The 72,089-nt window shown below is 42.2% G+C and overlaps 2 protein-coding genes across 3 annotated transcripts; one reads left to right on the top strand and one right to left on the bottom strand.

The window, feature by feature from the left end:
- Nucleotides 1-24,953: 24,953 nt before the first annotated feature.
- Nucleotides 24,954-38,416, top strand: PDCL (phosducin like). Of its 2 annotated transcripts, none has more exons than XM_079111842.1 (4): nucleotides 24,954-25,390; nucleotides 27,086-27,262; nucleotides 33,752-33,933; nucleotides 35,853-38,416. In XM_079111842.1, the coding sequence occupies exons 2-4, from the start codon at nucleotides 27,091-27,093 to the stop codon at nucleotides 36,402-36,404; spliced, it is 906 nt and encodes a 301-aa protein (XP_078967968.1). In that variant the 5' UTR covers nucleotides 24,954-25,390; nucleotides 27,086-27,090; the 3' UTR covers nucleotides 36,405-38,416. The 2 variants fall into 2 exon arrangements, with proteins under 2 accessions (XP_078967968.1, XP_078967967.1); XM_079111841.1 differs by having other exon boundaries at nucleotides 24,958-25,404.
- A 12,951-nt stretch (nucleotides 38,417-51,367) lies between these two features.
- Nucleotides 51,368-57,519, bottom strand: LOC306644914 (uncharacterized protein; the record flags this gene model as incomplete). Its single annotated transcript, XM_079112165.1, has 2 exons — nucleotides 51,368-52,323; nucleotides 56,541-57,519. 2 exons carry the CDS (start codon nucleotides 57,517-57,519, stop codon nucleotides 51,368-51,370), a joined length of 1,935 nt encoding a protein of 644 aa, XP_078968291.1.
- Between the last annotated feature and the right edge of the window lie 14,570 nt (nucleotides 57,520-72,089).

Below are 72,089 nucleotides of genomic sequence, written 5' to 3'. Positions count from 1 at the left end.
GGTTGCAGTGACACCAGTGGATTACATGAGCTGGATGCATGCATGTCTAGGGAAGGGGGTGTCCTTATTCCCACATCACTGGCCTACCATGTAGCTATAGGCAAAAAGGAAGAGAACCCTCCTCCTGCAGTGCTCCCCCAATGCCCTGAGAAAATTTGTCACGGTGGTCACTGCAAAGGAGAGATCCTTCAGTGAATTTTGTGCATTATTGCAGAGCACAGATTGAAGGGTAAATTGGGAACAGGAAGTTAATAAAATCATCAGCACTGGAGCCATTTTAGAAGCTACCTACGATAGCCCGGTGTCTGCTAAAGAAATTGAGTTCAACAGCTAAACCTTAGGCTGACTTTCCATAGCTATGGAAGTGACTTCCCTGGTCACCAAGGCAGTGCATGCATGTTGGGGTTACCTTCACCTTTTCTATAAATTGTACCAAAACATCCACTTACTTTCTTTAATTTGTACCATTCCTTCAAATGAAGAAATTTGGTTACCCCCCCCCCAAAAAAAAAAGAAAAGAAATTGAGTTCAGATGGGCATGGTGGCACATGCCTGTAATCCTAGCAACTTAGGCTGAGGCAGAAGGTTCGCAAGTTCCAGGCCAGCCTCGGCAACTTAGTGAGACCCTGTCTCAAAATTTAAAAATAAAATGGACTGTGGATGTAGCTCAGTAGTAGAACACCCTGAGTTCAATCCCCAATACCGCAAAAGAAAAAAAAGAAATTGAGTTCATTATGGAAAACCTTTACAAACACACACACACACACACACACACACACACACCCAAAAAAACAAAAACAAACAAAAAAATCCCACATGATTTCACAGGTAAATTCTTTTTTTTTTTTTTTTTTTTGTGGGGGTGGGGGTGGGTACCAGGGATTGAACCCAGGACACTTAACCACTAAGCCACATCCCCAGCCCTTTTTTTATTGTATTTTTTAAGTTTTGAGAAGGGTCTCTCTAAATCCTTGGGGCCTTGCTAAATTGCTGAAGTTGGTCTCAAATTTGGAATCATCCTGCTTCAGCCTCCTGAGTCACTGGGATTACAGGTGTGTGCCACTGCACACAGCTCACAGGTGAATTCTATTAAACATTTAAGGAGAAATAATGCCAATTTTACCAAAGCCATTTCAGAAAGTGGAAGAGGATGGAACTTCCAACTAGTTTTATTAGGCCAACCTGACACCAAAACCAGACAATATTACAAAGAAAATTTCGGATTAGTATTCCTCATGAACAAAGATGTAAAAATCATTAATATGTTATATAATAAGCACTTTAATATATAATAATCATCCACATGACATATATGATACATATGTATTATACACACACACAAACATGAAGTATAATGCAAGTCCAAATAGAGTTTTATCTCAGGATACAAAGTTGGTTTAGAATTTGAAAAATCTGTGAAACCTTGTCTCAAAAAATAAAAAGGACTGAGGATGTAGTTCAGAGGTAAAGCACTCCTGGGTTCAATCCCTAGTCCCTCCCCCTGCCCCCCCCCCCCAAAAAAAAAAAACGGTTAAAAAGACATTTAGAGCTGGGTGCAGTGGTGCATGCCTATAATCCCAATGGCTCAGGAGGCTGAGACAGGAGGATCACAAGTTCAAAACCAGTCAGCAATTTAGTGAGGTCCTGAGCGACTAAGTGAGACCCTGTCTCTAAATAAAATATATTTTTTTTAAAAAGAGGCTGGGGATGTGGCTCAGTGGTAAGCACCCCTGAGATCAATCTCTGGTACCAATAAATAAATAAATAATAGTCAATTGATTAATAACCTTAGTTATATCTTCTCTTTTGCCAGGTAAGGTATCATGTACAGTGGGTTATCTCAACATGTAACTGTGAAAGGTCCAGTTCTGCCGCTGCCTATTGAAGCTAATAACTTGAGAGACTGAGAAAAAAAGAGTTTGATTGCTAATAAGCCAGACCCAAATTCCATCTTGCCAGGTGCAAAGTTTATATGGTGTTTCCAATTTTAGCCATAGCCAGGCAGGCACTACAATGGTATTGATGTGGTAATCAATTATCTTGACATAGTTTTGATGTTGTCCACAGGTCACAAGGCATTCCAGACGTTTCTTGTTCCTGTAAACCTAAAGAAAGATAGAGTACTAATTAGGAGTTTGTATGATTGGTATTGTTCTTTGATATTTTCCTTCATTCTTCTTTTCAAGGAAGATTGACTTTATTGGTTAATTATTTGGGGAGTAAGACAAGGAAGAGTGAGGCAAAACAGAAACCATGAAAAACAAACTCTTAGTGCTAGGAGTGAATTAACTCAACTGTCGGCTTCAATCATATTCACAGTCCCAGGAATCTTCTTGGGTACCATAATTATGCCTGATCACATCAGAAAGTTAAGGTTTCAGAGCAACCACTTGTCCAAAAATCTCAGGAGAGACAATCACCTATAGGAAGAGATGAAACTTGAGCATTCTCTCACCAGAAAGAATAGTTAAGAATTCAGCTAGAACAGTTGACAACTTGGTGAAGGTCAAGTACAGGCTAGCAAGGCAGGGTCAAGTTCCTGGAAGCTGAAGAAATTAAGAATGGGGAAGGGGATCTCTGTGCACCTTTGTAGGCTCTCTTTCTTTGCAGAAACCCCACCAACTATTCAGAGAAATGATGAGAAAGGAGTCTAAGAAATACTGTGTGGGCTGGGGATGTAGCTCAGTTGGTAGAGTGCTTGCCTTGCATGCACAAGGCCCGGGTTCAATCCCCAGCACCACCAAAAAAATTTAAATTAAATTAAAAATACTGTAGTGCTGACCTGGGGAAGCGCGGGAACGGCTTATGTGTATAGAAGGGGCAAGAAACCACTACTTAGATCCAGTCAGCACACTGGTGCATGCCTGTAATCCCCAGCAGCTCAGGAAGCTGAGACAGGAGGATTGAAAGCTCGAAGTAAGCATCGATAATTTAGCTGAGGCCCTAAGCAACCTTAACAAGGACCCTATCTCAAAATAACAATAAAAGGACTGGGAATATGGTCAGTGGTAAGCATTCTGGGTTCAATCCTCAGTACCATAAAAAGAAAAAAAGAAATACCTTGGTCCATCTCCCTTTTATTCAAACTAAAAAACAAAAGCTTTAATTTTGGGGTGGGAGGAACATGCTTTTAGGGATGAAAACTCCTTGCTGCTTGGAGCAAGGAAAAGAGGTTAAAAAACAATAACCAACAAAAAAAGAAACCAAACAAAAACCTACTCCTGGGGTAGGGGCAAGATTTTGCAGTGGGCCCATATACTACAGTAGAAGAGGGACAGGAAAACCCTTAGGGCTGCAGGTCTAAAACTCATAGACACAATACATGGCTAAGACTAAACTTTAATCAGAGAACAACAGAATGTATCCCTTCACCACCACCCAATACCAAATGAACAAGTTTAGAATAGCAAGTAACAGCAGAATCATTGACGAGAGAAAACGGGCAGTTTCTCCTCCTCCCCATCTTTCTCCCCTCCCCCTTTTCCCTGCCATCCTTCTCTTCCTCCTTTCCTTCTTTTCCCTTTTCCCCCTCCTTCCCTTTCTCCTTCTCCTACTGCTCTCTCCTTTCCCCTCTCCCTGTCTTTCTCCCCCTACTGTTATGGGGTGCAACTTAAGAACAGATGATCACCACTGAGAAGTCCAAATTTGAGAGTCTTATTAAGCCGGGTGGCTATTGTCTCACATAATGCCCAAAAAAATGGCTATTGGGAGAACAGCCCTGACCACAGGGTTGTAGGGGTTCTTATACCAAAAATCACATCAATCATAAGTGTCTGTTGCTATGATCCAAAATTACAAACTAACATCATGAGATCCGCAACAGAGGGGGAAGTGGGTCAAAATGACCCTTACCTAAGTACAAACTAAAGAATGGTTGCTAACATCCACATGATTACCGTTTACATGGTACATTGGTTAAGAGCAATAGAGGTCAAAAGAGAGCAATTTTTACTACATAGGCGTTGCCATTGTATATTATTAAACATGTCACGCTAAGTAACTGATGATGGGTACAGAGGTGGAGTGTTCCCATGGGAGAAGCTTATTTCCTACATAACATGGAGTCTCAGAGCAAAATGGAGTCTGTTTAGTTATTTCCCTTAGAGTCTGGCCTAGAACATTCTCATGGAGCCAGATCTGTCAGCCCATCACATTCCCCACTGGTTTTATGTACATGATCAAATCATTGATTCATTAGTAGTGCATAGGTGATTGTAGAGAGTGTGCAACCCCATTAGCTTAACAGACTGGATTCTATCTCTAACATATTTAGGCGAACAGTTTATCATGTATGGCCCGATTAAAAGTCTCAACATAACTAGAATAAGAGGTCCCGCCATCGTGGTTATTAGAGTAGTTAACAAGGGGAACCAAGAGAACAGATTTTGGTACCAATTTTTCTCAGGTTTTTAGCTTTTTTTTTTTTTTTAACCTTTTTGAGCCTTTTTTTAAAATCAAAGATAAACTATCATGAATGACACCTGAGAGGTTAGTATAGAAACAACAGGTCTCCCCTAAGGCCACACATAATTTTTTTTATTTTAAAAATAACAAATTTGATCCTCTTTTGCTTTGTAAAACTACCTCAGCATGTGAATCAAGGGAATTTTTTTAAATGACTTAGAGTTTTCTAACTCACTCAAGTTCAAATCTATTTGTCTACTCAAAGTTTTGAAATTCTGGTTTCCAGTAATCAGGGCAGTGGTTCCTACATCTGTGGAGCCCATTATACCTATTTTCACTAGGAGAGGAACTAAGAAAGGGGCCACTTGTTTAGATATTAGCCCCGTATATTCCTTTCATCCCTCCCCATCATAATAGTATACAGAATTTAGCCCTTTTGGCAGTCAAAAAGTTGAACAGTTAAGCACAGAGTTATTTCTGATGTAGTCCAAGCAAGAGAAAAAACATGATTAACATTTTTTCAGTCTTATCTTTAGATGGTGGTTGGGGTCTCTGAGGGCTGTCCATTTTTCCGTTGTTTTGACTCACATGTGATGAGCCCATGTTGTGAGTAAGGTCTCTTCCATTTCAGCCAGGTGTTAGTCCTTTCTGGAACAATTTGATGTAGACATAGTCTTCTGACTGATACGGGTGTTGGAAATCACTGGTCTCTTGGGGCTGGTTGTCTGATAATTTGAACTTGTTAGAGAGACTTAACAACAGCTTAGAACAGGAGCAGGTTCTTGGTAAGGGTGGAGGAAGGGCTCTGAAAGCATTAAACTTTTAATCTCTCAGAGGTTATTTGCCTCCAACTTTCTGCACCCAAACTGGCTCTAATTTTTGTGATTTAACCCAATTTACTATCTATATTGACTGTCTTTTAAAATTTTTATTATTACCCCTTTAATTTTAGGGACTTTTTACTGCTGTAAGGAAAAAGGGCAATGACCACTCTTGCTGCTTTGAGCTGAGAGGGGGCGATGTGGGGTGGGACAAGCAGTAAAAAGTTCCTTTCTAGGGGTAAAAGTCTTGTTCTATGAAAGAAACAAAAAACCATGAGTACAAAATAAATAGCATCTGGAACATATCAATGAATATTATGAAGCTGATAGAAATTAATAATCTCTTACCAGGAGGTGGAAGAGCTGAGATGTTGTTTACATAAAATGGCCTAACAAAGTCTAACAAGGCTGGAGAGGATAAGGCCTTAGTTGTAAATCTTAACACTGTTGGAGTTATCAGGAATGTAAACACAACATTTAGTTAATTTACTTACTGTCATCTGATTTTTTGTAAAATAGCTTTTTATTGGCATGATCTCTTTGTTTAGTAGAGATCCCTTTATTTTTGTTATTCAGGGCTAGAGAATCATACTAGTAAACATTAATTAAGTCTGCCTGTACTGGAGGTTAGGATGATCTGTAGGCCTTAAAGTGACTAAAAACTTTTAACTCTGTCTCTCTTGATAGTTATCAGGCATTTTTGTCTAAGAATCTTTTTTGTTACATCTAGTCTTACTTATTTTGGGGGGGTCTACCACAAGTGTACATCTCAAGTTACATTAAAATAACTATTGTTGAGTTTTTTAAAAAAATATCCAGGAATGACTTTGTTTTAGTTGTAACTGTTTTTGCTAGGTATTTAAAATCAATCTGGTCAAATTGACCTTGTTCCTATCTGCTGTTAAGAGTCAGCTGAGTTCCCACAGGGGTTACTCTTGGGGAGCTTGAGAGCAGCTTCTTAACTCCTTTAGTGCCATTCGCCTGGTAGGGTCTTCTTGATGAGGTGGCTTCCTTTGGAAGCATTAGGGATGTCTCCCTTTTCCAAGGATATCCTCCTCTGCAGCAGGTGCACTGATCAGCTTCTCATCCTCTAATGGTTTTATCAATCTCCCTGATCAGAAGGTCATGTGGCCCAGAGTTGCAAAGCTCCTTAGAGAAGTTCTCTTGTTCCCTGGGTTTAGACTGACTCTGAGGGCAAGAGCCAAATATTGATTCTCTTGACCCCTTTATTTTAGAGATTCTGTTCATGATTTCTTACCATCTTCTCTGTTTGGGCAACTTTATTTTCAAGATTAAATACTTTGTCTTCATTGTCTGAGGTTCTGTCTTCCAAGTGATCTAGTTTTTGGTGATGCTTTCCATTGAGTTTTTTATTTGGTTTAATGTTTCCTTGATTTCAAGGATTTCCGTTTGGGTTTTTTTTGAGAATCTCTATCTCTTTGTTGAAATGATCTTTTGCTTCCTGCAGGTACACTTTCACCTTATTGGTATTATCATTCATTGCCTGCATTTGCTTTCTTATCTCATCCTTTGCTTCATGAATCATCTTAATCATGTATAATCTGAAGTCCTTTTCTGACATTTCTTCTAACATACTGTCATTAGATTCTATTAATATAGAACCTAGATTTGTTTGGATCATTTTCTTCCCTTGTTTTTTTATGTTGTTCATGTATCTTCTCCTCTAGCAGTGCAGATCTGGGGTATTGCAGATTTCCCCCTATGGGCTTATAGTGGCCCTATAGGTTTCCAAAACCCTTTCTTTAAAGGGAGATCAATATTAGCAGTGCCCAACTCAGACACTATGCAATTCTAGACCAAATAGCCCCTATGAGGACAATAACAAAATTGTCATAATAAACAGAATGAGTTCAAATATTATCTTCAGTAAAACAAACAGATTTGCAATAGGTCTGCAGTTTCTAATGGAGGACAAAGAGGATGCAGAGGGATGTAGAATGTGGCTGGTAATGGGATAAGAAAAGAATATACAGAAGTTCTAGATAATAGAAAGTGTGAGATCAAAAGAAATTGGGTGGGGCTGGGGAGATGGCTCAGTTGGTAGAGTGCTCGCCTCACAAGCACAAGGCCCTGGGTTCAATCCACAGCACCGTGCAAAAAAAAAAAAAAAAAAAAAAAAATGGATGTTAGCATGCAAAAAAGGGAGAAAGAGACTTTGAGGGAACAGGTAAACAAAAGGAAAAGAGAGCAAGAAAAGTAAAGAAATAAAAACTTAAAATTTTTCAATAAGGAGAAAAAAGAAAATATACAATATAACAGTCATATAGTAATGAAACCTCCCAGTGTTCAGTAGCCCGATTCATGAGAGGTACCTGAAAATGAGCTTCAAGCCTCCAGCAGGCGTCTCACCTAAAGATTGGAGCTATGACTTCCAGGATTATCCAAGATGGCTGCTCTGGCTTCCAAATATGTTGGCAAATGGGGAGCTGCAGCTCAGGGTGTGGATGTGGTCAGCTGGAGGTCCTGGAGGCAAGATGTGGTTGGTCAGGCAGGGGTCCTGGAGGTCGGGTGCAATCAGTCGATCTGGGGTCCCGGTGATAGGGAGCAGTCAGTTGGTCTGGGGGTCCTGGCAGCAGGGAGCAGTCAGTCGATGTGAGGGCCCCAGAGGCAGGGAGTGATCAGTCGGGCTGAGGGATCCTGGAGACAGGGCTCAGTCAGTCCAGTCAGGGGTCCTACGGGGCCTGGCTGTTGTCTCATAATGGCGGCAGCCACGTGTAATCAAACCAGCAGGTACTGTAACAGTGAACTTCCAGGCAACAGCAGGCCCCTGGTGCTCTACTAGCGGTCGGCGATCAGTTGCTGACTGTTGTTGGATGACCAGGAGGTGAACCTCGTGCTTTGGGTGATGGATAGGTGTAAGGCAGGCGATGGACAGGCAAGAGGCAGGCAAATGGCAGATGATAGGCACTTGACAGTGAGCAATCTGCACTCAAAAAAGGCCTCGATATGCTGGCAGACTGCAGGTGATCACAGCAGACAAATGGGGTAAACAGCAAGGGATCGATAAGCAGCTGACCCCTTTATTTTAATCTCAATCTTTAAGTTTTGATCTTAAACATCCAGCAAGTCAGTTTCACAAGTTGTGCAGTAAGAGTACTGTGTTTTAACTTTAATGTCTATGACTTTATAGTTATTTACCAACTTTTATTAAACTGGGGTCTATATTATCTGTCCTTTAAGTGAAGGCTTATTATCTCAAATTAGTTTAGATTGTTCTTGAAGCAGTACCTCTGTAAAACATTAATCAGTCAATAATTATAGAGTTTACAAGGAAAATACAAAATGGAATTAACAACAGTAAAAACATATTTAGTTGTGTAATAGCTATTTTAAATTTTGATTGAGCTATATATTATATCCCCTGTTTGAGATTACAGTAATTTTACAACAAAAAACCAATCTTTTGAATATAATTTTAAGTGAACTGAAGTCTGACTTATTTTGGAGCCATTGTAACATGTAGTAAGGTAGGTAGCAGAGCTTTATCTCCGGTAAGGTGGGGCTCTTCATAAATCTTAGGTAAAGCTGTCGCTGGCTCTTTACAGTAGCAAATCCGCGGATATTTGTCACCGCCTGCAGCAACAATTTGCACGGGTCTTATGGGTGGTGGACTGGAAACTGAGCTACTTCTATCTCTGGGCTGCTTCCTTCCTTGCTTGCTTGTAGAGGATAGAGAAAACGAGGCTTACTTGCTTTGAGAGGAGAGAGAGAGAGACTTTGCTTAAGAGAGAGAGACTACACTTTCAGAGATATCTATATCTTCTTAGTTCTGCTGCTTCTTCTTAAAGGTGCGTCCTGCATCCTGTGAACCAAGGGTGCGTCTACCTAAGGTGCTTTAGTGATGTGTCCTGCATACTGCGATCTGCCTATCTGTGATCTGCAACCTAAAGGTGTGTTCTCAGTTCTCTGCTCTGCGATCTGCCTTCCGCTGCTGCCCCTACTCGCTGCTTCTCTTTCTGCTTGCCGCTTCTTTCTGCTAGCTGCTGCTCTTCTTCTTCTTCCTTTCTGCTAGTGGCTTCTCTCCACTTCTTTCTACTAGCTGCTGCTCCGCTGTCCTCGCCTTCTGCCTAAGGCCCACTTATATCACCTCCAGGAAGCGGAGGGCAGGGCCATGCCTCTTATGCAAAGATTAAGCAAGATGCTAGATGTCCGAGCAGGCATGATTAGGAGTGCTTGAGAACACATGCGCATACATTGTGTGCGTGGAGGATAAATCACCTGAGTGTGCTTATGTCAATTAACCTCCTCGCTGCGGATGTGATCAGACACCGTTCTAACGCCATCCACATGGCACAGCCCCCAACATAAAGCAGTCCTAGTTCTGAAGCTGACATTTATCTTTTTATATATTACTTTATAAAGTTTACATGTATTTTTCCCAAGTCTATTCAAATGTTAGTTAACACAGTATGATATTACATCTAAAACATGAACCAAAGAAAGCTGAGAGAGCTTTTAACTTTCCTTTGTCTAGTAAAGTGGCAAAATGTTTTCCTGTTTCCTGATATTAACTTTTAAATATATCAGGCTCTTATTATCTTTTAGATATACATTTACATTTTCATCCCAGTGCAGAAGGTAACATAAAGTTCAGGTCCAGTTACAGAACACTAAATGATATAAATAAATTCCTGATAAAATTTCTTATTTTGATAAGTTTAAATTTACCATTACAACTTTAGGTTGGAGAACACCAGCTTGATAAAATGTTCTTTTAAACAATTTAAAGACTTGTATACCTGGAAGATATGAACACATTTAATATATAAATAAGAGTGATAGAATCATAATTACATTGATGTTTTTATATTAACCATGTTCAGCTTTTAAAGAAAATTTAGACTTTGTAATGTGGTACAATACTCTAACAGTTGCTGTTTAACCAGAGTTGTATAAACCCCCAATTTTTAAGACTAGTTGCTCTAGAATATAAAACTTAACAGACACAATGTTAAGAGTAAATTAATATTTTAAGAATTATTGGTCATTTCAGCATATAGACTGAACTTTGGTTTATATCAGTACATTAGTATTTGATCTTAGGAAAAACCTTCAGTTTTAACTGTTGTGTTACTTACACATACACGTAAACCTTTTAAAATTTACTCTTAATTAACATTTTTAATCACTTAGACACTCTTGTTATTTACTTAGATGTATTACAGCCTTATTTTATTACATAAAGACTTTTTTATCTAGAAACATTTTTATATTTTTATATTTAAAACCTTATAATGTTTTAATCTGTTGATCCCCTTTTTAAAATTAATATTTTGAAACAATCCTTATGAATTTCTGAATTTAGATAAATTACTTCATTTTAATCCGATAAAATACTTTGTTACTTATAGAACTCTATTTAAATACAGTTGAAACTTTTGGACACTTTATATAGAATAATACCTGTTAAGACTTTTAGTAATCATGTTTTTGGTGATAACATAAAGTAAATTTAAACCCTTTTTTTATTTATCAATTTATGAAAACACCAAACATGTTTTTAGTATGTTACCCTATGGAATTTAAGGAGTTAAGAGTACTTGATGTTATATTTAACAGCTAGCATTTTAACTTTTTAAACTAATCAGATGTCTCTAACAAACACATCTGTGATCAACCCCATATATGTTAAATCTAATTTAGTTATTTAGAAAAAACAAGATATCAGAGAATTGTATTAAGCCATATCAGTCATTTCTTTCCTGTTGAAGAAAAACCTAGAAAAATGGATATTAGACATTTTATAAAATTAACATTTTATTTATTTTTTGACCACCTGGAAAACAAAACTGTGTTAGTAACTTGAAAGCCATATTTTTGTTTACCCAATTTAAAAACCTTTTAAATCATGTAAATCAAAAGCATTTGGATCCATTTTTTAAAAATTTTAATTTATGAGCTCATATGTCAATTTTGGTACCAAATATATGTAGACATGACAATACACCAGTGTACATATACATAAAATAAATAGATGGACAAAGACCTTATAGCTTATTTTTTAAAACCCATTACATTGAAAGTTAACCCTTGTAAACTGGCCTCTGAATGAAACAGAGCATTAAGAAAACTTTATAGTTGGATAAAATAGGTCTGATCAAAAATTAACCTAGGCACACCAGATCAAAATTATGAACTCGAAAAAATAGAATTTTAAAGTCTTTTTGGCCTTCATCCTGATGAAAAAGAATTAAGAGAATATAGACAAAGGTTATGCCCTCTTCCTTCCTGAAGGAGTTTCCCGAAGAGACAACAAGGGAGCTGCTTCCATTGGTCTCCTTGGGAGAGCCCCCTCAGGTTGGGGTCTTGTTCTAAACCAGTTTTTCTGGTCTCTTGGATAGCAGCCATCAAAATTATATGGCATTTTGGTGGACCAATTCCAATAGTTGGAAGTTCCTATTGGCAGCAGTTTACATGTTAATGTAAGCTTTAGTGAACATGGTTAAAAACCTTTTAAACCATTTTTTTTACCCAAATTTGACTATAAAACATTTGATCAGGATGTTCAGGCTGCCCACAGACAATTTGGCGGTCTCCTGAGGAGGCCATCTGACCTTGAAAGTTGGTCATTCTCTCTCACAGAATTTAGAGAGAGAAAAGACATTTCAAAAGTCATTGGCTCTCTTCTGGAATTCCTGGAAATTAGTTAACATGCACTGGAGGGGAGTACATGACTGACGTGAGGGAGACTGATCCATGCTTATGCTTAAAGGCAACAAAAAGACAGAAAAAGACAAACAAACACAGAACAGATAAAACACCAAAGACACAGACAAGTGGCCACTCCAGATTCCAGACCAGAGGGACTGAGCAATGTCTTGCCAGTCCCGGACTCAGGAAGTAATGCTGCGTCCAGCCTTCCTCAGAGTCCCCAGATGCGAATCCGCTGAAAACAGACTTACCGGTCCCCCAGGGGTGCAGAAACAGGTGACTCTCTCGGAGAATTTAGTTCAGTCCTGGGGTGGGGCTCCACAGACCATGCAGCCTGGGGCTGAGGAGCATCTCTCAGAGGCCTTCCCCTAGGATCAACGCTGTGGCCTCTCCCCTCCGCAGGAGTTCCCAGGTCAGCGGTGAGCGGTGGTTGCCCACCAGGCAGCGAGGATCTCGCTGGGGCCTCCAAATGTTATGGGGCACAACTTAAGAACAGACTGATCACCCCTGAGAAGTCCAAATTTGAGAGTCTTTATTAAGCTGACTGGCTGTCTCACACAATGCCCCAAAAAATGGCTATTGGGAGAACAACCCTGACCACAGGGTTGTAGGGGTTCTTATACCAAAAATCACATCAATCATAAGTGTCTGTTGCTATGATCCAAAATTACAAACTAACATCATGAGATTCGCAACAGAGGGGGAAGTGGGTCAAAATGACCCTTACCTAAGTACAAACTAAAGAATGGTTGCTAACATCCACATGATTACCGTTTACATGGTACATTGGTTAAGAGCAATAGAGGTCAAAAGAGAGCAATTTTTACTACATAGGCGTTGCCATTGTATATTATTAAACATGTCACGCTAAGTAACTGATGATGGGTACAGAGATGGGGTGTTCCCATGGGAGAAGCTTATTTCCTACATAACATGGAGTCTCAGAGCAAAATGGAATCTGTTTAGTCATTTCCCTTAGATTCTGGCCTAGAACATTCTCATGGAGTCAGATCTGTCAGTCCATCACACTACCAGCTCTCAGATTATGAGGGCATTCAGGAAGCCTATGAAGAAAAGCATGTGTAAACAATGAAAGTCTGTTAGCAACCATGCAAATTAGCTGGAAAGAGGATCTTTACAGTCCCCACCTGCGAGCCCCCTGCCAACAACTTGACTGCAACCTCATGACAGACCTTGAGCTAGAGGCACCCAAATAAGCAAGCCATGCCTAGACTCCCAATCCACATAGACTATAAGATAATAAACACTTGTTTTAAGACAGTGGTACTGGGAGAATTTGTTACACAGCAATAGATAACTATTACAGTTAAACTCACTCTTATTTCTTGGAACCTATAAAGAAACGCATGAGTCAGGGCTCTCTAGAGAAACAGACCCAAAGGGGACTCATCAGACTGGCTTATACAATTAGAAGCCAGATAGTCCGACAATGGGCATCTGCTGACTTGAGACCTGGAGGAACCAGTAACTGGCTCAGTCTAAGAAGCTGGAGCCTCAGAAGAAAAGGAACAAATGATACAGCTCCAATTCTAGATTGAAGGTCTGGAAACTCCCTGGAGAACTGCTGGTCGGAGTAAAAGAGCTGGAGTTCAATATCCTCAGGGGATCTCAGCCATAATGGAAGCACTCACTCAAGAAGAAAGGAGTTTGTGTCTGTGTTGGCTTGCTCCTCCTTCGAGCTTTTCTTCCATTCAGGCTCCTAGCCTATTGGATGGTGCCACCCACATTCAAGGCAGGTCTCCCCCCTCAGTTTGCTGTCTCATATGCCCATTATCTCTGGAAACACTGTCATAGACATAACAAGAAGTCTCTGAATCTTAGGCATCTTTTAATCTGATCAAGTGACAATCAGATTAACTATCACAAAACCCAAAACTTTTTTTTAAAAAACAAAAATTGGGGGGGGGGTTCAAGATGGCAGACTAGAGGGTGGCTGCATTTCATGTTGCTCTAGGACTCAGGACTCAAAAAAGGAGATATTGAGAGACTTGGGACCAACTCAAAGCAGCCGGGTGAGTCTCTCCCGTTGGGGAGGCGTCCCAGATGGGGCGATAGTCCCGGAACGCAGGGAACTTTGTGAAGTAGAGCTGCCCGGCGAGACATCCCTCCCCCCCGCTGGAGCAGTGAACTCGGACAACTGGGAGCATCGTAGAGGAGGCCGCTCAGCACAGCGCTGGGACTCAGAGCAACCACGGGGGCTCCGGGCGGCTGCCCAGAGGAGGAGCGGCGCGGCTAGCTGTTTGGACTCAGAGCGACCACTCCTGAACACTGGGGCCTGCCCAGAGGAGGAGGAGGAGGAGCAGCACAGCTAGGCGCTTGGACTGGGAGAAACTGCACCAGAGCTACAGGTGGTTGCCAGAGGAGGAGCTGCTCAGTGAGCTGTTTGGACTCAGAGCAACCACTCCTGAACACCGGGGCCTGCCCGAAAGAAGAGGTGGAGGAGCGTGGTCGCTTGGATTTGGAGTGACTATACCAGAGCTACGGGTGGTTGCCAGAAGAGGAGCTGCGTGGCGAGCTGTCTGGACTCAAAGCGACTGTTCCTGAACACCGGGTCCTGCCTGGAGGAGGAGGAGGAGGAGGAGGAGGAGGAGGAGTGCGGTGGGTCGCTTGAACTCGCAGTGACTGCGTTGGAGCTCCAGGTGGCTGCTAAGAGGAGGAGGCGAGTGGTGAGTTGTTTGGACTCAAAGTGACCACTCCTGAACACCGGGGGGCTGCCCGGAGGAGGCGTCCAGCGGGTCACGAGGACTCAGAGCGACTCAGAGTGACTGCTCCTAAACACCTGGGGCGGGGCTAACTGGAGGAGGAGGAGGAACGGGGCGGGTCACTTGGACTCAGAGTGACTGCCCAGGGCTACGGGCGGTTGGCGGGAGGAGGAGGTAGGCAATGAGTTGCTTGGACTCCTGGTGACCGCACCGGAACACCGGGCGGCTGTCTGGAGGAAGAGGCGTGTGGCGGGTCACTGGGACTTGGAGCAATTGTACGGGGCTCCAGGTGGCTGCTCAGAGGAGGGGCCGCATAGCCAGGCAATTAGGTGCACAGCAGGGTCCCAGGACCTAGCAGGCTTCTTGGTGGAAGAGCTGCACAGAGACACACCTAGGGGCAGAGCGAAGGTTCCAGGACTGCGGGCAGATTCTCTGAGGCAAGGCAGCCTAAGTCCACTCACTGCGAAGGGTGAGGCTCCCAGGCCCAGGAGGTAGGTCTGGGCACCTGGGAACGTTGCAGAGGAAGGCAGCCCAGTCCAGGCGGTAGCTGTAGATTGAGGGGAACCTCTAGGAGGGGAACTGACCAGTGAGACCTCCCCACCAGATGAGTCTTCCCTGCCGGGTGAGGCTTCCCCACAAGGACGGTAAAACCAGAGACACAGGCCCAAACAGGCCTTGCCTCAACCCGCAGCCTAGTTCCCCTTTGGATGACCATTGGTCAACAAGTGGAGGCACCTCTGCCCACTAGCAGGGAATATACCCCACCTGAAGGCCACCACCCCTAGAGAGGCAGCTTCCTTGTGGAGCACCGCATTATCAACTTCTTCCAAGACTTCAGCCTACTGAAGGCTAAGAGGGGATATATATAGAAATCTTCAGGGATATTGTAAGTCAACAGAGGAAATCTGCAATATCACAGCGGTCCACTGATACCTGAACAATATGAGAAAACAAGGAAAGAAAATGCTGCAAACAAATCTAGTTGTTACATCAATAAAACCCAATGACAGCATGGCAGAAGAAATGACAGAAAAGGAGTTCAGAATGTACATAATTAAAATGATCAGGGAAGCAAACGATGAGATGAAAGAGCAAATACAGGCACTGAATGATGAGATGAAAGACCAAATGCAGGCATTAAATGATTGCACCAATAAACAGTTAAAAGAGCAAATACAGAAAGCAAAAGATCATTTCAATAAAGAGTTAGAGATATTGAAAAAAAAAAAACAAAACAGAAATCCTTGAAATGAAGGAAACAATAAACCAAATTAAGAACTCCATAGAAAGCATATCCAGTAGGATAGAACACCTGGAAGACAGAACCTCAGACATTGAAGACAAAATATTTAACCTTGAAAACAAAGTTGAACAAACAGAGAAGATGGTAAGAAATCATGAACATGAACAGAATCTACAAGAACTATGGGATATCATGAAAAGGCCAAATTTAAGAATTATTGGGATTGAGGAAGGCTTAGAGAAACAAACCAAAGGAGTGAACAATTTATTCAATGAAATAATATCAGAAAATTTCCCAAATATGAAGAATGAAATGGAAAATCAAGAAGGACATTTCATACTGCTTAAGGCAAGCATAAGTCAGCAAGCTATAACAATCATAAACATCTATGCCCCAAACAGTGGCTCATCCATGTATGTCAAACAAATCCTTCTCAATTTCAGAAACCAAATAGACCATAACACAATAATACTAGGTGATTTTAACACACCTCTCTCACCACTGGACACATCTTCCAAACAAAAATTGAACAAAGAAACCATAGATATCAATAACACAATCAATAATTTAAACTTAATGGACATTTATAGAATATACCATCTAACCAAGAGCGAATACACTTTCTTCTCAGCAGCACATGGATCCTTCTCTAAAATAGACCATATATTATGCCACAAAGCTAATGTTAGCAAATACAAGAAGATAGAGACACTACCTTGTATTCTATCAGATCATAATGGATTGAAGTTAGAAATAAATGAAAGAGTAAAAAACAGAAACTATTCCAACACCTGGAGTTAAACAATGTGCTATTATATGATGAATGGATAACAGAAGATATTAGGAAGGAAATTAAAAAATTCTTAGAGGTAAATGAGAACAAAGAAACATCATATCAAAATCTCTGGGACACTCTGAAAGCAGTACATAGAGGGAAATTTATTTCATGGAGCGCATTTCATAAAAGAAGTAAAACTCAACAAATAAACGACCTAACACTACAGCTCAAAGCCCTAGAAAAAGAAGAACAGACCAACACCAAAAGTAGTAGAAGACAGGAAATAGTTAAACTCAGAGCTGAAATCAACGAAATTGAAACAAAAGAAACAATACAAAAAATTGACAAAATAAATAGTTGGTTCTTGAAAAAATAAACAAAATTGATAAAACCTTTAGTCACACTAACAATGAGAAGACAAGAGAAAACCCAAATCACTAAAATTCGGAATGAACAAGGAAATATCACAACAGACACGATTGAAATACAAAACATAATTAGAAGCTATTTTGAAAATCTACACTCCAACAAAATAGAAAATTTCGAAGACATCAACAGGTTTCTAGAGACATACGAATTGCCTAAACTGAACGAGGAGTACATATACAATTTAAATAGACTAATTTCAAGTAATGAAATAGAAGAGGTCATCAAAAGCCTACCAACAAAGAAAAGTCCGGGACCAAATGGGTTCTCAGCCGAGTTCTACAAAACCTTTAAAGAAGAGCTCATTCCAATACTTCTCAAAGTATTCCATAAAATAGAAGAGGAGGGAACCCTCCCAAACTCATTCTATGAAGCCAATATTACACTGATACGTAAACCAGACAGAGACACATCGAGGAAAGAAAATTTCAGACCAATATCCTTAATGAACATCGACGCAAAAATTCTCAACAAAATTTTAGCAAATCGCATACAAAAACATATTAAAAGATAGTGCACCATGATCAAGTGGGTTTCATCCCAGGGATGCAAGGTTGGTTCAACATCAGGAAATCAATAAATGTAATTCACCATATCAATAGACTTAAAGTCAAGAATCACATGATTATTTCAATAGATGCAGAAAAAGCATTTGATAAAATACAGCATCCCTTCATGCTCAAAACACTAGAAAAAATAGGGATAGCGGGAACTTTCCTTAACATTGTAAAGGCCATTTATGCTAAGCCCATGGCTAATATCATTCTAAATGGTGAAAAACTGAAAGCATTCCCCCTAAAAACTGGAACAAGGAAGAGATGCCCTCTTTCACCAATTCTATTCAACATCGGTCTTGAGACTCTAGCCAGAGCAATTAGACAGACCAAAGAAATTAAAGGGATATAAATAGGAAAAGAAGAACTCAAACTATCCCTATTTGCTGATGATATGATTCTATACTTAGAGGAACCAGGAAATTCCACCAGAAAACTTTTAGAACTCATAAGTGAATTCAGTAAAGTAGTGGGATATAAGATCAATGCACATAAATCTAATGCATTTTTATACATAAGTGATGAATCTTTGGAAATATCAGGAAAACTACCCCATTCACAATAGCCGCGAAAAAAATAAAATACTTGGGAATCAATCTCACAAAAGAGGTGAAAGACCTCTACAATGAGAACTACAGTACACTAAAGACAGAAATTAAAGAAAACTTTAGAAGATGGAAAGATCTCCCATGTTCTTGGATAGGAAGAATTAATATTGTCAAAATGGCCATACTACCTAAAGTGCTATACAGATTCAATGCAATTCCAATTAAAATCCCAATGACGTACCTTACAGAAATAGAGCAAGCAATTATGAAATTCATCTGGAAGAATAAGAAACCCAGAATAGCTAAAGCAATCCTTAGCAGGAAGAGTGAAACAGGGGGTATCGCAATACCACATCTTCAACTCTACTACAAAGCAATAGTAACAAAAACGGCATGGTATTGGTATCAAAATAGACAGGTAGATCAATGGTACAGAATAGAGCACACGGACACAAACCCAAATAAATACAATTTTCTTATACTAGACAAAGGGGCCAAAAATATGCAATGGAGAAAAGATAGCCTCTTCAACAAATGGTGCTGGGAGAATTGGAAATCCATATGCAACAGAATGAAACTAAACCCATATCTCTCACCATTCACGAAACTAAATTCAAAATGGATTAAAGACCTCGGAATCAGACCAGAGACCCTGCAAATTATAGAAAAAAAAGTAGGTCCAGATCTTCAACATGTCTGCTTAGGACCAGACTTCCTTAACAGGACTCCCATAGCACAAGAAATAAAAGCAAGAATCAATAACTGGGATAGATTCAAACTAAAAAGCTTTCTCTCCGCAAAGGATACTATCAGCAATGCAAAGAAAGAGCCTACAGAGTGGGAGAAAATCTTTGCCAATCATACTTCAGATAGAGCACTAATCTCCAGAATCTATAAAGAACTCAAAAAACCCTACACAAAGAATGCAGATAATCCAATCGACAAATGGGTTAAGGAAATGAATAGACACTTCACAGAAGAAGATCTACAAGCAATCAACAAACATGGAAAAATGTTCAACATCTCTAGTAATAAGAAATGCAAATCAAAACCACCCTAAGATTCCATCTCACCCCAATTAGAATGGCGATTATCAAGAATACAAGCAACAACAGGTGTTGGCGAGGATGTGGGGAGAAAGGTACACTCATACATTGCTGGTGGGGCTGCATATTAGTGCAGCTACTCTGGAAAGCAGTGTGGAGATTCCTTAGAAAACTTGGAATGGAACCACCATTTGACCCAGCTATCCCACTCCTTGGCCTATATCCAAAGGACTTAAAATCAGCATACTACAGAGATACAGCCACATCAATGTTCATAGCTGCTCAATTCACAATAGCCAGATTGTGGAACCAACCTAGGTGTCCTTCAATTGATGAATGGATAAAGAAACTGTGGTATATGTATACAATGGAATATTACTCAGCCATAAAGAATGATAAAATTATGGCATTTGCAGGCAAATGGATGAAATTGGAGAATATCATGCTAAGTGAGATAAACCAATCTCAAAAAACCAAAGGTCGAATGATATCGCTAATAAGTGGATGAGGACACATAATTGGGGGAGGGAGGGGTTAGTGTTAGGGTTAGAGTTAGTGTTAGGGACGGGGGCAAGAATGGAGGAAGGAAGGTCTGTATAGAGGGAAAAGAGGGGTGGGAGGGGTGGGGGGAAGGGAAAAATAACAGAATGAATCAAACAACAATACCCTATGTAAATTTATGATTACACAAATGGTATGCCTTTATGCCATGTACAAACAGAGAAACAACATGTATCCCATTTGTTTACAATTAAAAAAAAAGAACAAAAATTGGGGTTCCTAATAAAAACTATGACCCAATCATTTTCTCATAAATTTATAGAGGAATTTTGCATGCTTTTAAAAGATAGGACTAAGTTCAGACAATAAATAATACTTACTAAGACATTCCCAGGATTGTTTCTCAAATGGCCTTATCATGTTTACAACATCAAAATGTGACATGTTTGGACCTTGTCAACATGTTTTCCAAATATTCATTTTATTTGTTCATTTGGTGGAGTATGCTACATCAACAGCCCTTTAAAAAAAATTTTTTTTTTAAATTTTGAGACAGGATCTCACTGAGTTTCTTAGAGCCTCACTAAGTTGCTGAGGCTGGCCTGGAAGTTGCCATCCTCCATATCCTCCTTGTCAGCATTTAGTATTGTCGTGTTTTAGAGTTTGACCAGTCTAATTAGTGTAGTAGCATCTCATTTTTTAAAATATATTTTTTTATGCATGAGTAGATTCTTTTTGAAAAGATAAAATAAGAAATAACTTTAAAAACTTACGGTTAAATTTATTTTTAAGAGTTATTTAGCCAGGGGTGGTGGCTCATGCCTATAATCCCAGTGGCTTAGGAGTCTGAGACAGGAGGGCAACAAGTTTGTGGCCAGCCTCAGCAACTCGGTGAGGCCCTAGGAAATTTAGCAAGACTCTGTCTAAAAATTTAAAAAATAAAATACAAAGGGCTGGAGATGTATCTCAGTGGTAAATTACCCTGAGTTAAATTCCCATTACAGGCCCCCAATAAAAATAAATATATAAAAAGGGCTGGGGATGTAGCTCAGTGGTAAAATGTCCCTGGGTTACAGGCCCTGTAAACCCTCCCCCGCAAAAAAAGAATTATTCTTTTAATTAGGAAGTCCTATAAAAATTATGTACAAAGTAATTCAGATTTTTCTCAAAATATTTGTGTATTTTTGACCTTTTGCACTGGTATTTTTTTTTTGTACTGGTATTTATATATCTAAAGGTTGTCATACTACATTAATTGTATATAATACATACAATTGATGTTCCTGAATCAAAGAAAGTGAAAGCTTTGGGATCAAATCCACTTCTTAAAGTAAGTGGATATGTGGCTTGTGGTGTGTGTGTGTGTGTGTGTGTGTGTGTGTGTGTGTGTGTGTGTGCATGTGCATGCGTGTTGGAGATCAAAACCAGGACCTGGCACATGTTAAACATGTGCCTTACCATTCAGTTACATCCCAGCCACAAAACTGGGTGTGATGGCTAATTTTGTGTGTCAACTTGACTGGGAAATGGGGTGCTCAGACTCTGTCAAGCATTATACTGGTGTGACTGTGAGGGTGTTTCTGGATGAGATTAACAGTTGAATCATTTGGTAAAATGAGTGAAGCACCCCATGTGACTGGCCTTATTCAGTCAATGAAGGCCTGGTGCTGGGGTATAGCTCAGTGGTGGAGCACATATTTTATTTTAGCACGGGCTAGGACCTGGGATTGACTCTCAGCAACACACACATACACATACAACCAATGAATGCTTGAATCAAGCAAAAAATCTGAGTAAGAATTCCCTCTGTCTGCCTGTCTTTGAGCTGAGACATGTGTCTTCTGCTGCTGAAGTCAAACTTGGACTCAGAATGGAATGATACCATTGGCTTTCTAGCTTGCTAACTCAAGATCTTGGGATTTCTCAGTCTTCATAATCACATGAGCAAATTCCTTATAATACATTTGGTGGGTGGGTGTTGCTGAATCAAGTGTAAGGTTTTCTGGAAAACTCAAAAATAACATTATTATCTTTGATGACTTGAGCGGGCCAGTTCAAGGGCAGACTGCCTAGATTGGCCTTGCAACCCGCCTGTTAGTTCATTCCCTTCTTGAAAAGTGCACAAGATTCAACATGGCTTCTCAACATTCCACCTTTCCACCTCTTTTTTTTTTTTTTTTTAATAAATTCACCTTTTTTTTTTTTAATAAATTCACCTTTTAGGGGCTGGGGAGATAGCTCAGTCGGTAGAGTGCTTGCCTTGTAAGCACAAGGCCCTGGGTTCATTCCCCAGCACCGCAAAAAATAAAAAAATTAAAAACATAAATAAATTCACCTTTTAAAGATTTTTTTTTTTTAACTTGACATTCACCTATTGACTCTTCCTCATATGAATAAATCTGTTTGCATATAATTTACTGCCTCCATGTTATTCTTTGACATGAGTGAGTATATATAAAAAGAAGGTGCCAAAAGGCTGAACCTGGAGCTTTCCTTTTTTTTTTTTTTTGGTACTGGGAATTGAATCCAGCGACACTTTACCACTGAGCTACATCCCCAACCCTGTCTCACTAACTTGCCAAGGCTGGCCTTGAATTTGCAATCCTCTTGCCTCAACCACCCAAGTTGTTGGGATTACAGACGTGTGCCACCATGCCCAACCTTCAATGCTTTCTATCTGTACACATAATAAATATTTGTCTCCACTTTTTTTAGATGTTTATGAACCTTTATTTTATTATTTATTTGTGAGATGTTGATGAACCTTTATTTTATTACTTATTTGTGAGAATCGAACCCAGTGCCTCACACATGCTAGGCAAGTGCCCTACCACTGAGCCACAACCCCAGCTCCTGTCTCTACTTCTTAATGTAGAAGACCAGAGAATAACTTGTATTGTTCTCCATCTTACTTTTTTTTTTTAACTAAAGAATATATCCATGCAAGAATATTTATCAATGAATTTTGGAAATGGACTTGCTGGATTAAAGAGTATGTATTTTTGCAACATTGATGATGATTTTTTTTTTTTTTTTTTTTTTTTTTTTTTTGTTTGCAGTGCTGGGGATCGAACTCAGGGTCTTGTGCTTGAGAGGCAAGCACTCTACCGACTGAGCTATCTCCCCAACCCTTGATGATGATTCTTAATCATCACTCATAACAGTTGAGCATCAGTTTGCATTTCTACAAACCAATTGTGATCAAACTTTTGGATTATTATTATTTTTTTTGGGGGGGGGGGATTGAACCCAGGGGTGCTTTACCTCTGAGCCACATCCCCAGTCCTTTTTATTTTGTGACAGGGTCTCAAGAAATTGCTTAGGGCCTCACTAAGTTGTTGAGGCTGGCTTTGAATTTGTGATACTCCTGCCTGGGTCACCTCAGCTGCTGGGATTACAGGCATGCGCCACTACTCCTGGCTCAAACTTTTGAATTTTAAATAATTGAAAATGTAGAAAATAGTATTTTATTTTTTTTGGTACTGGTGGGATTGAACCCAGGGACTCTTTTCCACGGAGCTACATTCATGTCCCTTTTTATTTTGATTCAGGGTCTTACCAAGTTGCTTAGGACATTGATAAATTGCTGAGGTTGCCTTTGAATTTCCCATTTCCCTGTCTCAGCCTCACCTTGGGATTACAGGTCTGTACCACCACGCCTGGTTTAAGAGAGTATGTACCCTTTTTAAAAATAAGTGCTATGAAAACATATGAATATGCTGTGTAAAAGAAGCCTGGTAATTCAGGGGAGAGAGAGAAGGGAAGCAACGTCAGGAGTAGAGTCCTTTACTAGGCTGAAGGAATGGGATCCACCTCATCAGTGATTCAGTTAAAAGGTGTAGATGCAGGGGGGTTTTGGTATATGTTTGGGGAGCTGAATCAAGTGCAAGTCTCTTCTGATTGCTTTTCAGGTGAAATAAGATTACAGGTCAGTTGAGTGAGGATTGGGGTAGATGTTTTGAAAATTGGAGAGAATAGATAAGAATTGCTTTTCTTGGAAGGGGAGAGGAACCTGCCCAGGGAAATACAGGACTGTTGGGCGGCACTGAGGCCCCCTTGAAGATTACAACACTAAACTTAAAGTGAACTTTGGTGGGGGCCCATGCCTATGATCTCAGAGACTGGGAACACTCAGGCAGGAGGTGGAAAGTTCCAGGTCAGCCTCAGAAATTTAGTGAGACCCTGTCTCAAAATAAAAAATTAAAAGGAAGAGCACCCCTCGGTTTAATTCCCCTCTACCAATGAATGAATGAATAAATGAATGAATAAAATAAAATGAACTGTGAAGGACAAGGAACTGCCATGGATGAGAAAAGTCACTGTTTTAGGGAGAACTGAATAAAAGCAAAATTAAAACCATTTATTGAGTATTCATTTAACAAATATAAGGATCTCTTGTGAAGATCATGAGCATATTCCAGTCTGTTGTTCACACAAGCTGGTTAAGTAAGGCATTCACTGGGCAAACAAAAGCATAAAAAGTCCCTGTTGGACTCTCTAAATAAATTATTCCGAAATTTGAGGTGCAGTGGGGAAGAGTTTTCTGATACTTTTGATAGACTGAACAAAGAGTTTCACAGAAAAAAAAAAACATGCACATACACAAACTGCAGACAATTTCAAGCGTTCCTAGAACCACAAATTAAGAACCTTCTCCTCTGAATTAGAAGCCCTATTTTATTAAAAAAAAATTTTTTTTTTTTTTGTTCTGGGAATTGAACCCAGGTGCACTTTACCTCTGAGCTGCATCCCCAGACTTTTTTAGTTTTTATTTTGAGATAGGGTCTCCCTAAGTTGCTGAGGGTGGCCTGAAACTTGTGATCCTCCTGCCTCAGCTTTTCGAAGAGCCCTATTTTAAAACAGTATATCATTCTAAGTATATTGTATATGATTCAATTTACACAAGGCTTTTTACGAGTAACTTCATAGCTGTGTACTGAATATCGCTAACAAAGCCTCAGAATTTGAAATCATTTGAGGTTTAACAACACCGTTGCAAAAAATAGGCTAGTGTTATACTATACTCTTCATCCCAAATCTCCAAGTTAACTTAGATGACCGGAGTTCAATTATGGAAACTATTAATTCAATACTATTAACTAATATTACGCAAATTTCATTAGTTGTTCCATTCTTGTTCTTTGTCGGTCCCAGTATCCAATTCAGAATTTCAAGTTGCGTTTAGATGTCCAAGATCTTGCTTTTTTTTCTTTTGTTTTATTCTAATTTCTGTACTTAATAGCTATTATTTAATGTCTCAGTTTTCCGTCTCAATAGACGAGATGAGGAACCTATTTTAAAAAACCACACACATTTGGAACCTTTGTCGGGGAGAAAATATTTTTTTGTTTTTCAAAGCTGGGAGCTTTTTTGTGTGTGTCCGAAGCAAAACAAAAACAAAGCAAACAGAAGCGTATTAAAGTTGTCCAAGTAGTTTGTCCTAAAGTGGGACCGGTAGCTTCTCCCTCAGCCGCCTGGAGAAGCTTCTAATTGGGCCGCGGGTCCGCCATGACGCAGGAGGGCCGCCTCATTGGTCCGCGCAGTCAGGACTCCCGCGGCTTTTCTCTTGGGTGCTCTGGAAGCCGACCCATTTCCCTTCCTCTTAAGTCAGCGCTCCCTTCTTTCTGGTGCCCGGAGCTGCTAGCCGAAAGGGATCCAGACTGAGCTAGTCCGGGTAAATGCACTGGGGTAGGCCGGGAGGAAGCGGTGGGCGTGGACTATGGGTGGAACGGTGGTTTGCGAACCTTGTCTTCGGGCCTCCCACGGCCTCTGCCACTTCCCAGCTCGACCATGTCTCCCGGCCCCAACCTCCCCCCGGCTTTTCTAGGATTCCCCCTAGACTCCGCTAGCCCCTCTGCCGCCCTTCCGGGAGCCCCGCCTCCTTCGCGCTCCCCTCGGCCGGCTCCGCCCTCTTGCGCTGCTCTTTGCAGCCCCACCTCTTCTGCGCTCCCCCTGCGGCCCCGCCTCCTCACTCGGCCTCTCATTGACTCCGCCCTCGCCACTTCTCATTGGTCCGTCCCTCGCCTCCCCGGAGCCCCGCCTCCCCCCGCACCCTCCTCCCACTGAGTCTGACTGGGCGCGTCTCCTTTAGGTCACTCTCTGCCCCCATGCGTCTTTTTGTCCCATCCCTGGCATGTCCCCGCCCCTTCAGCTTGGTTCTGCCCCTCCCTAGTACTTGCACCTTTCTCTCAGTTATCCTTCCCTACTTTGCGCCTTGCTCCCGGTCTAACTGTCGGGGTCGCAGGATTCTGTGACTGATCCTCCATTGGGACGCTGTGCTGGGTGTTGGAGATTGGGATTAGTTGTTCGAGGTTTCTTCTTTCAAGAGCTCTTTCAGCCTGTGGGAGAGAGTCACTTTGTAATGGAATATTAAAAACGCTGTGATAAGTCTTTATGAAGACAGCATAATAGTGTTGGGATGATTTGAGGAGCAAGAAATGCTAGAGGGTTGGGTTGTTTTCTTCTTCTTTTTTTTTTTTTTTAACTAATCCTGCTGGGTCCTCAAACAAGCCTGTAAAGAGGCTAAACTGCACTTTTCCTCTAAAATATCCTTGACTGCTTGTGATGCAGAACAGTGGCCTTTCAGTCCTTTAAACACTTGGTTGTTATTAAAATCTTGGCATCGACCTTAGTTTTAACTAGTCAGAATTGGTAGGGCTTTGAAGACCATCCCTCCAAGTCTGCAGTGAGACAGCTTGACTTAGATTCAGCATCATACTTAAAAAAAAAAAAAAAATATATATATATATATATATATGTATATATAGTAGTTGGCCACAGTACCTTTTATTATTTTTTTATTTATTTGTTTATTTTTTTTTTAATGTGGTGCTGCACATTGAACCCAGTAACTCACAAGTGCCAGGCAAGTGCTCTGCCACTAACCACAGCCTCAGCCCCAGCCTCATACTTTTGATGGTTCCTTTTGAAGTATTTCCTGAGGACTCTTAGTGACATTTTCAAGTACTAATTAGTTGGTTGGAAAACTAAAAGCATAGGTAAAATGACAAGTCAGTAATGTAAATAACAGTTTCTACTTTAGAACAATAGATAGTACAATATTCAGAAGACAGCAACTCATCCCACAGGCTGCTGGAGTCAGGCATACCTGGGGTCTGTTACCATTCTACCACTTGCTGGAAAGCTTGGAAAAGTAACTTCCCTTATCTGAACCTCAGTTTTACCTTCTATAAAAAGAACATAAATTCTGTCACATACTGTCATCGTAGGGATTTATTGAGATTCTACTTAGGAAAAAAATCACTTTGAGGTTCCTGTAGGATCTTAGCCCAAGTGAGTCCCCCTATTCTTCAGATTCATGACTTCATGCTCAAGCCAGCAAAAAGTCTTATATGTTGCTTTCTTCTAGGCACCATGACAACCCTGGATGACAAGTTGCTGGGAGAGAAACTGCAGTACTACTACAGTAGCAGTGAGGATGAGGACAGTGACCATGAAGATAAGGACAGAGGCAGGGGTGCCCCGGCCAGCAATTGCATGCCTGTGGAGGCTGAGCTGGCAGGTGAAGGCATCTCAGTTAATACAGGTACTGGAAAACCTTGAGCTCTGGGAACAGGTTCTAAAATGTCTATTAAGTATGTATCACTTAGAATTTTCCTTCAATCAATGCACTCTGATTGACAGACCTGCTGAGCTCAGTGTGCAAGACATCTCAGCCCAGTTACCATATATGCGAATGTGACTCCCATGATTCTAGTCCCCAGCAGTCAAGTGCCCCTCATGCCTTGAGTTTTTTTTTTTTGGGGGGGGGGGGCAGTGCTGGGAATTGAACCGAGGGCCTTGTGCTTACAAGGCAAGCACTCTACTGACTGAGCTATCTCCCCAGCCCCTTGAGTTTTTATAGATGAGATATGAGAGAACATGAAGCAGAGGCAAGCCATCCCCATTAACTAGTTGCTAACACCTCATGCAAAGGGCAAGGATCACCCTTTCCAACATAAGGAATCACCCCTGCACTGTGTTTTTCCTGCCTTTTGGTCATGTTGGAATGAGAAGAAAGGAATTTAAAATCTACAAAGGGGCAAGACACCCCCGCTTCCATGGGCATCATCTCCCGGTTCTCTCCTCTCCAGAGGAGTCTCTGTCTCTGTCTCTCTGTCTGTCTCTTTCTCAATTCTGTTTCTTAAAAAAAGAATTTACCTTTTACTCTTGCCTCAGTATTTCTCTGGTGTTTAATCTTCAACAGTAGGGGATCGAGGACCCGATCCTGATTTTTAAGACCGGTATCACAAGCATACATCTAATTGTTCATCCTTCCTTCCTGCCATCCATCCATGACTCCACTACTCATTTATCTGCCCATCCCTCTATTTGTCCATCTCTCCACCCACCCACCCAGTCAGCCCAAAAAAACAATTAACCAACATTAAGTGAAAAACTCCTAGGTGTTAAGTTCTGTACTAGGCACTGTCATCCAAAATTAAAGAAGACCCAGTCCTGTTCTCACTTAAGGTTCCCAGGCTAGGAGAAGTGCTTAAAGCCTGGAAGTTTTGACATGTGCAGGATTTGATGTTTATCACCGTGGTTTCTGTCCTTTTAAGGGGATCAAGGTGGGGTCCTTCGTTCAGCTTGGCTTGTGTCCTTATAAGGAGATCAGGGCTGGGTCCTTGGTTCAGCATATTGTGTCCTTTATAAGGAGAGCAGCACAAGCTTTGATCAATGTGACTTGCTTCATTATGTGATTATCTTCCTTCCTACTTAGTTGATAATTCCCTTACCTCTCATTTTGGGTATGCTCTACCAGTATTTCTTTGGGGTTGCCATGGGGGTTTCATTTAATGTGAGAAAGAGATGCTACTGTGATGGGAATCTATAGCAACATGACTTCAGTAGTGTACAGATGTGACTGCTGTACCTCTCCAATCCTTACCCTTCAGTTACTGATGCTACAGTTTTATATAAGGTATTTATTCAATACTGTAGGATAAAATTGGGGTATTTTGATACATCATTCTCTCATATCTTGTAGAAAACAACAGTAGCACTAGCTTTTATAATTGTCATGAATTGGCTTTACCAGGGGTCATTCTGTCTTCATCAAAATCTGAGTTCCTATCTAATACCCTTGAGTGCAACTGGAAGGACTCCCTTCACACAGGGCACATCTTGTGGGGACCAAGTCCCTGGGCTCTTGTTTATTGGGCACTGCTGTGGTTTGAATGTGTGTCCCTCCAAAATTCCTGTTGAAAGTTCAGCCTCGATATAACACTACTGAGAGCTGGTTAGGCCAAGAAGCTCCCACCCCAGGGATGGGATGTGCACTTGTAGGGAGCTTCTTCAGCAGGTGCAAAGACCTGGTTCAGTTCTCAGCACTGCGCGCGCGCACACACACACACACACACACACACACACACACACACACACACACACAGAGTACATTTGTGAAGCTGGGTGCAATGATGTATGGCTATGTTTTCATTAGCTTTTTTGTCTCTGTGACCAAAAAACCCAATGAGAACAACTTGGAGGAGGAAAAGCTTCTCTAGGGCTCATAGTTCTAGAGGTCTCAGTTCATAGACGACCGACTCCATTGCTTTGCCCAAAGTGAGGTAGTTGGTCATGGGGGAAGGGCAGCAGTGAAACATGGGGGAAGTTCAGGGCAGCAGGGAAACAGTGTAGCTATGATGATGTCTTTCAAAGCCAAAAAGTTATTACACATTTTCAAATTTGAAATGAAGAGACCTCTGAAGTATCCTACAAATTTTAATTTCTAAACAAGTAAGCATCAATCTTCATAATCCACTAAAATAAGAAAACTTCCAGAGTCCTTTCTTATTCTTATTATGAAAGTGGAAAAGGTCCTGGAGGCCCCAAAGTGAGATGACCACTGGGGGTTATGTGACTGGGTATTTCTTGCTCTGACCTCACAGGGAGTCATTGTGAGGGAATTTTAAATAGCACGTATATAAAAGGGTGGCTGAGTTTTTTGTCCATAAGTGCAAAACTCTTGGTGTTGACCTGTGGAATCCATAAGTGCAAAACTCTTGGTGTTGACCTGTGGAATTCCCAGATAGTTCATGTGTTTGGTGGTTGTGGTCTTTGGTTGTGGTCTTTTGGATATTGGTTTTTTGATTTTTTTTTTTTTCTTTTGTCTTTTGGTTTTTGTTTTGATTGATTGATTTAGTTTTTAGCTAGCATACTTGTTCATGTTTGAGAATGAGCAGTGGGATTGTCAGAGCAGTGTAGTGCTGCAGTGGCGGAGCTCCCGCTGTGAGCCCTCCTTGACAGACCATTATATGGTCATGCAGTACATTGAGGAAGGGGGCTTTGCTGAGGTGAAACTTGCCCATCATCTCCTCATCGGAACAGAGGTTGTGGTGAAGGTACCCACGAAAGTAGCTTTGAACTTTCTCTTCCTATCTGAACTGGATCTGATGGCAGCCTGAAACCACTGAAATGTGGTTTCAGCTTTTCCAGGTCATCAAGACCATGAAATATATCTACTTTAACATGGAGCATGTAGGTGGGGTACAGCTATGGGACCTCATCCTGGAAGCTGTTGACATGCAGGAGGAGAAGGCCTGCAGACTGTTTAGGCAGATTGTGTGTGCTGTGCAGTACTGCCATGAGAAGGGTATTGTGCACCTTGACCTGAAGCTGGAGAATGTAGTGGTAGATGCCAGCAGCAACACCAAACTCATTGACTTTGGCCTGAGTACCAGATTCACAGCTGGAAAGAAGCTGAAGAGGTTCTGGGGCACTCTTCTATATATGTTGCCCTTGAAGTTGTCCATGGGAAGGAATATGAGGGTCCTCCGCAGACATGTGGAGCCTGGGTGTCATTTTCTATGTTATGCTCACAAGGAGATGCCCATTTGAGGCAAGCAGCAATAAGCAGGTGAAGAAGCCAATCCTGCAGGGAACATATGACATTTCCCTGCATGTTTCCACGGGAGCACAGAACCTCATCAATGAGATCCTGACGGTGGACCCCATGCAGAGGCCCACCATAGAGCAGGTAATCGGGCACCCATGGCTGAGCCAGGGCAAGGAAGCTGCTTCATGCAGTCCTTGTAGTGAGGCACTCCCCAGACTCCTGGATCCCACAATTATGAAAATCATGATCAACATGGGATACCACCCCTATAATACCTGGGTGTCCATGGCAAGTTTAGACTTGATGATGGCTAAGTATGTCATGCTACAGTGCCAGAGAACCCAGAGGGCAGGCCCTGCGGATCCTCCCAGGATCTGCTCCAGGAAGTGTTCCAGTTTGCCTGCCATTCCCTTGCCCTGTGAGCAGCAGCAGCCTGAGGAGGCCAAGCAGTCCCAACACAAGGGTCCTGGAAGTGCCAGCATGCCTGCCGTAGGTTCTGCTTCCTCCATGTGGACACGCCCCATCCAAGCCTAGCCTCCCAGCATGACCTGTGCCTTGAGAGCCACTCATCCTCTTCAAGGTACTTCCATAGGGCAATCCCAGGACAGCAGCAGGGGTTTGAATAGGCTGAGGAGGAGGGTCACCAAATTTATTCGACAACTGTGCCGCATACCGTGCTTTGGTTGCTCAGCGTTCAGGCACAGAGTGGCTCCAATGAAAATACCAAACCAAGACAGACAGAAGTGATGGACAGCCAGAAGATCCTGAGCTCTGTGGTTGCTCACATCATGATGTGGGAGTGAGGTGTGCTGACTGGTTCAGGTTTTCCCACACAGATTCCAGGCAGGTATGCATCTGCATCCACCAGGAGTCTCTTCTACCCCTACTTGCGAAACACATCATAGGGATTGTTCCCTGGGACACTTCCCCTGCCCTATTCTTTGTCCTTTCTCCCATGCTTTGGGAGAAATTTATTCTGAATTTCTTTTTTTTCACAAATTGTATAATAAAATTGATGCTCTAAAGATTTAAAAAAGACAGATTTTTTTTTGTTGTTGTTCTTTTAGAACTTGACCTCAGGGTAAGGGCCAGAGCCCACCAGCTATCCTCTATCCTCTAAGCCTGGACCATTGTACCTCCATCTCCTGCTCACTGTATATACTAACTCAGCTTGAGCCAAGGTATATGGGGACTTCTTGTGATAAGCCAATATAGACATGGACTTGCTCCCCTCGACGGGGCATAGATGGAGATACTCCCCTTGAGCCAGTGTAGACTTGACTAGTCTACACTGAACCAAGCTGACCACTGAGCTGGTCACTTTGGCCAGAATGAATCCTTTTCCTAGTTTTCAGGCCCCTCCTAGAAGTGTGTGGGGAGGGAGGGTTGCAGCAATTGGAGAAGACTCCTCTGGCAAGGCATTGGAGATTCCAGAGTGTTCTATGGCTTTATCTCCCATCATCCCTGTGCAGGGAGCAAGAACTGGGCCAGTGGGTAGGGGCGGGCCAGCCTGCAGCAGTGGCTGGGTTCTTCACCACATGTTGTGCAGCCTCACCACCCAACAGCTCCTCCTGGTCACAGCTAAAGATTTTGGAGAGTGAACACATGGGATTTAGGGAGCAGAGATGTGACATCTCAGGGCTGCTACCTACATAAAAGCATAGTGCACCCATGTGGAATTGCTCTTATGTTTGGGTTCTGTTGACAGTGAATTTTGTGAAGTGCACACAAAAAATAAAAAACACTCAGGTTAGGACAGGAGACTTCGTGCACCTTCTAGTCCTGGCACCTCTGCACTCTGGGACTCGCAGAGCCTCTCTGGGCAACTTCTTCCTGCCCTTCCCTGTAGGGGTCAGAAAGTGGTACCTTTTTAAAAAACGATGTCCCGTATGTCATTTTAATAGTTTTCCCTTTTACACCTTGAGCCAGGAAAAATGTTTTAAAGAAAAATACTCTATCATGCTGTTTTAATTGTAAATGTCAGGAGATAAAGGAGTGTTATCATGTTCATATAACAAATTTTCTCCAATTAAATTTATCCAGAAAATTGCTCTCAATGTGTAAAATAAAGCTGTGAGAATTTAGCTTTTATAGTATTTTGATAATGATTTGGGATGGAAGCATTTTAAATAACTCCCAAGTTTTATAGTTCAAAATTTAAAAACTTTAATCTTATAATAATAACATGGCTCTAGTAACAAATTTTTTTCCATAGCAAAATGTTTCCAAGGATCTCCTGAAGAGTTGGTAAGAAGGCAGCCGTGTCATGGGCCATGTGCTATTTCAGTTGAAAGTGCTGTGTGCTTTTCAAGCCCATGGTCATAGAAATAGCATAAAAATGGTAGAAGGTTTTGTTTGTTGAGAATGCCTTGTTAACACTGAAGACTGGAAGCTAGGCTGTCTGAGCTATAATTCCTGCTTTAACCTCCTTGTGCTTGTGAAAGGTGGGCAGTAATAGGTCCCTCAGACAGAACTAATGGGTCAACTTAAGTTATAAGTTGGACATTGCCATGCTTGCCACCATCCCACAAATGTTCATGCATATGTAATTTAATGAATAAATGATTTATAATAACATGATTACACATTTTCTTGTCATTTGAGCGGCCTGGGATTCGAACTGCGGTCCTTTCACATGCTAGGCAAACGCTCTCCAAAAGGAGCTATTTCTTCAGCTCCGTGATTACACATTTTCAAAGTAAGGCCTGGAGTTAGGAAAGAGTTGAGTTTAACTAAGGCTATCTTTATGTTATGTGATGGGAAAGAAATTTCCTTCCTGACCTGTCACAAGTCCTAAACATAAGGTCAATTTTAATTTGATCAGAATCACTAGAGTGAAGAAGATGTGAAATGTTTTAATCAAAACGGGAGTTCTTCAAAGGCATTTGGTGGAATGAATATGAAGGTGTATAAAAGATGCATAAATGCTGCAAAAACACTGAAATATTTTGATATCAGAAGGAGAAAAGGAAAGTAAGGGTGTGTTTAGGATGCAAATTTAGAAAAACAGAACAAGGGTTGGATTGCAGTTTGTATGGGTACTGGGGTGTCAGTATACCTAGTCATAGTACACAGAGGGTCTGTGTTAATTGTGCAGTAAAGCAAGCTGCAGACAGATGAGCTCCCACCTACAGATGTGAGCTGGTCCATAATTCTGTGCTCATTCATTTTGGTCACATCCATGTTCATGCTACTCAGGTCCAAAAGGTGTGATCAATGACTGGCGCCGCTATAAGCAGTTGGAGACAGAGCAGAGGGAGGAACAGTGCCGGGAGATGGAAAGGCTGATCAAGAAGCTGTCTATGACCTGCAGGTCCCATCTGGATGAAGAGGAGGAGCAACAGAAACAGAAGGACCTCCAGGAGAAGATCAGTGGGAAGGTAATGAGCAGCCCCAGGCTTTTCTCAGAAGCTGCCCTGGCCACTAAAAATGGGCTTGGTGATTTGGGAGATGGAGGATATTGGATTTGGCCTCTGAGAAGCTATGCAGTACAGGGGAAGTGTAGAGCTGTGTCATAACTCAGGCACACCTGGGGTTTGAATCTCAGCTCTGCACTAGTGATTGTGGGGAAATAAATCTCTTGCTTTCTGAGTTTGTTTTTTGATTAGTTAAATGAGGTCACCCCTGCTGTCCCCGCTGCCCCGGAACTATGCAGATTAAATGCCCATCATAGTGACTGGCTCATTTGAAAAGTGCTCATATAATGTTAGTTTTCTGTCATAGGAACTAAGATTCTAATTCAGTTTTTCTTGCTCTTTCCATGATGTTGCTCTGTTTCATCTGAAACCTATCATGAGGATTTATTCTGAGGAGGCATTATAGTAGAAGTAGGTACTCTGGAAGGTATTCGGAACCAGGTCCCTGACATCTCCTTACCTTCTCAGTATTAAAGGACCTCTGTTACGCACATACTCTCTCACCATGGAAGAAAGTCCAGGAGTGCCCAAGATCAGTTAGGTGTGGCCGAGAGCCAAAATCAGGGAGCATTAAGTCAGGAGTCATTTCCCTTGACCACAAGGATGATTTCAGGGCACGAAACTCAGGCAAAGACCATAATATTAGAAATAGCTTACTGAGATAGTGTGGAGAGTTATGCAATGGGGTGAAAATTGGTAATAACTATGACCCAGTAATGATATCTGTTCTGACCTAGTGTGGGCCCTGTTCCCCACCCGCTAAGCTGTACAAGATTAGGCATAGCAAGGGTTTATTACAGGGATGTCTTGCTGTACCCAAGCAGGAGAAGGAAGATGACTTTGTGATATAAGGTGGCTGCTGGGCAGTGTGCCTGCTTTGCTTGACTGCTTCCTTACCCTGGGCTGAAGGACCAGAATGAAGCCACAGTCACATGACCACACAAATCAGGCTATGAGAGGCTGTCCCTGTCCTGCTGAGTTACCTGCAGTTGAATAGAACTAGATATTGCCTGAATGCCAGAAATAGGGGAGTGGCTAAGCAAAATATGACGCATATATAATTTTATAAAACTATTTGGAAACATGAGGAAATACTTAGAATTTATTGTTAACATTATCTAAGGGACAGAGTAGGTTATAGCTTAATTGGTATACCCATGGCTGCTGTTATAAGAGCAAAACTATTCTAGCTTGTGACTGATAAGAAGAAAAATTTTAGAGTGTATGTGAGTGTGCGTATATGTTGTCTGTAGACGTGTTTCGTGCAGTGTAGGGATTATAAGTGTTCATTTGAAGTTACATAATGTCCTGTTATCTTTTCAACAAAAACAAAACAATGAATAAAGTAATCCACTGTCAAGACTGACAAAATGGAAACGGTTCAGTGAAGTGATATTATCTGATGCTGCCTGTTTGGGTTGAGAGGCAGTGTGGTGTAGTAAAACCCAGGGTTTCTAAAAATCTAGTTTGAGTCCTGGTCTTACACATACTACTTGTGTGAACTGTGCAACTAACATAAAGTCTTGAAACCTCATTTATAAAATGAGGATTATAAAGATCCCTTCCCAATGGGATTATTGCAAGAATTCAGTGAGAATCAGGCACAATGGTATGCACACAAGTAGTCCCAGCTAGTTGGGAGACTGAGGTGGGAGGATCGCTTGAGTTCAGGCATTTGGGGCTTGCCTGGGCAACATAGTAAGTTGGTAAGACCCCCTTTTCTAAAAAAAAAAAAAATCCAAGCTCCTCCCCCACAAATTATTTAGACATAATGCACATAAAGTGCTCATTGTGGTGCTGCATGTATCTGTAAGCAAGAGGTGCACATTGACATTTATCATGAGTGTTCACCTGTGTCTGCTGACTTGCTGGTCCTCCTGCAGATGACTCTGAAGGAGTTTGCTACCATGAATGAGGACCAAGATGACGAAGAGTTTCTGCAGCAGTACCGGAAACAGAGGATGGAAGAGATGAGGCAGCAGCTACACAAGGGGCCCCAATTCAAGCAAGTTTTTGAAATCCCTACTGGAGAAGGGTTTTTAGACATGATCGATAAAGAACAGAAAAGCACCCTCATTATGGTCCATATTTATGAGGATGGCATTCCGGGAACTGAAGCCATGAATGGCTGCATGATCTGCCTGGCTGGGGAGTACCCGGCTGTCAAATTCTGTCGGGTGAAGAGCTCGGTTATTGGGGCCAGCAGTCGGTTTACTCGGAATGCTCTTCCTGCCCTGCTGATCTACAAGGGGGGTGAATTGATTGGCAATTTTGTACGCATCACTGACCAGCTAGGGGAAGATTTCTTTGCTGTGGACCTTGAAGCCTTCCTACAGGAATTTGGATTACTCCCAGACAAGGAAGTCTTGGTGCTGACATCTGTGCGTAACTCTGCCACCTGTCACAGTGAGGACAGCGATCTGGAAATAGATTGAACGGATGGTCTAGTTACATAGATATCTCATTGTTTGGGCTGGAAGACATATGTCTGTGTTTATTTTTGTTCCTTCTTGTGTCTTCTGACTTTTCAGCTGTTCTTTGTAGTCTTTTTGATTATGTGGAAAGTCAAGAAATTCTTAGATTAAATTGGAATGCTGGATTACCTTGTGGCTAGCAATAAAGTGACTTAAAATTACATAAACAGGAAGCCAGGCTTTTGAACTGTTTACTTAATATTCTCTAGCATGACAACTCTATTGTTGTTTCTAGTCAATATTTACATAGCATTCTAAAGACCGTCCTGGAAATTGTCTCCTGTTGACCTCCGTGGTCTCTGCCAGGTCTGAGAATAGAATTCTCTAGTTCGTATGTTATTTGCAATGTAAATAGTATATTTCCTTAATCAAATGATTGCAATTATATTTACTTGTAATTAGATCCCCCAGATGCTCTGCTGTACCATGGTCTTATTTAAAGATTCCAGATGAGGCTGGGGATATAGCTTAGTGGTAGAGCACTTTCCTAGTGTGTGCAAAGCCCCAGGTTCTACTCCTAGTACTAAAGATAAAAAACAAACAACAAATACCCCCAAACAACACACAAAGGTTCTAGAGGATATGTGCTTGCCCTGTCAGGAGGGGTGGCCTTTACTGCTAGAGTCAGTATCCTGCTCCAGCACTGTGAAATCTAGACTAGGAGGAAGGATTTATGCTGATTGCTGTCTTCATGCTGGAAGACAAGCATCTTCTTGACAAACAGTGGAGCTGGGTGGAGCTGGAGAACTTTGAGTAAGGTGCTTTTTCTTGTCTGTCTGTGTCTGTTATTTAACAAGGTAACTTGTCATTTACTGTAGATTTTTTAAAAAAACTGGTCTTTTTTGCATATTGAAAAATAAATTCATATTTAATAGAGGAATATTGACCAAAATGCAGAAGAAAAATTTAAAAATTAGAATAATTTTTAATCCTATCACCTAGAGTGAAGCACTATTAATGTTCTGACATACTATATTTCCTACCAAAGTGTTTTCTGTGTATACCTATACATTTCATTGGTTTATTTTTCAAGTATTGGGATCATTCTGAACAAACTGTTTCATAGTATGGTTAACTAATAATATATCAGACCTTTTTTTCATATTATGAAATACTATAACATTTTAACTTTTTTTTAAATGGCTACTGATATTGTATAGATGTGCTGTAATTTGCTTGAGGCAGGAGGGTCACGAGTTCAAAGCCAGCCTCAGCAAAATTGAGGTGCTAAGCAACTCAGTGAGACCCTGTCTCTAAATAAAATACAAAATAGGACTGGGGGTGTGGCACAGTGGTCAAGTGCCCCTGAGTTCACTCCCTGGTAGCTGCCCCCCCCCAAAAAAGAACAACAACACATTTTTTTTTTTTTTTATTTTTTTGAAAGTAGATGTTCAGTAGAACATGTAATAAAAGTTGTTATGCAAAGGAGATTTAAAAAGCCATAAATTACATTAACCAAAATCAATCTCTTTTATTATTTTTACAGGTTATCATTCTGGTCTTTGTGTTTATTTATAATAACAGTTGTTAAAAAAAAAGAACAAGTGAAAATAAAATTTAAAAAATGATTGTCATTCAAGTTGTTTCCTACTTAAAATGTACATCCTAGGATCAGGAAAGATACAATCTGGAATTAAATATTAGCTTTAAAATTCACAGTTTTGGTTTTCCTGGAGATTTAGGAATTGACTAACTGTTGAAGAGTCTTCAAAGCATTAATTGACATAAAGAAAGTGCATGGTTTTTCTGATTAGGGAAGTTCTTGTAGAAAGTGTGGAAGATTCAGAAAATTATTAGAAGCAGAGACAGCTGTTACCAGTGTTCTAGTTTATTTCCTTCCAGTCTTTTTTCAGTATTTTTAATAACATTGAGAGCTTATTGAATTTAGTTCTGTGCTCTGCCTTAATATTATATGATAAATACTTTGACATGTTATAAAAATTCTAAATAAATAATTTCCAATGGCTTAATCATTTCCAACATTTGGATGTACCATAATTTACTTAATTAGTTCTTTTATGCTAGATATTTCAATTCCCAGTATTTTGCTAAAGCACTTAACATCTTTGTGTTTTAGGTCGTTCTTATAGATGTCTTGAAGAGGAATCACTGGACAAATGGACATGAACATTTTAGAATAACTTTTATAATCCATCTTCTGTTCTCCCTGAAAATGAAAATAAACCATATATGACATTGACTGCATTTCAAGAACAGAAATTCTAAAATAAAGGGAACAGACATGAGAAGGGGAAATCCTACAGTATTACATCTCTGACTCAGAAGTAGTAGAAACATCATGGAATTTGAAGTCAGACAGATCTAGGTTTGAATCCGGATTCTGTCACTTGTTAGTTCTGTAGTTTCTGGTGAGGAACCCAGCCTTCCTGAAGCTCAGATTCCTCATGTTATTAATGGGAATAGTCACCTGTTTGTAGAGCTGTTCTGTGACAGTGCTTATCATGTACCGTCCCCTGGTGGCATCAGCATCATGGGGTGGTGGAGGGTGTTGGGAGAAATGCAAATTTTCTGACTTCACAGACCTACTGAACTAGGAATGCTGGGTGTCCTGGCAAACTGACAAGCCCTCAAGGCAATTCTGAGGCCTAAGTTGGAGGAGCACTGACCTAATGATAAAGGGGTGGGTGACTACCCTCTTTCAACTTTGTTCCTTGCTGCTGGTGTCTTTTTTACCTTTGAGTAAGAGTTAAGGAGGGAAGGAGTTGAAAGGGTAGTGTGCAGATTGATTCTCTTCCTCTCATTTTGTGTAATTCTCCTTTTCATCTATGGAATTGGGGGAAGGAAAGAGGAACTAAAATTTATCTATCATAAGCTGTTACGGTTTAGATGCGAAGTGTCTCCCAAAAGCTCATGTGGGAGGCAATGCAAGAAAGTTTAAAGGAGAAATGGTTGGGTTATGAGAGCCTTCAGCTTAATCAATGCATTAATCCCCTGATGGGGATTAACTGGGTAGTAACTGTAGGCAGGTAGGGGGTGACTGGAGGAGGTGGGTTATTGGGGCAATGCCTTTGTGGTTTATATTTTGTCCACAGTGAAGGGAGTCTCTGCTTCTTCATTGTCATGTCCTGAGCTGCTTTCTGCTGCCATGATGTTGTGCACAGAGCAATGGCGGTGGCTGAGCAATGGTCTGTGGACTGAGACCTCTGAAACTACGAGACACACATAAACATTTCCTTCTCTACATTGTTCTGGTCAGGTCTTTAGATTACAGCAGTGAAAAAGCTGACTAAAACAAACTGTGTCCTAGTAGTTTTCAGACTAGGAACGTTCTGCAAAGGCCTGGGTTTTGTTTTTGTCCCTGTGGGTGGTGTAGAGGGTAAGGACTTGGACTTGGAACAGGCTGACATTGACAAGTGTTTTTTTTTCTTTGGTGCTGGGCATTGAAACCAGGGGTGTTCTACCACCGACCTAGACCCCCAGCCCCTTTTTATTTTATTTTGAGACAGAGTCTCTCTGTATTACCAAGGCTGTCCTCTAACTTGTGATCCTCTTACCTCAGTCTCCTGAGTAGCTGGGACTATAGGTGTACATCATCATGCTGGGCTCTATGACTTTTAAAAGAGCCTAGGCCAACTGTTTTATAGAATGTCCCACATTCCGTTTCTTCATTTTGGGCAATAGTACAACCAGAGGTGATGTGAAGTTCTTAGTGCCTCAAATCTGGGATTAGTAAGTCTAATTACTTGGTTAAGGTGGTGAATGCCTGCTGTGGTTTGAATATGGATAGTGTCTTTCAAAGGTTCATGTGTTAAAGAACTAGTCCCCAGGGTGGTGGTATGGAAAGTGCTGTGGACCTCTACTAGGTGTGGCTTCGTGGGGGTCTTTAGGTCTTGGGGGCATGACCTTGAAGTGGATTGGGGGACCCTAGTCTTTGAACCTCTCTTTGCTTCCTGGCTTGTGATTGAAGAAGTTTGCCCCACCGCCTACTCTCACCATGATGTGTCACCCTCCTAAGAGGCCCAAAGCAACTGGGTCACCCAATTTTAGACCAGAACCTTCCAAACCATGAGCCAAAATAAAACTTTGTGTCTGTCTTTTTGTTCTGTGGTGCTGGGGATTGAACTAAAGTTCTCATGCGTGTCAGTCAAGCACTTATAACTGACTTACATCCACAGCCCTTTTTAAAAATTGATTTTGAGACAAGGTCAAAGTTGCCCAGGCTGGCCTTCAACCTCCCAAGTAGGAGCTGGGATTACAGGTGTGCACCACCATGCCCAGTTTAAACTTTTCTAAGTTAATTACCTCAGGTATTTTGTTATAATAACTCAAAGCACTAACACAATGGCAGATGTAAATTTATTTTCTCCATTATAAGGGGAAAGTAGTCTGTGATGTGATAGTTTGAGACTAGGCAAATATTCATTTCTCTGAACAACATGTCCCCTAATAGTTTTGGTATCCGTTGATAACTTTTATAATTCTTGCCTGAATCAAATTATTTACATTGGGGAATGCTTACACGTGATTTTTAAGCTGTTTTATTTCTTTTATACTTACTGCGAATCTTCTGCAGAAAAGAACTCTCCCTTCCATTCTCTCTGGCAGTATCACTGTGGACTTAACAGATTTTAAAAAAATTCAGTGTCTATTACCATAATTCTTTTTTGGTACCTTTGGCTGTGCTCTCCTTTTCAAGACCATTCCTGTATTCTTTTGAGATGATCTAGTAGTTTTTGAGAATTCTATACTCCCAGTGGAAACTCAGTTCCTAGCATCTATATATTTACTCATTTGTACTGTCATAAAATACACATGTAATAGTTACACAATCATGCCTGTGCCACTAGTAATGACCTATAGAGGGGAAAGTTTCCGAGATTTCCCTTTGCAGTTGTTATTATGTTCTGGCCTTAAAGTGCTTCCTGCTGTGGTAGGGGCTCTTCAGAGAGACAGAGCCAACAGAATAGACACAGATGTTAAATGGACTTTCTCAGGGGAATTGAACAATGGGGTTATGTAGAGTCCCACAACAGGTTGTCTATGAGCTGGAGACTGAGATGCTAGTAGCATGGCTCAGTCCAGGTCTGAAGATCTCAGAACCTGGGGAAGCCAAAGGCATAACCCTTGGTCTGAGGCCAAAGATCCAATAACCTAGGGGATCCCTGGTGTAAGGCCAGCAGCCCCAGGGAGGGACATCTGGAGTTGTGATGTTAAAGGACAGCAAGAGGAGAATGTCCCTGCTCCCAGGGAGTGAGAGGAAATCACTTTCTTATACTAAATGGGCTTGGGCTGAATGAACGTTGCGAAGTGAGCAGATCTTCTCACTTAGTCCACCACCTCACCTAGCAGTGTCCTCTGGAAACACTCTCACACACACCCAGAAATAAGGCTTTACCAGCTCTCCAGGTATTCCTCAATCCAGTCAAATTGACACTGAAAGTTACCATCACACCTGCTAAAGATATACAGAGTATTGAGTTAAAAAATCATTTCAATTACTTTTTATATAATCATGCTATTAATTTGCTATAAGAGTAGATTCATGGGCTGGGGAGATAGCTCAGTCGGTAGAGTGCTTGTGCTTGTGCTGTAAGCACAAGTCCCTGAGTTCGATCCCCAGCACCACAAAAAAAAAAAAAAAAAAAAAAAAAAAAATAGACTCATTTGTTTTAGTGTAATTCAATTTTTATAAAATCTTTGTGAATTTAACTTTTTTGAAACATATAAAACATTTACCAATTTAAAAGCCAATATAAGATGGGTGTGGTGGTGCATGCCTCTAATCCCAGTGGCTCAGGAGGCTGAGGCAGGAGGATTAAGATTTCAAAGTCATCCTCAGCAAAAGCGAGGTGCTAAGTAACTCAGTGAGACCCTGTCTCTAAAAATACGAAATAGGGCTGGGGATGTGGTTCAGTGGTTGAGTGCCCCTGAGTTCAATCCCCAGTTCCCCCCCCCAAAGCCAATACAAACTAGGTATGGTAGCAAACCCTATAATCCTTACGTAGGCTGAGGAAGGAGGATCACAAGTTGGAGTCCAGCCTTAGAAACTTAGTGAGACCATGTCTCAAATAATAAAAAGGGCTGGGGATGTAACTCAGTGGTAAAGCACCCCTGAGTTCAATCCCCAGTATCCCCCTTCTATTCCCTTCACAACAAAAATTTATTTACTTACCCATTTTTGCAGTATTGGGGATTGAACCCAGGAGCACCCTACCATTGAGCTATAACCCAGCCCTTTCAAATTACTTTATTTATTAATTTTTTCCTTTCTAGCCACCCTGATGGTAGGGTTTTTCCCCCCATATTTTTAAATTGGTGCATTATAACTATACATAATAGTGGGATTTGTTATTGTATATTTGTACATGCACATGATATAACAATATAATTTGGTTTTATTTTTTATTTTGAGACAGGGCCTTGCTGAGGCTGACCTGGAACTTGGAATCCTCCCCTTGGCCTTCTGAATCATTGGGATTACAGATGTGCACTGCTGTCCCTAAGAAAAAATTTATTTTTGATTGTACAAATAATTGTGGGTAAATTTCTTAGTCCCTTTCAGTTTTGATATTCCAAATGAAGATAATCATATCTCATAGGTTGGCTAGAAAGTGTTCAGTGAGCCAAAGTTCTTAGCACAGTCTTTCATAAATGTTTTATTTTTATTCTTGACTATCCATCCTCTACATAATCATGCATCCACTTATATCAAAAAGGGTTTCAAGGTCCCACATTCCCCTTGACAACTTGGCAAAACCCTGTTTATCTTTCAAAATTCAGCTCAAATCTCACATCCTCTCTGATAAGTCTTTGCTGTCTCTTCAGAGAGAAGCAGTCACACCACCACATGTACCCCCAGGCTATGTGACATTGGCTAAGAAAAGGTTCCGGGGTTCAAAGCCTGCAGCCAGCAAGTACTGCCAGTACTTCTCTTTTCCACCTGTACAGCCTACTTGTTAGACCAACAGTGTTGGAACGAGAGAAAAAGGAGTTAGTATTGGTAAAGCATGTGGCATTTTGCTTAATGTATAGAGATATTTTGATAAATTATTGTTGTCATTGTTATCATTTTAATTAAAAATTTTTTTGGGTGCTAGCAGTGAACCCAGGGTTTGCACATACTAAGCAAGGGCCCTACTATGAGGTGTAGTCTGACTCCATTTTAATTTAATTTAATGAAACATTTAAACTTTCCCTGAAGTATGAGATGTGAGTCTTAGTGATTTGAATAATCCTGCCACCATTTCTTGTAGGATAATCCTGTCTTCATGTATGGTTGCCAAAGCTGAATTGTAAGTTTCTGTTTAACAGCAGATTATGAAGTCCTTTCGGGGCAGGAACTACGTCCTGTCATCTCTGATCTCTGACCCGAGTTGGCATAAATCTATGTGTGTTGCTTACGTAGGGAAAATCCCAAAGCAACATAAGTGGGCTGGGATTAATCATAGTGGGACATAAGGTCGCCTGTTATATCTCTTTGCCACAATATTTCATGTATTTAGTCTTAAGTGCATCACCTACGCTCACTGAGAAACAAGATCAAATCAAACGCCCCACCTTGCCAAGTAATGTGGAAATGCTCATAGGGCCACAAGGTGGCAGCAGAGGAGCAGAAATAATTTTGTTGCTGCTGAGCAAATCATGCCACAGACTAGAGATATAGGGCTCCAGGATGATATATTTAGCACGGTGAGTGAATAATGTCAGAGAGATTGTTTTTAGGATTGAGAACAAGAGAGAATTCGATCCATACACTTTAAATAATGAGTATCAGAGAAAACAAAATGTTATTTGATGAATGTATCATACGCTTAACTTTAAGGGGATGGAGCTCCTTAGTTAAGAGCACAATCTTTGGTTCAAGTCTCAGTTCCACCATTTATTCTCAGTGATTACTCAACCTTAAATAGTGAGATGCCCAAAATGTATTGAGATTTACCACGTACCAGGCCATTGTTCTAAAGTACTTTTTTTTTTTTTTTTTTTGGTGCTCATCTTAGTTCTTGTTTAATTTCAGCCAGATAATAAACATTTATAAATTTTTATACAACAAAATAAATACATGCAAAGTTACAAACATAGAAAATATAAACTACATGCATATTTCAAAGACCAGTTAGTGATATCCACTTTGGATTCATATACAAACTATTCAGTGCACATTGTAAGCCTAAGGGTCACACAAAAGGCTTTCCCACGTATTAAGTACTTAGTACCTTAAGAAACCATTAATGTGTTAGACATTTCAGATGTTAATTGCTCTAAACAAAACTTCTAAGTTTGTCATATGCAATATTTATTTTATATATACTTTTTAAAACATATAACACCCATATAGTATAAGCCCATTACATTGCAGAATAGTAATATTTATCTGCTAGGTGACAATACTGAACAATTTAGGGAACAACTTTACTATATCTAAACATTTACAGAATTTCCTTTTCCACTCAGAATGATTATTTCTGGTATCTGCAACCTAAGATATTTTTTAGATTGTCTCCCCGTTCTTTGATTCAAAAGCCAATTAGAGAAACTGAAGACTCGACCTAATCCTGGGTTTTGACAATTATGGGACAGAAATGAAGAAACCCAAGCTCCTCTTTGAGTTCTTCACTTCATAATCCTCCAAGAGGATCATGATTTTGCAACTGCAACTTCCTTGGAGTTTCATCTCCTGGTGTCACCCAAACACAGTTAATATCACTCTAGTTTCCAGGAAACAAAGATTCACCCTCAGTGTTTAGGAGGCGATCTAACTTTTCTTGCTGCCTTAATTATCTACAGTTTATTTACTAAAGAAAGGAATGCCACATGTGGATGCTTTACACATCCCAAATGGGAGCTTGTCTCCAAAGGCACGGTTCCCAAATGCTGGAGTTTTCAGTCTCAGAAGTCTTTTGCCTGTTAACTATGTCCATCCCCTGCGGATATGCCCTCTGACTGGAGGTCTAGGGTCACACTGATATTTACTCCGAGTCAGCAACTGCTGTGTAGTCCCTCCTGTAAACAGCAGAATGTTGCCACAGCTCTCTGAAAACACACAGCACATGCTCCAGTGCTCAGCCTGAGGCCCAACAATTGAGGATTTCTAGTGTTTTTTCTTTTGGATGAGTATTATGTGCCCCCTTCGAAACTTGGAAGAAATGATATCAAGTTTTCTTAAAAGGGATGAGAAAACAATTCCAAACTGCTATGAAAACATTGCTAAGCCAGGGCATTCATGCCTTGAGCTCTGACTACTAAAGGAGCCAGAGGTATTCAGGCAAAAGCACTTGAGGACCATTTTAAGATCTATTTATCTGTTGCACTAGACCAAAAATAAGCCTAGATTAACTGGTGATTATTTGCTGTTATACTCTTATTGGCTCAGCACTAGCTTTGGTCCACGAAGGACTCAAAGGGCCCTTGAATAAACAGCATCCAAGTGTACTTGACATTTTCTGGTGCCCATCAGTGCCAAGGGTATAGCCTGTGGAGGATAAAGACAAAAGCAAGAATGAGATACCTGTTCTAAAGTACTTTATATGTATTTTCTTAGATGATTCTCACAAAAACCCCAGAGTGATATTATCATAATTTGTTTAGTTAAACAATTTCCCCAAGGTTAATCAGCTAATAAACAGTTAACTCAAGACTTAAACCTAGGAACTTGGAGCTCAGAACTCAAGATCTTACTAATGCTGTGTATGTCTTGACTATGAACAGGTAATAATCATGTTCACCCCAAAGATAAGGGGTGCCTGCCCCATAGTTGGTGTTATGAAATGATTTATATCCCCCCAAATTCTTCTTTTAAAGTCCTAACTCCCGATGTGACCATATTTGAAGATAGGGTCTCTAAGGGAGTGATGAGTTTATAAAGGTGAGTCCTAATCCAAAAGGACTGGTGTCCATATAAGCTGTGGAAGAGACACCAGAGCTTGCTTATTCTCTTTCCCATGACATACACAGGGAAGAGGCCACGTGAGGCCACAGCTAGGAGGTGGCAGCTCTAAGCCTGGAAGAGAGTCCTCACTAGAGACCAACCCTGATGGCACCTTAATCTTGGACTTGTAGCTTCTGGAACTGTGAGGAAATTTTCTGTTGTTATGCCACCTGGTCCATGGTATTTTGTTATGACAGCTCGAGCTGACTAATGCAGTCAGTGATCAGGAGGTGCAGCTATTCTGGCGTGTGGCCTTGTTTTCCATCACTTTGTTACTTCAAATGGTTCTCTGTCCTCCTGGAAAGGTGTCCAACTCTCTCCGCCCCAGCCCTTCCTCCCTTAGCCCATTTCCTGATTTCAACACACATTTCCTATTTGTTCACTCAGGGCCGTGCCCTGTGCTTGGTATTCTGATGTGGAAGAGAAATCAGATATGCTGTCTGCCCCAGTGGAATTCTCAGTCTGATGCATGTGGTAGATAGTCAGTTGGAGAAGAGGAGGAGAGATGCAGAAATAGGCAGCCCTGAGAGAGTGTGAGATACTCTGCCACAGGGGCATACAGAGGGCATGCATTGGCCGGGGATCGGGGGCCGTGTGCAGATCAGAGGTTGCTATGGATAGGACACTTTCCCTTGCATAGAGTGACCCCCAGCCAATCAGGTTTGGAGGAGGTTATGAGGGTGGAGCCCCCAGGATGGATTAATGCCCTTAGAAGAAGAGGAAGTGAGTTTTATTTTTCTGCACATGAGGGTACAGCAAGAAAGCTGCAAGCTGTGATGTGGGCCTTCACCAAAAGCTGTATCTGCAGGCACCTTGATTTTAGATTTCCAAGTTTTCAGGTCTGTACGATTTAAGTGTCTACTGGTTAAGCCACCCAGTCCATGGTATTTCCTGATAGCAGCCTGAGGTCAGATTCTAGGTCCTAGTAATTTCTGTAAATTCAAAAGAGAAGATCTATAACATCTCAAATGTAGATCAATGAGAGTTGGTAAGAGTCACAGAAGCCTCCTCTCCTCATGATAAACTCGACTGCCCACCTTCTGCAGAGTCATGTATTTCCTATAACCTTCATGTTATCTCCGAATACTTCCTGGCCAGGTTGGCCTTTCCAAAGACAAGAATGCCACCTCTCTTTTGGCAGTTGCCTGACTTTTACATGATTTAGGGCAGTGACACTTCCATCAAAATGCTTATTCAAAATGTAGTCCCAGCCAGGCACAGTGACACATGCCCATAATCCCAGTGATTTGGGAGACCGAGGCAGGAGGGTTATAGTTTAGCACCAGCCTGGACAACTTCGTAAAGCCCTCAGCAACTTAGGGAGACCCTGTCTCAAAATAAAAAACAGAAAAAAGGACTGGGGGTATAGCTTAGTGATAAAGTACCCTGGGTTCAATCCCAAGTACAAAAAAAAAAAAAAAAAAAAAAAAAAGTCCCAGCCCTCACCCCAGATCCACTGATTATGAAAGTTCAGTGGTAGGGGACAGAATATGCATTTTACATGAACATTTCAAGTATTGATAAATTCTAATGCATGACAAGTAGATCTGGAACAAGAATGGGCTGAGGGGTGAGTTTTATCATTCCTCATTTCTGTCCAGGGACAGATATGTGCTCAAATACTAGTTGTACCATTTCCTAGCTTGGGACTTTGGGAAAGTTACCTTACCCAGTTGCAATTTACTCATCTTTGAACTGGATAATATTGCATTATGGATGGTATAAGGAATGCCAAGTATGTGGGGAGGGGTTGAGAGGTGATTAGATCATCGAGGGGGATTCATGCCTTTCTCACAGGACTGGGTTAATTCTCAAGATGGCAAGAGTTTGAGCTCTCATGAGCTGAATTACTTGCCACAAGATGGGCTGTTATAATAAAGCAAGCCTGCCCCTTGTGTTTTGTCTCTTCATGCAACTGCTTGCCCCTCAGAGATCCGCCATGTTATGAAGCAGTACAAATGGTACCACCTCAGTGCAAAGCCAGCCTGGCCTGTGCTCCCTCCTACCTGCTAGTGTGATTTCTGAGGTCAGTGATCGTTTGATTTCATGGTGCGTGTGGTGATCACCTTGGTCCTCCTTTTGCCAGCTGTGGGTTGTTCTGTGGTCCTGGAAGAGGAGAAGGGCGGTGGAGTCTGTGTGCCAAGTCTGACTCCTTCCCACAGAGGGGCATGTCTTTAGTTTTTTTTACCCCCTTCCTTCTAACATCCCCTACTTTTGCCAATTTCAGTTTCCCTCCCTATAAGAGAAAGTGTTCCAGCTTAGTCTGGATCTGGGTGTGGGAGTGACTTCAAAGTCTCCAAAGAAGGCAACCAAGAGAGGACAGTTTCTATCATGAGAAAGTAGATTTGACTGAGAGATATGAAAGGGGAGTCCTGACTCTTACTTCTAGGAGCTCCCAGTCCAACAGAAAAGCCTGAGTAACTCACACTTTCAAAGAATCCTAGGTAGATCATATTTATGCTCAGAATACTAATATAAATTCCTCAAAGCAAACAGAAAAAGAAAGTATACACTGATAGATCCATTTTCAGGGCTGAGAGAGAGACTGCACTGGAGGAAAAGGCAAATATGGGAAGTAGTTAAGGGAGTGGCCTTGGTTAGCTTTTATTGGGTAACATGACTGTCTTAGTGTTTTCTCTTGCTATAACAGAATACATGAGACGAGGTAATTTATAAAGAAAAAGAGATTTATTTGGGCTCACACTTCTGGAGTCCAAGAAGTCAAAGATCAGGTGACCAAATCTGTGAGGGATTTGTGCTGCTTTATAATATGAAAGAAGTCTGAAGAGCAGGAAGGTGCATGCAGAGGAGATAAAATGCTTGCTTTATAACATTCCACTCTTGTGGTAAGCAGTCCAGTTCCATGAGAGCTCAAGCGCGCGCGCTCTCTCTCTCTCTTTTTCTTTATAGTTGTTGATGGACCTTTTTTTTATTCATTTATTTATATGTGGTGCTGAGAATAAAATCCAGTGCCTCACACATGCCAGGCACATACCCTACACTGAGCCACAACTGCAGCCCACATCTCTCACTATCTTGAGAATTAATCCAGTCCTGTGAGAAAGGCATTAATCCTTCTTCTTCTTTTTTCTTTTTTTTTTTTTTTGGTACTGGGGACTGAACTCAGTGGCCTTGGACCACTGAGCTACATCCCCAGCCCTATTTTGTAGTTTATTTAGAGACAGGGTCTCACTGAGTTGCTTAGCACCTTGCTTTTTGCTGAGGCTGGCCTTGAACTTGTGATCTTCCAAGCCTCAGCCTACTGAGCCACTGGGATTACAGGTGAACGCCACTGTACCCGGCTTTTATTGGCTTTTAAACTGGTAAATGTTTTATATATTCAAAAAAGTTTTTTTTTGCGGTACTGGGGATCAAATTCAGGGCCTTGTGCTTATGAGGCAAGCACTCTACCAGGTGAGCTATCTCCCCAGCCCTCTTTTATTCTTGTAAGTTTTGAGACGGGGTCTTGCTAAGTTGCTTAGAGCCTAAGTTGCTGAGACTGGCCCAAACTTGTGATCCTCCTGCCTTTGCCTTCTGAGATGCAGGGATCACAGGCATGTTGTAGGTCAGGAGACCTAGAACAAGCCTCCTTGCTTCTCAGTTCCCGACATTTCAAATAGGGATTTGGCACTGGGACATTGTGAGACCTGATAGTGCTTATGACACTGGTCATGGCTGTCCTTCAGAAGGCAATGACTGCCCTGGGGCAGAAGGGGGATGATGATGAGTAGAGATCAAGGGCAGAAAGAGGGAAGTGCTACCACACGGGCTGTGTGTTACTGACCAGTGACGTGGCCTGTTCCTTGGGCTTACGTATGAGCGGGATGCCCTGGGCAGGGCTAGCAGGACTGACACTCCTTTGACCCCATAGTGCCCCTCTCCCCTTGCTGGGGCCCCACTATCCCCTTCATGGGCATGACCCTGATGACCTAACTTCTTCCTACTAGGTCACACATCTTACTGGATGATAGCGGTTCCCACTGTCACCAGTAGTGCCAAGCTGAGGACCAAGCATTTAACACATGGGCCTTTGAGGAGCATTCCAGATCCAACTAGAGCAGACACCAAATGTGTCCTCACGTGAGACAGTCTGAGATTTCTTCCTGAAAGTTCTTTCACGAAGGCTTCAAAAACTGGGGCCAGCACTCTATGGGGTCTAGGTAAAATACACCTAAGGGAATCAAGTAACATATACTCTTGTTCTGGCTCTGATACTGACTCCATCATCAGCTTGGGCCTCAGTTCTATTGGTCATAAATGGGCAATAAGAATACATAGGCTTTTGTGGGTAAGAATGATTGAAGTGCCGACATGCATGAGGACTTACAACGTGCCTCTTCCATCTGCACCCTCCTTTCTTCTCAGCTTTCCTTTTGATCACTGTGCTTGTTCATAGCATATCTGCAGCATTTCCAGGTGTAGCTAAGCAGGTGACATTATAGCAAAGAAGAGCGAAGGATAAGAAAAACATACTGCTTCTAAATGTTTGTTAACATAAAAATACAGTAATTCAACTCAGATGTTCAGAGTGCCCCTCCTATGTGCCAGACTGTGTACGGAAGGGTCAGACTCAGGTATGGGAACTTATATTCCTGTCCCAGGTGGATGAGAAGTCAATTTATTTGAGAACATATGATGACATGATTTAAAATAAAGTTCTAATCCCCATAAGCCACAAAGCAAGCCCCAGGGATGGAGCATGTTCTTAGGTCACACTAAGTCCAAATCTGGGAGTGATTGTTAGAAGAGGTAATGACGTAGCAGAAAGGGTCCTGATTTTGTCTCCTGAGAATTGGGTAAACTTGGGAAAGTCACTTCCTGTCTTTGAGCCCCAGTTTCCTTCCTGTAACACTTTGTTATAATATCTGTTTCCCTGTTAGGGAATAAAGTGTGATTGGGCAAGGATCTGCTTCATGGTAGGCGTTCATAAAACGATAGCCATTGTTATGATTTTTTTAAAGTTGCAGAGAGCGGAGGATCACATTCATGAGTTGTCACCATGGCTGATGCAGTCTATTTTTGGTGCAGTCAACCCTCAGGAGACACCAGCAGAGATCCTTTGCCCAGTGAAAAGGGCTCTGAGTGCCCCCTGCACATCGTGATTCCGGAGGCTGTAGATGACAGGGTTCAGCATGGGGGTGACTATGGTGTACATGACAGTGGCCACACGTCCCCACTCTGCCTTATATTGGGATGTGGGCTGAAAGTAGACAGCGATGACTGTCCCATAGAAGAGGCCCACCACAGCCAAGTGGGAGCCACAGGTGGACACAGCCCGGAGCCTCCCAGAGGCTGAGGGCAGCTGGAGCACAGCAGCTGCAATGGCCCCATAGGAGGCAAGAATGAGCAGGAAGGGAGTGACCACCACTGCAGCACCTGCAGTGAAGATGAGAAGCTGGATGTGGTGGGTGTCTGAGCATGAGAGCCTTAAGAGGGGCTGGTGGTCACAGAAGAAGTGGGGCACTTGGTGGGAAGCACAGGACAGGCGGGCCATGAGCAGGATGTGCAGGAGGGAGTGGATATGGGACACCAGCCAACCTGTCCCCACCAGGGCCATGCACACAGCCCACGACATCCTCGTGGCATAGTGGAGGGGGTGCCAAATGGCCACATAGCAGTCATAGGCCATAGCGGCTAGGAGACAGCTATCGGTTACGCCCAAGGCAAAGAAGTACATTTGGGTCAGGCAGCCTGCCAGGGAGATAGAGTGGTCATAGGACAATAAATTGGCCAACATCTTGGGCACAGTGACCGAGGTAAAGCAGAGGTCAGCAAAGGACAGATGGGCCAGCAGGAAGTACATAGGTGCCTGAAGGACCAGGCTGGCCCGGATGGCAGCCACAATGAGTCCATTACCCAGGATGCCCGCCACATACAAGAACAAGAACAGCACAAAGAGAGGCCGCCTCTGTCCAGGGCTAGTTGTCAGTCCCAGTAGAATGAATGGTGCTCCCTCCGAGGACTCATTGGCAGCCTCCATGGCTGGTCTGGCTATTTCCCTGGAACTTTAGGGGTTCCTTTTTACTGTTGGGCCATATCCACAATGTCTGAGGGAAAAAGTGAGAGCCCGTAGTGTTCAAGGCTTGCCGGACGTGAGAAAGTCATGGATTTGGAGTTAGGTAGCTCTGGCTGTACACGCAGACGTGACTGCGCACATCATCACACCTCCTGGAAACTTCCTTCTTTCTGGGCTCGAGTCTCAATCTGTAAAATAAGGCAGTTGAACGAGGTAATCTACAAGGCCACTTCTCACTTTGATATGTTGTGACTTTAAAAAAAAATAACAAATGACATTGCCCAAGGATATATACCATGAAAGAAGGAAATTACAAAAGAAAAGATAAAACAGAGGATTAACTCAGAAAAATCTGACCAATGGGCATTTATTTCAGGAAAGAAAGAGTGAAAAACAAAATGAACAAATGAAAAACCAGAATCAACATGGTGGAGAAGAACATATAAAAGAAATACTAGCAAAACTCCAAATATATATATTTTCTACCAGAGGTTGAACCCAGGAGTGCTTAACCACTGAGCAATATCCCCAGCCCTTTTTAAAAATATTTTATTTAGATACAAGGTCTTGCTAAGTTGCTCAGGGTCAACTAGTCATACTAGTCAAGTGCTCTACCACTGAGTTCCATCCCCAACCCCAGATTTTTTTGTTCTGTTTTTTTTTTACAGGTCTGAAAATATCTTCTTCCTTTTCTCATACTTGATTAATATTTTGGTTTAGTATAAAATTCTAAATTCAAAATTTGTCTCTCCACAATTTTAAGATATTACCCAACTCCATACTACCATCTACAATTGATGAAAAACTTGGGGGATGAGGTGATGGCTGCTGCCTCCAACTCAGGGGACATTCAGGAGCCCCGTGCATGGCAAAGCTGTTGTTCCCTGTGGGAGAGAAGGGTCAGGCTGATCTCTGGTTACCCAGAAGAATGATGGAGAATCCAGGTTTACAGCAGTAGCTTCTGGGGCCAACCCTCCTGTGACCTCAACTGTGACTGGCAGCTTCTTATAGGAAGTATGAGAGCCTGAGAGGGATTGTCCCTCTGGTGACTACGGCAATATATGTGGTCGTGTGTGTGTATGAGTGTGTGTGTGTGTGAGTGTGAGCTTGGGTGTGGAGAGGGTGTGACCCCATGTAGCAATATGTGTCCAGGGGCTTGAGTGTGTCTGAGAGTGCAGCTGCATCTACACCTGCAGGGATAGCCACACCTCTTTGTTCATGAATGCTTCCGACAGGAGACCGGATCTAGGGTGAGGGTGTGTATGCTTCTCAGTCTGTTTGTGGTATGAGGGAATGTGTCTATATGTAGCATTCCAGATGGGAATGGCTTTCCATGACACCATAAAAGAAAGATTTTAATATGAAATGTCAATGATTCCCTATTGTCTGTTGAATAAAGTCTGAATTCCCCTACCCAATATCCAAGCCGTGGGTGCCCTTCTCATCCCATGGCTTCAAACTTCTCTCTCCGTCTTTCCCAGTACACTCCTCTCAAGCCAGTTAAACAGGTCTTCTTAGAGTCTTCTGCACCTGAGCTCATTTTACTCCTGTGCCTTTTTGTACATTTGTCCTGCCCCCAACATAATGCCCCTTCCTCTCACTTCCCACCCATGTTACTGAGCCCAACTCATCAGGTACAGCAAGTGCTCCAAATAAGACCCTCAGCTTTCCCCACTTCATACTGGGGGCTGTTCTCACTGCCTATCCTAGTAAATAGTGTTGAAGGTGGTTAAAAGGGACATACGTGCATTATCAGAATCAGATGAGCCCTACAGGGGATCTTACTTTAGAAATGGCAATCTGACGGTTTCTCTTCTTTTGTTCTCCAGGTTGGACCCTGTTACTGACTTCTAATTCCTCCCACGTCTTTCTTGTTTTCTTATCTATCAAATAGGCCCAGTGTAATAGCCAGCAACTTGATTCCTCTAGTTGCTTTCTAGGATTTATGTAATTATTATATCTGGATGTTCCACTGATGCTAAACATGTGGAAGGACACAGTGCAACCTGTAGGCCAAGATGTAAGGCACCAGGCTCCTTTGGAAACCCTCCTCATCATGGTGGGTACTCTATGTTGTGAGAACCCAAGAAAGAAGCAAAGACCATAAAGGAGATCTTTGAGCATATGAAAGTTCATACATTATGAACTGGGGGTAAATCTTATATTCCCAGTCCTGTGATTAACAACTCTTCTGACAATACCTCCAGCCATCTGAGTGCCATCTTGGGATATGGGACTTGGAGTTTAAGACTGCAATAGTTCTGAGCAAACAGAGATGAATTGGTCATTCTTTCAGGAAATCTATGAAGTTCTTTAAGAATTGAGGAGACATCTTATCCACATTCTTCTGTCCATTAGCCTGGGACTTTCCAGAAGGCCATAGTTACTAAGAGGAAGAGTCTTGGTTCTGATAACAAGGAACATCACCTTCCCAGGAAGCCAGGTTGAAGCCTGTAGTCTTTCTGCCATCAAGTGCCAGGTGGCTGATTTCTCCTCAAAGAGGAAAGTGGAGGGGCGAGTCTAACCCTGACTGTGACACAAGGAAGACTCCACAGGGGGCCTGTTGGGATCATAGTGAAATAGTGTTTGAGTCCTGCACATTGTACCCCCAAACCCCACATCCATAATCAGGGAACTGGGAGGGGGGTAAAGCAGGAGCTGACATTTTTTGTTGGCTGTGTTTCACCTCTTTGGAAGCTCCTGTCCCATAACTCCTGGGTTCGCTCCTCTCTTGCTTCTGCATGGAAGTGCTTCCCAGGCAGCCCTTCAGGGCTTGCCCATGTGAAGCTGAGTCAAGAGGACAAAAGAAGTGTACAAAAATTGTGAGCTCTGGGTGGACGAAGGCCCGAAGGACACTGGTTCTGAGGAGTCCACTTCAACCCAGGACTTGGAGCACTGTGGTCACCATTGTCCAAGAGTCAGGTCATGGCATTCCCTTTCCCAAGCCCAACCTCAGCTCTGGATGTCTTGATCTTAGCACAGAGCAGTCATGACGTTAACCCTACCTAACCATATGCTAATCGGAGCATGCTTGTAATTCCAAATGAAATTTAATCCACCAATAACCAATACCTTAGACTTTAAGAAACATTAATAATTTTTCATAACCATAAGTCTTAAGGTCATCAAAACATGCCAGTTTGATACATAAAATATTCTTATGCCTTTCATCTAGTTCTCACCCCAGCCTAACTGGAATAACTAGACCTGACCCAAATTTATCACGACCATTATCCACACACCACTTAACTGACATCTAACACAAACTAAACTGTGACTCACACTGAATCTAGCAACGTCAATGAAACCTGAGCCCCAATTTAATCAGTTTTATGCTCTAATATTAACCCTAATAGTTCTCACCTTTCTAACTAGTCTTAGGTTTATTCAAACTCTGACTCCTAAATTCATCCCATATTTGCTACTAGTAAAAACAAATCTGAACCATACAATTTACATAATTTTAATCCATTCTTAAATTATCTGATTAATTCCTAATCCTATCTAACCTTAACTCGAAGCTCTTCAACCCTTAGCCACACCCTGAATGCTGGTCCCAATCCTATTATAACCATGATCATGATTCAGACCCTTTCCTTTCTTCTACCATGAGCCTGAAGTAGTGTGCTCTCCGTCAAACCCAAACCCAAGTGCTGGGATTTTTAGGAATGAGCTCGTGTGTGTTTTGCAACTTCTCAGCCACCTTCCTAAGGCATGAAATGCACAGGGCGGAACGTTTGCCTCAGCAGTTCACTCTTTGGCATGAGTGGCATCTGAAGCTGCTCTCCTGTGGTCAAGGAGCGCACAGCATACTCCCTGCCATGAGGAGACTTAAAAAGGCAAGAATCTGGGAATACCTGGAGCTGACTTGGCTCTCTCACTTTCTGGGGATCAGCTTCTTTTTTAGGTGGCAAATAAAGCTATGTTACATCACCTGGTAACATCTAGGAACTTTTATGCTTTGAACATTGAGGACCCTAAGGGAGCTCCATAGAAACATTAACCTGGTCTTGATCCTGGCTCTAGGGCTAGCCACAGAATACTCACAGGCCCCTGTCGCCCTCTGTATGCTTCCATTTGCCCCCTTGAGAATCCCTTAAATAGTGACAGAGGGCATCGAGATCAGAACAGCTCTTTCTTTACCCATGATGATGGGACAGAGTGTCCTCATGTCTCCGCAGTCAGACTTAACCAGCCTCCTGGGACCAATCGCTGGTACCCCGCCCTGGACAGCAGAATCGACTCCGGGTCTGCCTGAGGGCCTCCTTGACCTCCTTGTTGCGGAGGCTGTAGATGAGTGGGTTGAGAGCTGGAATGACGAGGGTGTAGAACACAGAGGCCATCTTGTCAGTGTCTAGGGCATAGCTGGAGCTGGGACGCAGGTACATGAAAATGAGGGTCCCATAGAGCATGGTCACAGCTGTGAGGTGGGAGCCACAGGTAGAGGCTGCCCTCCGACGGCCCTCGGCCGATGGCATGCGGGCCACAGCCCGGGCGATGAAACCGTAAGACACAGCTATAGCCAACACCGTGGCTGTCTGGATGAAGCCACAGACGGCGAAGAGAAGGAGCTCATTGAGACTGGTGTCGTCGCATGAGATGGCCAGTAGGGGAGGGATGTCACAGAAGAAGCTGTTGACCTCCTGGGAGCGGCAGAAGCTCAGGCGGAAGGTGAAGGTTGTGTGGATGAAGGCACTCGCTGCCCCTCCCAGGCCTGATGCCCCCAGCAAGGTCAAGCACAGACGTGGTGACATAACTGTTGTATAGAGAAGAGGGTTCTCGATGGCCACATAGCGGTCGTAGGCCATGGCTGCCAAGAGGCAACACTCTGCGTCAGCCAGTCCCGCGAAGATAAACATCTGGAGGGCACAGGCCACGTACGGGATGGTGGCCCGGGGCAGCAGCAAGTCCACTAGCATCTTGGGGCCAATGGCCGAAGAATAGCAGGCATCCAGAAGGGAGAGGTTGGCCAGGAAGAAGTACATAGGGGTGTGGAGCCGGGCATTCACGTGGATCAGCAGCACCATGCCAATGTTTCCCAGCAGGCTCACAAGGTAGACAGGCAGGAAGATCAAGAAGAGGGTCACACGCAGGTCCCAGCGATTTGTAATGCCCAGGAGGATGAATTCAGCAGGGGCAACCCTGGCCCCGGTGACGTTCTCTGAGCTCATCCTGCTGGACAGAGACTTGAGGAGAGGCAAAGCAAGAGGGAGATGAGAGGCCACCATGGAAGAGAAAGCCCCAGAAGTCAGGTAGACCTGGGTCCCTAATTGAAACAAAATTGCTGTTTGACCTTGGACTGGACAAGTCACATGACTTCTCAAAACCTTTATTTTGAACACTGAGAAGTTATTGCAAGTTTGCCTTTATAAAAACAGGAGTCTGGCCGGGAGCAGTGGTGCACTCCTATAATCCCAGCGGCTCAGGAGACTGAGGCAGAAGGATGGTGAGTTCAATGTCTGCCTCAGCAACAGTGAGGTGCTAAGCAACTCAGTGAGACCCTATCTCTAAATAAAATACAAAATAGGGCTGGTCGAGTGCCCCTGAATTCAATCCCAAGTACAAAAAAAAAAAAAAAAAAAAAAAAAAAAAAAAAAAAAAAAAAAAGGGATCTGATCTGTCTTATTCACCTTTGTATCCACAATACTGAGAACATTGCCTGGCACATAGCAGGTGCTCAGTAAATATTTCATAAATGAATGAATGGTGAATGGAATAATATTTAGTTTCTGGCCAAGGATTGAAAACTTTATGACTGTATCTGCCTTTTCCTTTCCAGTTTCCTGGGGAGGAAAGAGAAAATGGAATGGGCAGAAAATTTTCCTGATCCAGAGTAACTAATGACAGATTTTGAGGTTTGCAGGGAGGACCTTTGTTCCACTGGAGTAAGACCTGGGACAGGACTGGGTTGGTATCCTGCGGGGAGAACGAGGTGTGGAAAGAACAGAGGGTGAATGTCTTTCCTGACTGATTTTTCACTTCTCTCAGCCTCCACCTTCTCACTGTGCACAGCAGTGGGGGAAAGCGGGAAGGATTTAGTGAGATGATGCATGTCGAGTATCTCACACAGGGCCAGGTACCTAACAGGCATCTAAAGAAGGTCCAGTGAACTGAGTGGAGTTGAGCCAGATGCTTCGGCTCAATACAGGAAGGAAGTGACTTTCAGGCAAGCAAAATCAGCACGATTCCCCCAAGTGCAGTGTAGCTTCACACTCCGGTGCCTTTGTCCTTACTTTCTCCTTTTAGTGTTTGACACAAATTACCTCCGGTGTGAAGCCCTCCCTGATGTCCTCAGAGGAAAGCACACTTCTCCCTTGTCTGTGCCTGTGGCAGTGACACTTGCATCTGTCACAGCATGTCACCAGTCCACTGCGAATATTTCTGACATGTCTGTTTCTCCTGGGGGCTTTGAGCTCCTTGTTTCAACAGTCATTCAAGAAACATTTATGGAACATTGCTATGTGCTAAGATTGGGCCTGTGATTCATCTTTGATTCTCTGAGGTCTGGTGTGTAACCCATGCTTGCTAAGTGTTGGTTGGGGACATAAAACAGTGAAAAGAGTACAGACCAGCAGCCTTTAGGATTGGTTTTGAGCCCAGTTTCCATCACTTCCTGGTGTGTAACTTCAAGCAAGTCACTTCAGCTCCCCTATCTCTGTTGCTTCAGAGGCAATGGGTTTGTAGCAAAGAGCCCAGAGCTGAGTAAAGTCTCTTTTCCCTCCTCACTTTTTTTCTTTTAGGGATTTAACCCAGGGGTGCTTAACCATCACACTACATCACCAGCCCTTTTTATTTTTTATTTTGAGACAGGGTCTTGTTAAATTGCTTGGGGCCTCACTAAGTTGCTGAGGCTGGCCTCAACCTGCAATCCTCCTGTCTCAGTCTCCTGAGTCTCTAGGATTACAGGTGTGTGCCACTGCACCCAGATTCTTTTCCTCTCCCTTTAAGTGTAGGTTAGATGTGGGGGAGGGGAAAGGGGGGACCATGAGCTAAAATCAAATTCCATGCATGTGTGAGTTTGTTGGGATGAACCCAACTGCCATGTATAACTATAAAGCTCTAATGAAAGAAAAGAGAGGTTAGAGGTTTGGGATTTCCCTTTCTGGTGAGGATGATGAAGTTCTTTCTACAAAGCACAGCTTGGATGAAAAAGTTTGAGGATATCAATGCAACACATTGGTGAGGTCCATGCTTGTGGGAATGTAAATTGGGACTTTTTCCATAACCGTGCATACCCTAGTTTCTTAGTCTGCTTGAGTTTCTATAGAAAAGTGCCATAGACCCAGTCACTTGAACGACAAACATTTATTGTCACAGTTCTGGAGACTGGGATGTCTGAGATAAGATCAGGGTGTTAGCATAGTTGGATTCTGGCAAGGCGTCACTTTCTGGATTGCAGACAGATAGCTTTTTGTTGTATTTTCACATAGTGGAGAGATGGGGAAGGGTAGGGGAAGGTGGAGAGCGAGAAGGAGAGAAAGAGAGTGAGAGGTAGAGAGAGAGAGAGAGAGAGAGAGAGAGAGAGAACACTCTTTGATCTCTTCTCATAAGGGCACTAATTCCATCATGAGGACCCCACCCTAGGGACTTCATTTAACCCGATTATCTCCCCAAAGGCCCATCTCCAAATGCTAACAACATTTTGGGGATTAGGATTTCAGCTGAATATGAGGGTCACACACATCCATGTATTCCATCACACCTAGTAATTCCACTTCTTGTTTGCTTTTGAAAACTTTCACATGTTTATACAGGGAGACATGCATGAGGGTGCATGCCCTCCTTGACTCTTCATAAGGGCCAGACATTAGTGATATCCAATCTTTATTAGTTGCCTCATGGGGATTAAACGGGAGAGGAGTTGCCTGGATGCATCAATATGGAGAAAGCTCAAAAACAGAACTTGTGGAAAAACATACAGATTGATAAGAAAGCACAAAGCAATAATATTAAGAGCTGATTATTAGCCACAGCCACTAGCAAGATCTGAAGAAGTTGATCTCTTAGAAACAGAGAGTAGAAAGGTGGTTACTAGAGGTTGGAGCAGGGAAGGATAGGGAAAGGGGAGATGTCAGAGGGTCTGGAGCTCAGTTAGACTAGAGGAATATGCTCCAGTGCTTGATCACACTGCACAGCACTTCATTGTCTTGTAATAACTGTACCTAAGTATTTGTCCTCCACCTAGTGGAGCATCTTGAGTTAGGAACCATGCCTTGTTCACCCTTCTACCCTCAGGGACATACGGTTTAGGGATCTCTCCCTTCTCCTAGGTGGGGTCACTGGTGGAAGTCAGATAACTTCTAGGGGTAGGAAAAAACAGTGGGGTTGTAGCTCCACCCAACTACAGGTTGTCCATGAACAGGCCAGCTGCCTGGCTGAGATCCTGCATGCGGAACTCAGCTGATGGCCAACCCCTGTGTGTTTTGTTCTGTCTACATGGAAAGCAAACGTCACTCACCTTTACAAAGTGAGGAGTAGAACTGCTTCAAGTACTTTCCCATTTTTCCATCTGTAAAATGGGGACAATGAGATTTCAGGACTTTTATTTCTTGCTTTGAAATTTTGGTGCAAGGATCCTCAAACTTCAGTTAAGTAGGTTTTATGGTGTGTGTGTGTGTGTGTGTGTGTGTGTTTTCAAGCAAGTACATAAAACATAATCAATTCCCCGTTAACTCCTCTCTCTCTGCCTTACTACCAATGGGAAGAAGTCCTGACATTCTAGGTTGGGTGTGTAGTTTCATGTAGGACTTGCCAAGGAAATGGGAAGACTCAGGCTTCCACAAGAAACCATTTCTGGGTTTGCTCTCAGGAGCTAATCAGTGCTAGAGGAACCACTGGATTTTCGGGCTACTGACTCTATTTAGTCTAAAGTTGACTTTTTTAATGGTTTTTTAATTGGTGCATTATAATTATACATAATAGTGGGCTTCACTGTGACATACGCTATATGCACAGAGTTGGATCAATCTCATTCCCCCCTCCTCTTTCCCTTCCATCCTTCCTTCCTTTCTCTACTGGTCTGCCTTCTATTATTATTATTTTAAAGTAGTGCATTATAATTATATATAAAAGTTCCTTTCCTAATCTTTTCAACTTTTCTGTTTTTGTTTAATTACACATTTATCTTTGAGTCCCTGGTCTTAAAGCTCCTGAAGTCTTTGTATCTATTTGTGTATCAATGCACGTATGCACCTACCTATCTATTCTAAGACTGTAAAATATTCTCCCAAGTTTTTCTTGTAGCACTTTTGTAGTTTCATTTTATGGTTAAATGTTTAGCGCATCTGGAATTTACTTTGGTGCAAGTTGTAAAGCAGAAAGTTCAGGCAGAAGGTAACTTGGAGGGTTCGACATCATGGTATTGTGAGGCATTTCTCTTGTCAGCTGTAAGTTCTGTGAGGGGGAGGTAATGTCTCTTTCTGTTTTTTTCCACATGTATCTGGTACAGCTGGGCTCAAAGTGGACATTCGGTAAATTCTTTTGGAATGGTGAAAGCAGTTTCCTGTGACTGGTGAAGCCTTTTATGTATACCATTCTGCAACAAAGGAAATTCAGTCCACCCAACCCCCCACTTGGATTAGGGTGACCAGCTCTCCCAGTTTAGTGGGAACTGTCCCAGTTGTAGCCCTGAGGGTCCTGCATTCCAAATACCCCTCCATTCCTGGCAAACCAGGATGGTTGGTCCCTCTGCCTCGGGTTAGTCTTCCTTTTCAGGAATGTGAGGACTGTGTGTGGGGAAGGCTGTATGGAACCCATTGCTTTTACTGAAGAAAGGCTTTGCATTCATGTGCCTGACCCTCTTACTTTTCCCCATATTTTTTTGAATCAGTGCATTATATTTGTACATGATGGTGGAATTCGTTGTTCTCAAATTCATGTACTTGACTCCCTAGCTCTTACAACACTTGTTGAGCATAGTCTGCTCCAGTCTGGGTCAATATGTGTTGGCTCCTGGCCTTCACTTCTCCTGCTGCTGCCTCTTCAGGATTTGCTCCAGCTCAGGAGGCTGGTGGGTGGCATGACTGGGGTTCCCACCTGATGCTTCAGTCTCTTCTCCAGCTTCCTCAAGTCCCTTCCCTTTTTGGTAAGAGTATATTATCTTGAAAGTAAGAAAACAGTTCTAAAGAAGGGAAGAGGCTTGTCCCAGAATATACAGCTACAAAGCAGGTAAAATTGGGACCTGAGTTCAGATCTCCTTATCTTTCTTTAAATGCTGTCTCTGGGTGGAGACCCTAAATATGCTTCTTAATAAATTACCAGGTTAGTCATTGCAGTTGTCTTTTTTTTTTTTGTCCTCTCATCTATAGTTTGAGCAGTTTGGACCAGATCAACATTTCCTGCTCTATGGGTTGGTGTAATCAGAATTACTGCTGGAACTTGGAAAACTACATTGCTACATAAAGTGCCCAGAAATTTTGAGCAATTGATCTAGAGTAGGGCGCAGGAATCTGCAACTGAAAAAAAAAAAAAAAATTCTAGGTAGTTGGGTGTGGGGTGCACACCTTTGATCCCAGTGACCTGGGAGGCTGAGGCAGAAGGATGGCAAGTTTGAGGTCAGCCTGGGCAACTTAGTGCAGGCCCTAAGCAATATAACAAGTCCCTGTCTCAAAATAAAAAAATAAAAAGAACTGTGGTTGTGGCTCAGTGTTAAAGTATTCTGGGTTCAATCTCCAGAACCACACGCTGCCTCCATTTTTTTTTTTCCAGATGATTCTGATGCACACCTGATCTGGCCCTCCCAAGCAGTGCTCCCAGTCTGGTAAAGGTGGCCTTCTGTCATTTCTCAATGTGTGGCTTGTCTTTTTCTTAACAACCCTAAATTCTTAGCTCATTTCTCCCCAGCATGCAGTCATGAAATATGCCTTGACCCAGACACCAGTGGCTGCCCCTGTGATGTGTGATTATGGGGTTTAAGGACATACCTATAAGTGGAGGTAGGGAGGAAGCTCTTCAGCAGAGCAGCTTCAGTCCAGTCTTTGAGGTGAAATTGGCAGGGGGAGGTAGCAGGGTTGTGCCCCACCCAGTGATAGGAATAGGGTGACTTAAAGTCTTCTTGGGCCCTGTGGAAATGGCTTTCTGTTTTCCTCCTGCCTCTTCCTTCTCTCTCTGCTATCCCAGAGTCCATGGAGACTCTCCACATCCTTTGGGGATGCCGTCACAGTGGGTGGCAGGGGATTACCAAGGATGACTCACTTTTTGGTTCCTGGGAGATTGGAGAAGTTTGACTGAGTGGGTCCCTAGGCTGGAGGTGGGGAAGACAAACATGCTGCTCCATGAGAGGGGTCCCTTGGGCTCACTTTCTTTGGAATTCAGTATATATGTATTTCATTATGCTTTAGAATCTTTGAAGCTCTTCTACACAAACTGAATTCCTCTTGTGGTTCTAACAAGTTATGCTTTTCCCCTTGCCTGCAATATCCTGCCTCTTCCTAGTCTACTGGTAAACTCTTCCTTGAGGAAAAGCTCAGATACTGCCTTCTGCAGGGAGACTTCCTGCCTCTGCATCAGAGCTACTCTTTCCACTGTGCCTCTTGAAGATGCTCACACAACAGCATGAAGTGGAGACAGACAAGGACACAGACGACTGTTCTGATGCTGCCCTAGACTGGAAGCGCACTAAGGCCAGGGCCAGGAACAGAGCAAGCACTGAGGAAATCAAACCAGAATTGTCAGAAGTGGGTCCAGGCATGAGTGACTTTTTAAAAAGCCCTCATGATTTAAAACCACTTGGAATGTCCATGTAGGATTAAGAACCACTCCTTGGAGGTGGGAATGAGGCTGGGCCTGAAGCCAAGGCCAAGTGACTCAGGCTCCAGGGAGTAGGTGGTTACGATAAGGCGTCACCTTATTTCTATAATGTGACTTACAGCTAACCTGTCCTTCATGTTAGCAAAGTGTTCTTTAGTTCAATAAATAGTGTTTATTAAGTTCTGCTATGTTCTAGACTTTTCAGAGTGTTGGATAAAATAATGAATGGAAAAGCCATGGTCCCTTTCATGAAACTTGCAGGGAGAAAGGGTCAGAGTTGACTAAACAAAAAATACTGGAAGAGATAAGCATCTCAGAAGAGAGTAAAGGCATGTGCAAAGGCCTGGAAATGGGAATGCAAGTGGAATATTTGAAGACTTGAAAGAAGGTCCACGGGGCTTGTGCTCAGAGAATGACGGGAGAGGGGTGTGGCTGAGCCTAAGAGGTAGGTAGCGGCCAAAATCGTGGAGACTTTCTGGCCATGTGAAATACTTGCCTTTTTTTTTTTTTTAATATCCTGAAAATAATGAATAACTACTGAGAGGTTGAAGGAAGGGCTAAGTCATGATGAAATGTACATTTTCAGAGGTTTCAAGATGGTGGATTAGAGGGTGGCTGCATTTCATGTTGCTCCAGGACTCAGGATTCAAAAGAGGAAAAATTGAGAGACTTGGGACCAACTCAAAGCAGCTGGGTGAGTCCCTCCCATTGGGGAGGTGTCCCAGATGGGGCGGTAGTCCCAGAACACAGGGAACTTTGTGAAGTAGAGCTGCCGGCGAGACACCCCTCCCCCCGCTGGAGCAGTGAACTCGGACAACTGGGAGCATAGTAGAGGAGGCCGCTCAGCACAGCGCTGGGACTCGGAGCAACCATGGGGGCTCCGGCGGCTGCCCAGGGGAGGAGCTGCGAGGAGAGCTGTTTGGATCAGAGCGACCACTCCTGACACCAGGGCCTGCGCGGAGGAGGAGGAGGAGCAGTAAGGCCTGGCGCTTGGACTTGGAGCGACTGCGCCAGAGCTACAGGCGGTTGCCAGAGGAGGAGCTGCTCGGCGAGCTGTTTGGACTCGGAGTGACCATTCCTGAACACCAGGGCCTGCTCTGAGGAGGAGGAGGAGGAGGAGGAGGAGGACCGCGGCGGGTCGCTTGGACTCGCAGTGACTTCATTGGAGCTCCAGGCGGCTGCTCAGAGGAGGAGGTGAGTGGTGAGTTGTTTGGACTTAAAGCGACTGCTCCTGAACACCGGGTGGCTGCCTGGAGGAGGAGCGCGTTGGGTCACTTGGGCTCCAGTGGCCACACCAGAGCTCTGGGCGGCTGCCCGGAGGAGGTGTGCAGCGGGTCACGTGGACTCAGAGTGACTCAGAGTGACTCACAGTGACCGCTCCTGAACACCCAGGGGGCTACCTGGAGGAGGAGGAGGAATGGGGTGGGTCACTTGGACTTGGAGTGACTGCCCAGGGCTACGGGCGGTTGGCGGGAGGAGGAGGCTTGCAGTGAGTTGCTTGGACTCCTAGTGACCACACTGGAACACTGGGCGGCTGTCTGGAGGAAGAGGCGTGTGGCGGGTCTCTGGGACTCGGAGTGATTGTACGGGGCTCCAGGTGGCTGCTCAGAGGAGGGGCCGCATAGCCAGGCAATTAGGTGCAGAGCAGGGTCCCAGGACCTAGGAGGCTTCTTGGTTTAAGAGCCGCACAGAGACACGCTTAGGGGCGGAGCAAATGTTCCAGGACTGCAGGCAGATTCTCTGAGGAGAGGCAGCCTAAGGAGACTCATCTGTGAAGGGTGAGGCTCCCAGGCCCAGGAGGTAGGGCCGGGACCCTGGGGACATTGCAGAGGAAGGCAGCCCAGCCCAGGCAGTAGTTGTAGATTGAGGGGAACCTCTAGGAGGGGAACCGACCAGCGAGACCTCCCCACCAGGTGAGTCTTCCCTGCTGGGTGAGGTTTACCCACAAGGACGGTAAAACCAGAGACACAGGCCCAAACAGGCCTTGCCTCAGCCCGCAGCCTAGTTACCCTTTGGATGACCATTGGTCAACAAGTGGAGACACCTCTGCCCACTAGCAGGGAATATACCCCACCTGAAGGCCACACCCCTAGAGAGGCAGCTTCCTTGTGGAGCACCACAATCAACTTCCTCCAAGACTTCAGCCTACTGAAGGCTAAGAGGGGATATATATAGAAATCTTCAGGGACATTATAAGTCAATAGAGGAAATCTGCAATATCTCAGTGGTCTACTGATACCTGAACAACATGAGAAAACAAGGGAAGAATATGCCCCAAACAAATCTAGATGTTACATCAATAAAACCCAATGACAGCATGGCAGAAGAAATGACAGAAAAGGAGTTCAGAATGTACATAATTAAAATGATCCAGAAGCAAACAATGAGATGAAAGAGCAAATGCAGGCATTGAATGATCCCACCAATCGACAGTTAAAAGAGCAATACAGGAAGCAAAAGATCATTTCAATAAAGAGTTAGAGATATTGAAAAAAAACCAAACAGAAATCCTTGACATGAAGGAAACAATAAACCAAATTAAGAACTCCATAGAAAGTATATCCAATAGGATAGAACACCTGGAAGACAGAACCTCAGACATTGAAGACAAAATATTTAACCTTGAAAACAAAGTTGAACAAACAGAGAAGATGGTAAGAAATCATGAACAGAATCTACAAGAACTATGGGATATCATGAAAAGGCCAAATTTAAGAATTATTGGGATTGAGGAAGGCTTAGAGAAACAAACCAAAGGAATGAACAATCTATTCAATGAAATAATATCAGAAAATTTCCCAAATCTGAAGAATGAAATGGAAAATCAAGTTCAAGAGGCTTATAGGACTCCAAATACACAAAATTACAACAGACCCACACCACGGCACATTATAATGAAAATACCTAACATACAAAATAAAGACAGAATTTTAAAGGCTGTGAGAGAAAAGAACCAAATTACATTCAGGGGAAACCAATATGGATATCAGCAGATTTTTCAATCCAGACCCTAAAAGCTAGAAGGGCCTGGAACAACATTTTTCAACCTCTGAAAGAAAATGGATGCCAACCAAGAATCTTATACCCAGCAAAACTTACCTTCAAATTTGACGATGAAATAAAATCCTTCCATGATAAACAAAAGCTAAAAGACTTTACAAAAAGAAAGCCAGCATTACAGAATATTCTCAGCAAAATATTCCATGAGGAAGAGATGAAAAACAAAGAAGTAAATCAGCAAAGGGAGGAATTATCCTAAATGAATTGTCAAATAAAGGAGGAACCAAGTCGTGTCAAATGAATAAATAAATAAATAAAATTTAATAAATGAACCAAATGACTGGGAGTACAAATCATATCTCAATAATAACCCTGAATGTTAATGGCCTGAATTCATCAATCAAAAGACATAGACTGGCAGATTGGATTAAAAAGAAAGATCCAACAATATGTTGCCTGCAAGAGACTCACCTCATAGAAAAAGATACTCATAGACTAAAGGTGAAAGAATGGGGAAAAACATACCATGCACATGGACTCAGCAAAAAAGCTGGAGTATCCATCCTCATTTCAGATAGTGTGGACTTCAAGCCAAAGTTAGTCAGAAGGGATAAAGAAGGTCATTTCATACTGCTTAAGGGAAGCATAAGTCAGCAAGCTATAACAATCATAAACATCTATGCCCCAAACAGTGGCTCATCCATGTATGTCAAACAAATCCTTCTCAATTTCAGAAACCAAATAGACCATAACACAATAATACTAGGTGATTTTAACACGCCTCTCTCACCACTGGACAGATCCTCCAAACAAAAATTGAACAAAGAAACCATAGATCTCAATAACACAAACAATAATTTAGACTTAACGGACATTTATAGAATATACCATCCAACCAAGAGCGAATACACTTTCTTCTCAGCAGCACATGGATCCTTCTCTAAAATAGACCATATATTATGCCACAAAGCTAATATTAGCAAATATAAAAAGATAGAGACACTACCTTGTATTCTATCAGATCATAATGGATTGAAGTTAGAAATAAATGAAAGAGTAAAAAACAGAAACTATTCCAACACCTGGAGATTAAACAATATGCTATTATATGGTGAATGGAAAACAGAAGATATTAGGAAGGAAATTAAAAAATTCTTAGAGGTAAATGAGAACAAAGAATCATCATATCAAAATCTCTGGGACACTATGAAAGCAGTACTTAGAGGGAAATTTTATTTCATGGAGCGCATTTCATAAAAGAAGTAAAACTCAACAAATAAACGACCTAACACTACAGCTCAAAGCCCTAGAAAAAGAAGAACAGACCAGCACCAAAAGTAGTAGAAGACAGGAAATAGTTAAACTCAGAGCTGAAATCAATGAAATTGAAACAAAAGAAACAATACAAAAAATTGACAAAATAAATAGTTGGTTCTTTGAAAAAATAAACAGAATTGATAAACCTTTAGCCACACTAACAAAGAGAAGACGAGAGAAAACCCAAATCACTAAAATTCGGAATGAACAAGGAAATATCACAACAGACACGATTGAAATACAAAACATAATTAGAAGCTATTTTGAAAATCTATACTCCAACTAAATAGAAAATTTCGAAGACATCAACAGGTTTCTAGAGACATATGAATTGCCTAAACTGAACAAGGAGGACATACACAATTTAAATAGACCAATTTCAAGTACTGAAATAGAAGAGGTCATCAAAAGCCTACCAACAAAGAAAAGTCCGGGACCAGATGGGTTCTCAGCTGAGTACTACAAAACCTTTAAAGAAGAGCTCATTCCAATACTTCTCAAAGTATTCCATAAAATAGAAGAGGAGGGAACCCTCCCAAACTCATTCTATGAAGCCAATATTACACTGATACGTAAACCAGACAGAGACACATCGAGGAAAGAAAATTTCAGACCAATATCCTTAATGAACATCGATGCAAAAATTCTCAACAAAATTTTAGCAAATCGCATACAAAAACATATTAAAAGACAGTGCACCATGATCAAGTGGGTTTCATCCCAGGGATGCAAGGTTGGTTCAACATCAGGAAATCAATAAATGTAATTCACCATATCAATAGACTTAAAGTCAAGAATCACATGATTATTTCAATAGATGCAGAAAAAGCATTTGATAAAATACAGCACCCCTTCATGCTCAAAACACTAGAAAAAATAGGAATAGTGGGAACATTCCTTAACATTGTAAAGGCCATTTATGCTAAGCCCATGGCTAATATCTTTCTAAATGGTGAAAAACTGAAAGCATTCCCCCTAAAAACTGGAACAAGGCAGGGATGCCCTCTTTCACCACTTCTATTCAATATTGTCCTTGAGACTCTAGCCAGAGCAATTAGACAAACCAAAGAAATTAAAGGGATATGAATAGGAAAAGAAGAACTCAAACTATCCCTATTTGCTGATGATATGATTATATACTTAGAGGAACCAGGAAATTCCACCAGAAAACTTTTAGAACTCATAAGTGAATTCAGTAAAGTAGCGGGATATAAGATCAATGCACATAAATCTAATGCATTTTTATACATAAGTGATGAATCTTTGGAAATATCAGGAAAACTACCCCATTCACAATAGCCGCGAAAAAAATAAAATACTTGGGAATCAATCTCACAAAAGAGGTGAAAGACCTCTACAATGAGAACTACAGTACACTAAAGAAAGAAATTAAAGAAAACCTTAGAAGATGGAAAGATCTCCCATGTTCTTGGATAGGAAGAATTAATATTGTCAAAATGGCCATACTATCTAAAGTGCTATACAGATTCAATGCAATTCCAATTAAAATCTCAATGACGTACCTTACAGAAATAGAGCAAGCAATTATGAAATTCATCTGGAAGAATAAGAAACCCAGAATAGCTAAAGCAATCCTTAGCAGGAAGAGTGAAGCAGGGGTATTGCAATACCAGATCTTCAACTCTACTACAAAGCAATAGTAACAAAAATGGCATGGTATTGGTACCAAAATAGAAAGGTAGATCAATGGTACAGAATAGAGGACACAGACACAAATCCAAATAAATACAATTTTTTCATACTAGACAAAGGGGCCAAAAATATGCAATGGAGAAAAGATAGCCTCTTCAACAAATGGTGCTGGGAGAATTGGAAATCCATATGCAACAGAATGATACTAAATCCATATCTCTCACCATGCATGAAATGTACATTTTTAAAAGATCACTGTGATTGGTGTGAGTAGAAAGGATTTAAGGGAGAACAGTCCTGGCCACAATCCAGGATAGAGTTGATGTTGATCTAGTTTTAGGGATGATGGAAGGGGAGAGGATTTGGGAGCATGGATTTGAGAAATGCTTAGGAGTAGAATCAGTGGAACTCAGTGGTTGGCTGTGGTGGGTAATGCAGAGGAATAAAAAAAGTTCAACTGTTGACTCAATAAATATTTATGGAGTGTCTTCAATGAACCAGTCATATTCTAGGAGACTGAAATACATTACTGAATAAAGAGACAATGACATCTGAATGTTATCACGTTTTGGCAGAGGAAGGAAGATAATAATAAAAAGCCCTCAACAAATAATTAAATGATGTACTCTGTAGACGACAATGAGTGCTATATGTGATACCCTTTGCTGCAATACACAACAACAGCACCCCAAACCCCCAGAAGAACCACCCTTGTTAAAACTCACTAATTCTGTGTAGCCATGTGAAATAAATCAGAGCCGCTCTGGTTGGTATACTTTTGGAATGGCTGGTCACGTGAGTTGTTCATGCCAGGAAGTCATATGGAAAACATTGACTATGACCCGATGTTTCCATGACCTAAGACCAAACTCAACACAAGCCAATCCCAAAAAACCAAGGCCGAGTGTTCTCCCCGATAAGTGGATAATGATACATAATGGTGGTGGGGGCGAGAGAAGAAAGGAAGAACTTTAGATTACTGGAGAGGGAAATGCAGGTGAGGAGGGGTGGGTAGGAAAGGTGGTGGAATGAGACAGACATCGTGCCCCTACGTGCAGTATGATCCCACGAATGGTGTGGATCTACATCGTGCACAACCATAGAAACGAAAGTTGTACCCCATTTGTGTACAATGAATCAAAACGCAGTCTGTAAAAATAAAAATAAATATTAAAAAATAAAATACAGCATCTTAAAAAAATAAACTCTATATTTTGTATGTCAGATGAAGCACTCGTTCTCAGATACACCATGTTTACAGAAACTATAGTCGTACTCAAGGTTTGGAGACCTGTGACTTAACAAAGTTTGCTGGGAAAGAAAAGAAGAGAGGAAAACTTTCACGGAGAAAACCCATAGTTCAATCCCTCCCTCCCTCCTTCCTTCCTTCCTTGGTACTGGTGATTGAACCCAAGGGTGCTTAACTACTGAGCCAAATCCCCACCCCTTTTAATTTTTGTTTATTTTATTCATTTATTTTTACAGAATGCATTATGATTCATTGTACACAAATATTTTGATATTGTGCTGAGGCTGGGCTCAAACTTGCAATCCTCCTGCCTCAGCTTCTCCAGTCACTGGGATTTCAGTGCATGCGCCACTGCGCCCTGCTCCAGTATTGTTTTATATTCTTTTGTCAACTTCGTCTAATATTAACCATGCTATTTTATATGTTGGTTGTTATTTCCTTGGTATATATTTTTGCATCCTCTAATTTTTTAACCCGTGTCTTTATATTTAAAGGGAACCGTGCCACAAGAGAGATGGTGGGCTAGAGGAAGGGCGCAGGTCCCAGCAGCTCAACACCAGACTTAAAAGCAAGAAGACGGCGTGTCAGCGAGGTGGGGAACTGGGGGACTCACCGAAACTTAACACTGAAGTGTAAAAAAGATCTATAGAGTCACAAAAACCCGAGGCCTAAAGGTAAGAAGGCATCAGAGACGTGCCCTCGGCCACCAGCGCCACTGCCAGCGCTGGTAGCAGGGGGAAGGGCAGCACAGACAGACAGGGGCCATCTGGGTGG

The sequence above is a fragment of the Sciurus vulgaris genome (assembly GCF_902686455.1).
Source record: "Sciurus vulgaris genome assembly, chromosome: 15".
In the NCBI taxonomy this organism is placed as follows: domain Eukaryota; kingdom Metazoa; phylum Chordata; class Mammalia; order Rodentia; family Sciuridae; genus Sciurus; species Sciurus vulgaris.
Note: the sequence above shows the minus strand (reverse complement) of the source record. Positions and strands in the feature narration are given on the sequence as shown.

What these genes read in the sequence shown, in the direction of transcription:
- PDCL (XM_079111841.1), top strand. An exon ending in AGGCATCTCAGTTAATACAG is followed by an intron (nt 27,263 to 33,751) that starts GTACTGGAAAAC and finishes CATGCTACTCAG; the next exon opens with GTCCAAAAGGTGTGATCAAT. An exon ending in AGGAGAAGATCAGTGGGAAG is followed by an intron (nt 33,934 to 35,852) that starts GTAATGAGCAGC and finishes GTCCTCCTGCAG; the next exon opens with ATGACTCTGAAGGAGTTTGC.